This window comes from Ambystoma mexicanum, chromosome 13 (genome assembly GCF_040938575.1).
Source record: "Ambystoma mexicanum isolate Mex_15411 chromosome 13, UKY_AmexF1_1, whole genome shotgun sequence".
Classification (NCBI taxonomy): Eukaryota; Metazoa; Chordata; class Amphibia; order Caudata; family Ambystomatidae; genus Ambystoma; species Ambystoma mexicanum.
The window spans coordinates 755,821,022-755,893,110 of record NC_090938.1 but is presented as its reverse complement, the minus strand read 5'-3'; positions in this window follow the sequence as shown (position 1 = coordinate 755,893,110).

Sequence of the window (72,089 nt, the reverse complement as noted above, 5' to 3'; positions counted from 1 at the left end):
ACTTGTCTACTATTGGCGCATTTCAGAGACGCTAGGTCCTGTAAGTTTTTATGGTCTGTGTAGACGATAGTCTGATGTCTTGCCCGCAGAAGATGGTGTCTCCAGACCAACAATGCGTCTCTGATGGCCAGGAGCTCTTTTTCAGTGACCGTGTAGTGAGTTTCGGTCGGTGTGAATTTTCTGGAATGGTAGGCCGCCGGGTGTAGAGCTCCGGTGGTAGGACAAGGCTGAGATAGGACGGCCCCTAAGGCAAAGGAAGAATCATCTGCTTCAACGATATACGGAAGCTCTGGGTCAGGATGCTGCAGGACTGGGGCCGTGGTGAATGAGGTTTTAAGGGAGTCGAAGGCTGCTTGATGTGCATCGGTCCAGATAAATGGTACTGCAGGACTGGTCAATGCGGTTAATGTTGCCACAATGGAGGAAAAATTCGCAATGAACCTCCGGTAAAAATGTGAGAACCCTAGAAAGGATTGCAATTGTTTCAATGTAACAGGTACTGGCCAATTTGTGATAGCCTGGACTTTGGATCGGTTCATTGTTAGTCCCCCAGGTGAAATATGGAAACCCAGGAATTCAACTTCAGCTGTATGAAACAGACGTTTCTCAGGTTTAGCGTATAGTGAGTTCTTCCTGAGTCTTGTGAGTACCTCTCTGACATGAATGACATGTTCGGCCAATGTTTGGGAGAATATCAGTATGTCGTCCAGGTACGCCACGACATAAACATCCAGAATATCACTAAATATATCGTTTACCAATCGTTGGAAAATGGCAGGGGCATTACAGAGGCCAAAAATTGCATGCCCCCCGGAGATCTAGTTTGGTATAGATGGAGGCATTGGTCAACTTGTCTAACAGGGTAGAGATGAGTGGAATAGGGTAACGGTTCTTTATAGTAATCGCATTCAGGCGTCTGTAATCTACACAGGGGCGGAGATCGCCTTCTTTTTTCGGGCCAAAAAAAATGGGACTGGCCACGGGTGATGAAGAAGGCCTGATATGTCCTAACTGTAGGGCGTGGCGGATGTATTCTTTAAGGGACGTTTCTTCAGATGGCGATAGTGAATATATGCGTCCTTTGGGAAGCGATGCCCCATCAATTAGGTCAATAGAACAATCATACGGTCTGTGAGGGGGCAGTATCTCGGCAGATGTTTTATCAAAAACCGAATGGAAATCATGGTATTCTGGGGGTACTCCTGACAAAGTGGCTCCCACCGTGTGGGTTGTTTCGGGTGGGTCGTTCTCCCCTATTGGGGCTAAGTGTAGGGCCCCAAGTGCCCTCGCAGGGTTGTTTAAATCATCTTCCAGTAAACAAAAGTGTTGGCAAATGTCTGATTCAAAAGAAACCTGCCCCGTACCCCAGTCGATGAGTGGGTTATGCTTCTTTAACCAGGGAAGGCCTAGGATTATTCCAAACTGTGGTGTGGATATCAAATCAAAGGACAACTGTTCTTTATGGTTACCCTGAATAATCACGTCCATCTGGGCGGTCTGTTGTTTAATCGGACCAGAAATGAGAGAGGACCCGTCCACAGTTTGGACTGGTTCGGGTTGTGTCTTGGTCACTAGTGGAAGGTTCAATGCTTTGGCCAGGGGTATATCAATAAAACAACCAGTAGCCCCTGAATCAATAACTATATGTACTGTGTGTGAACACTCCCTATCAGGATGAAGCACTGCCTGAACGACCACTGGTCTTACTGGGCCGAAAGTAGGAACTCTGGGGTTGTGAATCGAGCTCGTCTTGTCCCCCGTACTCAAGAACGAGCTTTCTGAAAACCCGAAGACTTGTTCTTCGGGCGTCTTGGGCACTCTTTGACGAAATGACCACTGAGTCCACAGTAGAAGCATGCATTGTCGGTTCTCCGACGCTCCCTTTCGGTCTGAGTGATGGGACTTCGTAGACCACCTATTTGCATGGGTTCACTTGCACCATCCGGTGGAGAGGGTAAGGGTTTACCTAAAAAACCAGATTCCGCCCGACGTTCGGTCTTCCGAGCGTCTACCTGAAGAGTTAGGTCTACTAGTTCGGGATATGCATCAGGAAGGGAAGGAATGACAGAAAGGGCGTCCTTCATAGTGTTACACAGACCTTTGTAAAATACCACAGCTTTCTTGTTTTCAGGCCATGAAGTCTCAGCTGACAATTGGTTAAAGCGTGTGATGTATTCTATTAAGGTTTGTCTGCCTTGGGATAGATCTAGGAGCTCCAGATCCCGAGACTGGGCTTTGTACCTGGTATCGAATACTTTGGCCAACTCGCTCACCAGAAGATCGAAATCGTAAAGGGCTGGGTGGTTGTTCTCAAGAAAAGGATTAGCCCAGGTAGCTGCAACCCCGGTCAAATGGGATAACAAAAAGGCAGCTTTTGTGGTGGAATCATGGAACACCAGTGGTCGGCAAAGAAAATGAAGTTTTCACTGATTAATAAAAGTGCGATATTTTCTAGGATCACCCTGAAACTTCTCAGGAGGTGCCAATGGAAACTGAGTAGGTAACACCACGGGAGTAGGTGGTGTAGGAGGTACAGAGGGAACCGGTGGTGGTGTTGCCTGATTGCCAAACTCAGCATCTGCCGGTAAAGGGTTGCGGGTACTTTGGATATTATCTAAGCGATGATGTATCGCGGTTGTGGCAGCCGCTACTTCGGTTCTAAGGGATGCAACAGCTTGCATTAGAGCAGCCACATGGTCCCCGGCAGCAGGTTACATCGCCTGGATGACCAACAAAATGGCTTCACAGTCTGTCAAGACTTGATGGTCGTGTAGCCGATGAAACCTCCGTCCCCAAGTACCACTCGAGCAAACAAGAAATTACTGCCCGAGCAGTCCTTGAGGCCACAGGTGGTGATCTTCGTCAGCCGCAACCAGGAATGCCTGAAGATGCTGGAAGGTGCCCCCTATGACCACTGTAAGGCAAACACGAAGTTAGGTCATAAACATAGAACCCCAGACTTGTATATGAATGTGTAATAAGTCTAGAATAAGGCTTACCCTTAGGAGTTGGTCGGGACTTAATAATGGTGTAAAGATGTTTGTTGGAGGCAGCCGGCAAGGGTGACGACCAGATGACAGGTTGGTAAAGCACTTAGTATGAATGAAATCACCACCTTACGTAGAAGCCAGAAAACGTAAGTCAATCAGTTGAAAAGTGCGTAATCCAAGAACATAGTTCATAACAAAAGGGCAATCCAAATAGCAATCCAGGGACAGAAATGTGGTCGAATCCAGTAGAAAATAGTTCCAAACAACGGTACCGTGAAGGAAGAAGCCAAAATCAGAGTCCAAGATCAATCCGAGGTCAGTGGTAGTAATCTGAATCCGTAGTCCGTAATGCGCCCAACAGGATCAGCTGTGAAGCGCTGAAGGGCAGTCAGCGCGTCCCTTTTGAACGCTGACTGATGACCACATGACTCTCATCATCCGTCACGTGATCGAACGTGCTGAAGGAGGAGCTCTCAGGTGCCGGCAACGGAGACGTTGTAGAATGCCCGTGGCGCGTCTCCATGGCAACTGCCACCGCCGGAATGGAAACCAACGCTGAGATGGCAAGAACCGGCGTCGTTGACCTTGTCCCATTCCTTGCCGGCAGGCCTGCAGGGGAGAGTGTGTTTTGGCATGTATTTTGGTGGAGATAGTGGGAGCTGTATTGTGAGATGTGTTCATGGAACGTAGGGGCGTGACACAAAGAGACTAAATCCAACTCCCTCCTGAGGGACTTCTCTATAAGCAAACAGAAGGCATGGCAGTAGAAGGTCCCACTTTCTCCTAAGGAGTTTCTCTAAAGCACCTTTCATGCTCTTCATAGTACGGTTAAACCTCTCTACCAATCCATTTGTCTATGGATGGTAGGCAGTTGAGAACTTGTAAGTCACTCCACAGTTTTTCCATATGGCCTGCATGTAGTGGGACATAAAGTTTGATCCCCTGTCAGAGATGACTTCCTTAGGAAAACCCACCCTGGTAAAAATACCAAGTAGGGCCTTAGCAATAGCCTGAGCTGTAACAGTCCTCATAGGTTTGGCTTCAGGATACCTAGTAGCATGGTCTACTACAACCAATATAAAGTGATTGCCTGAAGAGGTTGGAGCATCTAAGGGACCAACAATGTCAATTACTACCCTCTCAAAAGGGACTCCCACCACTGGGAGGGGCACAAAGGTGCCACATTCTTGGCTCCACTCTTGCCAGCGATCTGACAAGTGTGAAAAGCTCCTACAGAATGTATCTATAGTAGATTCCAACTTAGGCCAGTAGGAATACAGAGAAAGCCTTTCCTTGGTCTTCTTGAAGCTCAATTGACCAGCCAAAGGAATCTCATGGGCTAACCGTAGGAACTTGTCAGGATTGAAGCTGGTGGGGGCTCTAGCAGTGTGGCAGGTACCATAATGGGGCGTAGGATTCATCCTACATTATTCCCCAGGCGTGTCCTTCATCCCTATTTCAGGAAACAGTCTCCGGGACGAAGGACAGCCCAGGAACTACGTTTCCCAGCAGGCCGAGCGTGGCACAGGCCTGCTGGGATGAAGTCAGCCACGCCCGCGCGAATGCGCATGCGCGAGCCACGCCCGAAGTCCCACGCTTGCGATTCCGGCCAGCAAAGAGGAAGGACGTGCAGAGCCTGAGCTCCTGACGGCACGCCTACGCGCGGCTCCCCGCCGCCTGTTAGCCACCCCAGGCCCCGCGTGACTAATCAGATAAGTGCCAAGCAAAGCGCGCACGTTACGGCAGCATTCTAGAGAGACAGTTCATTAGCGGGAGTCACGCTTGAATTTCCGAACTGGAACCGCGCCCGAGGCGGTTAGGGAATGCATGGCGCTCCGTCCAATAACCCAGCATGAGACACCATTAACACGCGATTGTGTTCCTAGATGAAGCATGCTTCCTATATGTGTTTAGACTGAAAAGACACCCGAGCAGAAGTGCAATTCTGAACTATTAATCCCTAACAGCGACTCCGCTCATATGTACGCTATCGTTCTGACTTATGTCTTGCCTCTTGCAGTGCTTGTGAGGTACAGAACGTCATAGGGGTCTAGCAGCCCGAAAAGACCAGAAGACTACACGGCAGTGCCGAAGCTAAGTGCAATTTCCATTGTTACTGTAGGGCATGTTTAGAAACTGGGCATTGAATGTATAATTCTGTATGATGTAATGCAGACACAGCTTCCCTCCATGAAGTAATGGGTGGATAGTGGTAGAACTTAAGGTCCAGAAACTGGTAGAGGGCTCCAGTACAAAAGCCCAACATCATCTGGCATCTGAGTGTATTTTGAATGTGAATTGAACATAGTAACTGGTCCGGGGCTCCAGTACAAAGGCCCATTTCGTCTGGTATGAGCAAGAGAGTGCCAGTGAATGCAAAAGCACCAGGGCGGAGAACTCCAGATACTGGAGCCAGAGCTGAGGAGCATGTTACCCTGATCTTCCCCATCCCCATCCATAACTTCTTCCTCTCCCTCTTTCCGGTGTTCCCAAACAACCTCTACCCATCCAACCATCGGACCCTAACCCTCTTTCCCCCAAGGGTCAAGGCGGCCTGCGTTACTTGCTCCCAGGTACCAAGACCCGACGGGGAGGGAGGTGTTCTAGCCGCGTTTGTGCTGCCTCTACGGAGAAGTAAGAAGTCTGACAGAATCGCAAGCCCAAGTATTCATCAGACACCTGGGCAGCACAACCATGGCAGACGTGGTAGCATTACTCCAGGAACTCAAGACTGAGTTAATAGCGACTAGGCAGGATTACCAGAATCTGGTGGGTCAGGTGCACACCCTTACTATCCAACAACAAGCCCAAGCCACGCCACTGCCTAGGGCCCCTCCGCCGACCCCGGTTCAGGTGCAGGTTGCTACTGAACCCCAACTGCCTCTAGCTGCGCCCGAAAGGTATCATGGGGACCCTCAAACCTTCAACCAATTCATCATGCAATGTCAACTGCATTTCCTGACCAAGCCGGCAGTGTTTCGTACAGCACAGTCCCGCACAGCCTTCGTGATTTCATATTTGAGTGGAGATGCAGCTTCTTGGGCCACACCCTTAGTTCGAAAGGACGACGCTCTGCTTTATAGTTGGGATGTCTTCATAGAGGAGTTCGGCAAAATCTTTAACAGACGAGCTGCTACCCTAATTAAGGATAGGGAACTATTGACTCTAAGACAAAGGGGCAGAGATTTGGTTTCATATGTAACAGCATTTAGCCGGTTGGCAATGGAAACCGACTGGCCGCAGGAAAAAAGAATGGCTCTGTTCTACCAGGGACTACGGGAGGACCTAAAGGATCTTGTGGCTCAAGTAGATCCTCAGCCAGATGAATGTTCCGCGATGATTGACCTAGCACTCAGGTTGGATCAAAGACAGAGTGAGCGACGGCAGGACAGGCGGAAATGGGACAATAAGCCGATAGTGAGGTTGGACCAGCAAAAACTAACCAGAGCAGTGGAGAAGGGAACTGAGGAACCCATGCAAATGGCTCGGTGCGGGGACCTCTGAGCAAGGAGGAGAAGGAAAAGAGGCGCAGAGACAAGTTATGTCTGTATTGTGGAAAAGCAGGGCACTTCGTGCGGGAATGTCCTACCAAGCCCATTAAAGGAGGGCCTTCGGGAAACGAGAAAGCTCGCCCATGATGGTGGTAGGAGCGAGCGAAGCAGAAAACACCCCATTGAATTTGGCTAATGTGCACACGACTCAGGAAGCCCACATCACAGTGATCGGGGATTTGCACTGGCAAGAGGAATGGGTGCCCGTTACTCTAATGGTGGATTCGGGCGCCACAGGTAACTTCGTGGACGTTCAATTAGCTCGGAAAATGGGTCTTCCGTTACGTGCTAAGACTCTACCAGAAGAAGTGAAGTCCGTAGACGGGTCCCCGTTAATCTCAGGGCCAGTGACTCAGCAAACAGAACCGTTGCACCTGAAAATGGGTACCACACACCAGGAAACCATTGTCTTCGATGTCATAGCGGCCCCTCAATTCGGGTTTATCCTGGGACTGACTTGGCTGCGACTTCACAATCCACAGGTAAACTGGAAGGCTGGCTCATTTTCTTTTAATTCTGTCTTCTGTCAAGAATATTGTTCAGTATCTGTTCCACAGTTCGTCGCAGGAAGTGCACTCCCAGAACTACCTCAGGCATATCAAGATTTTCGGGATGTTTTCAGCAAAGCCGCCGCCGAAACCCTACCGCCACATCGGCCATTTGACTGCCGGATTGATTTGGAAGCAGGGGCAGTACTCCCTTGTAGTAGGATATATGCTCTAACAGAAGCAGAAAATCAGTATCTGAAGGATTACATTGAAACGAATCTGGCAAACGGGTTTATCCGACACTCTACGTCACCTGTTTCCTCCCCCTTGTTCTTCGTACCCAAAAAGACTGGAGACCTCAGAACATGTATTGACTACAGGGCAATCAACAAAATTACCATCAAGAACCGCTGCCCTTTGCCTTTGATACCGGTGTTGTTGGATCAGGTACGTGGGTCGACAATCTACACCAAATTGGACCTGCGCGGGGCCTATCATCTGGTAAGGGTACGCAACAGTGATGAGTGGAAAACGGCATTTCGGACGAGATTTGGCCTGTACGAGTATCAGGTTATGCCGTTCGGCCTATGCAATGCCCCAGCAGCTTTCCAGCATTTCCTGGATGAAGTGCTCCGCGGGTACCTGGACGTGTTTGCGGTGGTCTACATTGATGACATCTTGATTTATTCCCAGAACTTGGAGGATCACCAAAAACACGTCCGGGCAGTCCTACAGAGGCTTCGGGAACATCACCTATGCAAAACTCGAGAAGTGTGAGTTCCATCAATCCACCGTGGAGTTTCTAGGGTTCATTCTGTCACCTCAAGGAGTCACCATGGACAAGAAAAAAGTACAATCTATCCTGGATTGGCCCTCACCGAAATCAGTAAAAGACATTCAAACAGTTCTTGGCTTCGCCAATTTTTATCGTCGCTTCATAGAAGGATTCGCCAAGAAGGTCCAGCCCATGACTAGACTGTTACGGAAGGGGGTAACCTTTTCCTGGGAAGAAGCGGCTGAGGCAGGCTTTCAGGCTCTAAAAAAGGCTTTCGTTACTGCCCCGGTGCTAATACATCCTGATCCAACCAAACCATACATTGTAGAGACGGACGCCTCCAGTTATGCGGTGGGGGCCATTCTTTCGCAACGAACTGAACATGGACAATTACATCCAGTTGCCTACTACTCTCGAATGTTGTTACCCGCAGAACAAAACTACGCCATAGCTGACAAGGAACTGTTGGCGATTAAAACAGCATTCGACGAATGGCGACATTATCTAATGGGGGCTCGACATACTGTAACCATTTATACCGACCACCGAAACTTGCAGTTCTTGAAATCAGCAAAGGCTCTCAGTCCCAGGCAGCTCAGATGGGCCATGCAGTTCTCCGAATACGATTTTGTAGTCACTTATCGCCCCGGAGCTGAGAATCGAAAAGCAGACATTCTATCAAGGTATCCGGAACCAGATCCCGATCAATCCACCACAAGAGTAGAAGAGCCTAAGCCAATGGTTGATCCCAGTCGTGTAATCGGGAGTGTAGCTGCGGATGCGGTTTTCGATACTATTAGAAAGGCGATGTCAGCACAGCAATTAGTCCAATGGGCTAGTCAGAACAAAAACCAAACTATTAAGGAAGGATTACCTTTTTTTAAATCAGCCTTGTATTTACCCACAACACCCCTGCAACAACAAGCCATTAAATGGTGTCATGACTCAAAATTCGTAGGTCACCCCGGAAAAGCTAAAACAATTGAGTTAATAAAACGCCATTTTTGGTGGCCGTCCATACCTAAGGATGTTCATACATATGTGACCCAGTGCGAAACTTGCCTCAGAAACAAATCAGATCATCAACGGCCATCAGGAACTCTACAACCCTTGCCGACGCCTCCTGCTCCTTGGCATTCCGTGTCTATGGATCTAATTGTGGATCTACCATTAAGTCGAGGGTTTAACATAATTTATGTAATAGTGGATTACCTCACCAAAATGGCTCACTTCATACCATGCACTGGTACCCCGTCAGCCAATACTCTGGCAGACTTGTTTTTGCAGCATGTCGTCCGCCAGCATGGCTTACCGCACATTGTCATCTCTGATCGTGGACCACAATTTACGTCAAGGTTTTGGCAGGCTTTCTGTAGATCTGTGGGTATGGACATACGACTCTCCACCGCTTATCACCCAGAAACTGACGGACAGACGGAGAGGCTAAATCAAACTCTCGAACAATACCTCCGGTGCCTTACTCTTGGTAAGGAGGATAATTGGGCGGACGTTATTTGGTTAGCTGAAATAGAATATAATAATGCAATACATACTTCAACCAAGATGACTCCTTTCTACAGTAACTATGGGTATCATCCCCGCTTTCAACCAGCGCTTGTAGGACACGTACCCGAAGTACCAGCAGCAGCCGCGAAGAAAAAACATCTTGAAGAAATATGGTGCTCAGTGCAGGATAACTTGAGAGCAGCGAAAAAGGCTTATAAATACCAAGCAGATAAAGGAAGACGACCAGGTCCACAATACCAGGTAGGGGATCGGGTGTGGCTATCCACTCGTCATCTCCGGTTACAGGGATCACGAAAGTTCATGCCCCGGTTTATCGGCCCGTTTCCTGTGCAAGCTTTGGTGGGACCAGTAGCTGTACGGTTGATCTTACCGGCACACATGAAAATACATACAGTATTCCACATAGCTCTACTCAAACCAGCCCCGGCCACTTCCAAAACCAAGAATCCTCCTCCTATTCTAGTCAATGATCAGCCCGAGTTTGAGGTCCGCAAAATCCTTAATTCCCGTTGTACCCGGCGTAAACTCTTTTACTTAGTGGATTGGAAGGGGTATGGCCCGGAGGATAGGTCCTGGGAACCCGCTGAAAACATTCATGCTCCTCGGCTCCTTCGCCTCTTTCATTTGTCCAATCCATCTAAACCGGGGCCTGCCGGAGGGAGGGGGAGTACTGTCAGGATTGAGGCTGGTGGGGGCTCTAGCAGTGTGGCAGGTACCCTAATGGGGCGTAGGATTCATCCTACATTATTCCCCAGGCGTGTCCTTCATCCCTATTTCAGGAAACAGTCTCCGGGACGAAGGACAGCCAGAGAACTACGTTTGCCAGCAGGCAGAGCGTGGCACAGGCCTGCTGGGATGAAGTCAGCCACGCCCGTGCGAATGCGCATGCGCGAGCCACGCCCGAAGTCCCACGCTTGCGATTCCGGCCAGCAGAGAGGAAGGACGTGCAGAGCTTGAGCTCCTGACGGCATGCCTACGCGGGGCTCCCCGCCGCCTGTTAGCAACCGCAGTCCCCGCGTGACTAATCAGATAAGTGCCAAGCAAAGCGCGCACGTTCCGGCAGCATTCTAGAGAGACAGTTCATTAGCGGGAGTCACGCTTGAATTTCCGAACTGGAACCGCGCCCGAGGCGGTTAGGGAATGCATGGCGCTCCGTCCAATAACCCAGCATGAGACACCATTAACACGCGATTGTGTTCCTAGATGAAGCATGCTTCCTATATGTGTTTAGACTGAAAAGACACCCGAGCAGAAGTGCAATTCTGAACTATTAATCCCTAACAGCGACTCCGCTCATATGTACGCTATCGTTCTGACTTATGTCTTGCCTCTTGCAGTGCTTGTGAGGTACAGAACGTCATAGGGGTCTAGCAGCCCGAAAAGACCAGAAGACTACACGGCAGTGCCGAAGCTAAGTGCAATTTCCATTGTTACTGTAGGGCATGTTTAGAAACTGGGCATTGAATGTATAATTCTGTATGATGTAATGCAGACACAGCTTCCCTCCATGAAGTAATGGGTGGATAGTGGTAGAACTTAAGGTCCAGAAACTGGTAGAGGGCTCCAGTACAAAAGCCCAACATCATCTGGCATCTGAGTGTATTTTGAATGTGAATTGAACATAGTAACTGGTCCGGGGCTCCAGTACAAAGGCCCATTTCGTCTGGTATGAGCAAGAGAGTGCCAGTGAATGCAAAAGCACCAGGGCGGAGAACTCCAGATACTGGAGCCGGAGCTGAGGAGCATGTTACCCTGATCTTCCCCATCCCCATCCATAACTTCTTCCTCTCCCTCTTTCCGGTGTTCCCAAACAACCTCTACCCATCCAACCATCGGACCCTAAACCTCTTTCCCCCAAGGGTCAAGGCGGCCTGCGTTACTTGCTCCCAGGTACCAAAACCCGACGGGGAGGGAGGTGTTCTAGCCGCGTTTGTGCTGCCTCTGCGGAGAAGTAAGAAGTCTGACAGAACTGGTGTCTTGTCTCTAGACTCGAGGCACTACAAGTCTTCTGTAGACCCCTTGGATAGACTCAGTTGGTTCACTGTAGAAGAGGCCATCTTCCCAGTACAACCTATGTTTCCCTGGCTCTTGCCCGTCCAGCTGGGAAGCTACCTGTTGGCAAAGACCCTCAAGAGTAGGACACTCTCTCTGGCCTCTGCGGAGGTCTGCCCTACAGGTGCCACCTTCTGCCAGTAAAGACTGCAGCACAGGATTGTCTTTAGGATCCAGATCTCCAACAGGGGTCATGTCTTCTTCCAGCTCTGAATCTTCAGCAGCTGATTCAACCTTTCCTGGTTGTTCCTCACACTCAGCCTCAGCTGGTGGAGCAGTCACAGGTGTGGCCTTGGACAATCCTCTCCTTGGTAGCACAGGAGTGCTTTCTGGCTTTTTCCTTGAGATCCTGGGTTTCCCCTTTGCCTCATTCTTCCTTGAGATAGCAGTTAGTAGCTCCTGCGGGCTAGGTGTTATAGATTCCTCTGCAACATCCCGTGGAGAGACATCTAAGGTACCCTCCCTGGCCCTCCTTCTCTGCTCCTGTTTCCTTTTGCTGGGAGGTGCTTGTTACAACTCCAAGAGCTTTTAAGTCATTCTCCAATAGGACTCTCCCAGGCACCTCAGTTTGTACACTAAAAGGTATCTTGACAGTCATGTTGTTGCACTGGATGAGAGCTGGTAGTCTAGGAAGCATTTGAACATGGCCTCCAGCAAGCTTAGTGTGTCTTTTGGGTGCCTTAGCAACTTCCACAGCCTTGAAAAAAGATTCACCCACTACAGAAATGCTGGCCCAGTGTCTCTAATGCTACGGGTCTCCTGACCATTCACAAGTACACTGTTGTTATAATATTCTTTGGTGTTATCTGGAATCGAATTATAGACATCTAAATTCTGCTGTTCCCACCGACCCAGGGACACTAAAGAAACACTGGCAGAGACTCCAATGTGGTCTTCAGCCAGTACCTGAAAGTTACCACTTGTCACATGTACTTCTTCCTCTGGGGAGAAGGCTAAGGAGACAGTGTGGACCCCTGAAGGTTTACCCTTACATCTGGGATCCCCTTTCACATGGTCAGTAGACCCACAAGCATAACATTGACCAAATGTTTTGACAAATGGGGGTCTCTGCTGGCCTCCATTTGGTTTGGCACCAGAGGTTTCACAAGCCTGATTCGGTTTCCCTGGTGGCTTACCCTTCTTATGTTTGGGGCCCTCTTTTGGATTGGAGGTATTAGAATTCTCTTTGCCATCTTTCTTTTGCTGCTTCCCATCATCCTTCTTCTGAGTAGCGCCAGAATCCTTGTGAGTGGCCCTGTTGGCAACCCATAAATCAGCAGCCTTGGCTAACTTCTTTGGATCAAGTTCCTTAGAGTCAGCCAAGTGCTGTCTCAGCTCAGGAGAGGAGGCATCAAAAATAGATTCCAACAAAAATAGATTTCTCATTCCTTCAAAAGTGTTAACTCTGTAATCCTTTACGCAACCATCTAAGTGTTTCAAACATTCAGACACCCAGGTAGCACAAGGGGTACCATCATGCTTTTTGAGGGTCCTAAACCTCTTAAGGTACTGGGAAAGAGTTTTCCCAAATCTAGCTATCAAAGCTAGCTTCACATTTTCATACTCCAATCTTTCAAGTTCCCCTACCTTCATTACAGCATCAGTTGCAACCTGGGGGAGCCAAGACAAAAGCCAAGGAATCAACCGATTCCCTGTGAAACCCTGAATCCCATAGTTATATTCGAAAGCAACCAAGCAATCTAAAATATCAAGTCTCACCTCATACATACTCACAGCTTCTTTAGGCATGCAAGGCCTCTTAGGACTGGAAGACCTAGAAGACTCTGGGAGGGAACCATTTTCAAGAGACAATTTATTCATTTCAAGTTCATGATTCAATTCCATTTCTCTGAGCCAGAGTTCTTGATGTTTACTTTCCATTTGCATTTGAATTCTTTTGAACTCTAACTCAAGTCTCATTCTTTCAAAAGAGACACATTCTAGACTCAGTACTGGACCTGATAGGGTCCCTGGGGTTATAGCATGAGGGGCTAAAGCAAGTAGAGGTGCAGTGGGGCTCACATCCCTAGACTCCTCTGACTCTCCTAACTCATCAATAACATCTGAGCCTGACTCAGAAACTTAATCATCCTCATCAACATTATTGACGTTTGCTGGGGGTGGGGGGCGGGGTAGGGGTTATAGCTCTACCTACCAGTCTTTGACGATTCAACAATTTCTCAATCAATTAATTTTTCTTGCCCTTAACAGAGAGAGACCTGACTTTACACATATCTTTCAGTTGATGTACTGTAAGAATGATCAGGGCTTCCTGTTTGAAGTTATCCATATCTGGCATTATAAAGCAATTGAACTTCTAGTGGTGCTTATCCTTGTGAAGGTTATTTGAACAAAAATAAGAGCAGCACTCTGAATGTAATAACTATACATTATCCTCACTGCTGTACACCAGTTTTAGGCAGAATTGCAGGCAGTACCCTCTGGGACCACTACACACAATTAGGACTACAGGTGTTAGCCAAACCATCCGTTGGTATAAGTCTGTACCACAGAGTTTTTGGTAGCGAGCTGAGCAGCCAGGATTATCTCAAGAGTGAATGTGAGCAGTACATGTAGTTATACAGAGGACTTTCAATTCAGTGGTTCAAGTAAACACTTATACTGAAGGTTTCTTCACTTAGAAAACATTTCACTAGAAGAAGGCAACTTAATATAATAAACCAATTGTTAAGACGGATTTCTGAACTCTGTCCTGGCGGCGCAGAAGTTCAGAAGGCCAACCTAATTACTTGGAACAGGGTAACCTCTGGACAAGCCAGACCAATCAGGGTAGCGATCGCGGCGGTCAAGACTAGGTCTCAAGAGGGGTGAGGGTGACTGAAAGCCCGCAATGAGCACACAAAGCAAGGACACTTACAAACTACTCCAAACAGGTGTTATATTAAAAATATATACACATTTATTCCAAGGCCTTTGCAATAATGACCGTAGCGAGAAATCACAATAAAACTCTAGTAAACCAACACATACCAAACCAATACAATATATATACAAATACAAACGAGTCTAAAGCGTTAGATGCACGAAATGTGTAGTCCACCTAGAAGGGGAGGAAAACAGGCAGTGTGAAATAATGATTAGACCCAGTCTGCCTTCAGAGGCACCTAACTAAAAGGAAGTCCAAGCCCTACGAAGAGTGGAGCCTTGTGCTCAAAAGTACCTGCACACGCTGGTGCCACCGGGCAAAAAGGGGAGTCTCTTCGAGGGAATCAGGCAGTTCAGTTTGGTGCACAAATGAAGAAGAACAGAGTTCCGCGACTCAAGCGCAACCTCCACTGTGGGCAGAAGCAGAGCGCGAGCACGGAAAGGCGTGCTGTTTGACACAGCTGGGAAAAGCTATGGGCTCCTGCAGGAGGGCGACCAGTTCCTAGCTATGCTACTCACCGGTCCCCGATGCAAGCAGACCCAGGCTTCTCCACGTCAGTTTCAGTGCTGGCAGGTTCAGGGGAGCAGGGGACGTCTCGTCGTCGTGTAGATTCTGCAGCAGCAGAGTTCAGTTAAAGATGTCCCAAACGAAGTGGACCCGCACAGTTTGTTACCACAGCAGGGCAACGGAGCGACTGTGTGTATCTCAGCCAAATGTACACTACTCACTTCAGACCTGGGAATGCCAAGTGCACGAATCGTGTGAGAGTGACAAAGACTCGAAATACAACACAACCTGGCGGCGGATACAGAGCAAGACTCCTGGGTAGGCTGGTCAGTCTGCTGGATGGCCCAGAGACATTTCCGAAGGCTTACGTGCAGGAGATGGTGAAGATGCCGAGAATAGCAGTTCCCGCTATTCCAAGGGTCGAAGTACCAGTACAGGCCTTCTGGTTCGATCAGAGGTAGAAAGGGTTTCACAAAGCGACAGCAGTGCAGAGGGGCAGTCCTTCAGCGGCTCACCAGCGATTCCTCGGTTCAGCCTCGTGGTTGCAGGATACTTGGCTCCTGTATTCCTTTGTTCGTGAGAACTCAGGAGATCGACATGGTAGTGGCGTTTCCAGCCCCCTCTTATCCACGGTTCCCTTCGCGCCAAAACGGAGGGGACCCAATGGGAGATCCGCTCATAAAACACTCACACCATACGTGGACCTATCACGGACCACGGTGGTCCCAGGCATTTACACCACCCTAGACTCTCTGGCACCCAGGATGTGTATTGGGACCAGACATCCCAGCCCACATCCCGGAGGCACACACAAGGCCTGTAGAAGCCCGCAAAAGCATCTGTCTTTCGTGGGAAAGTACATGCCCAAATAAGGAAGGCCCTGGGTCGGCTCGACCTGGGGAAGGTGAAGGGGGCAAGACGGTCAGCGGACAGGACAAAGGAGCCTCGTGGTCTGGCCATTTTGGGAGCCAGGCCACCATTTTGGGCTAAGCGCGAGAAACAAGCTTAAAACGCCAAAAGGAGCTCAAAACACAAGAAACGATCGCTGCCACCATTCCCGTCCGTCATTCACTTGCACCGATCAGTTACAATCCAAAAAGAGTATCTAGGGCCTGTAGAAGACTAGAGACCCAAGAGAGCAGTAACTTAGCTTACGGTGCCCTCTTGTGTCAGGTTGCACAAAAGCCGCAACATGATAAAGAAACTACGGAAAACAGCGTTTCCCGGTACTGACTGTCTTAAGGGCATGTCAGTTTCCCCGTAAGAATGGAGCGAAAGCCCAGAGGAGTGCGGCAGAAGGCTGTACTTCTCTGGCAAAGTCTAGATCATGGTGAAAACAACAGCAAAAAGTTTAGGGGTTGCCACATGGATGAGTCTCTTGTTCAGGTTGGTTAAACATTCTGGACAACCCATCAGCATTGCTATGTTGGACACCTGGCCTATGCTCAATAGTGAAGTCGAAGCCTTGTAGAATTATGGACCACCTAAGCAACTTTGGATTCTCTCCCTTCATGTTCATTAGCCACTTTAAGGGCTTATGGTCAGTTTGCACAGTGAAGTGGGTCCCATAGAGGTAGGGCCTCAGCTTCCGTAGGGCCCACACAACAGACAAACATTCTTTCTCCACTGTGGACCATCTGAGCTCTCTGTCCTTAAGCTGGCGACTAATAAAACCAATAGGATGTTCCTTACCCTTCTCATCTACTTGGGATAGTAAAGCTCCTATCCCAGTGTCAGAGGCGTCCGTCTGCACGATAAAAGGTCTTTGATAATCAGGGGCCCTGAGGACAGGGGCCTGGCACAAGGAGTCTTTTAAGCCATTGAAGGCCTTCTCACACTGTCGGTCCAAGTTACCTTCTTGGGTTTCTTCGGAGTGGTGAGGGCAGTCAGAGGGGCAGCTATGGTGCCATAGTCTGCCACGAAGTTGCGGTAATACCCTGTGAGTCCTAAAAAGGCTCTCACTTGGGTCTGTGTAGTGGGGGTAGGCCAGTCTTGTACTGCTTGTACTTTAATGGGAAGAGGCTGTATCCTCCCTCCACCTACTTCATGTCCAAGGTAAACCACTGAGCCTTGTCCAATCTGGCATTTACTAGCCTTTATGGTCAAGTGTGTTTTCTGAAGAGCCTGGAGCACAATCCCGAGGTGTTTCACATGGTCTTCCCAGGTGGCACTGAAAACTGCTATATCGTCCAGATATGCAAGACAGAATTCGTCCAACCCATTCAACACATGATTCACAAGCCTCTGGAAAGTGGCAGGTGCATTCTTCAACCCGAACGGCATTACCCTGAATTGGTAAAGGCCGTCTAGAGTAGAGAACGCTGTCTTCTCCTTGGCATGTTCTGCTAAAGCTATTTGCCAATAGCCAGCAGTGAGGTCAAACGTGCTGAGGTACTTGGAGGCACCCAACGTATCCACCAGCTCATCTGTTCGAGGCAAGGGGTGTGCATCTGTCTTGGTGACAGCATTCAGAGCCCTGTAATCCACGCAGAACCTCAATTCAGAAGTGCCTGCCTTTGGAACCAAAACCACAGGGCTGGACCAAGGACTACTAGAGGGTTCATTCACCCCAAGGTCTAACATCTTGTTGACTTTGGTCTTAACATAAGACCGTACTTTGTCTGACATCCTGTATCCCCTACTTTTGGTAGGTACACTGTCTCCTGTGTCTATGTTATGTTTGCACCAAGGTATCAAACCAGGCGACTGTGAAAACAGGGGGGAAAACTGCCTAAGCAAACTTTTCACCTCAGCCTGCTGATTAGAAGTCAGGTGAAGGGCCACTCGGACACCCTCAAAGGAACTATCTGAAGGACCACTTTGGAACAGGTCGGGGAGAGGTTCAGACTCCTCTTCCTCAACATCTGAAGCCAGTAGCAGTGCTGCGATTTCGACTCTTGGGACGAAAGCCTTCAGCCTATTTACGTGAAACACTTTTGGAGCCTGTCCAGGCCTGCCAAGGTCCACTAAATAGTTAACCTCACCCAGGGGCTCCACCACTGTGTAAGGGCCTGACCATTTGTCCTGTAAAGCTCAAGGCCTTATGGGATTCATGATCAGGACTTGCTGACCAGGTGTAAAGTTGATGAGGGAAGATTTCTGGTCGTACCAATGTTTCACCAGCGCATGTCCTGCCTTCAATTTATCATTAGCCAAGCCCATCAGAAGTACCATCCGTTTTCTGAGCCCCAGCACATAATCTTCTACGTTGGTAGTAACAGGGGGAGTTGGGAAATCTCCCATCCGTCTTTGAATATGGCTAAGGGTCCCTGTACAGGATGACTGAACAGAAGTTCGAAGGGGCTGAGGCCAACACCCTCCTGCGGTACCTCTCCGTAGGCAAACAGTAAGCATGGTAAAAGAAGATCCCATTTTCTTCTCTGAGGTTCTTCCAGAGTCCCAATCATGCTCTTTAATGTTCTGTTGAAACGTTCCACCCGACCATTTGTCTGGGGGTGGTATGCAGAAGAGAACTTGTAGGTGACCCCACATTCTTTCCACATAGCCTGCATATACTTCGACATAAAGTTGCTGCCACGATCCGACACAACTTCTTTAGGGAAGCCAACTCTAGTAAATATGCCAAGTAACGCTTTTGCAACTGACTTGGCAGTTACAGTTTTCAATGGGATGGCCTCAGGATATCTGGTTGCATGGTCGACCAGCACCAGGATAAACCTATTGCCCGAGGATGTTTGCGGGTCAAGGGGACCAACGATGTCGATCCCTACCCTTTTGAATGGTATTCCCACAACTGGGAGTGGTACCAACGGAGCTTGGATTGTCGAGCCAACCTTACCAGATAACTGGCAGGAGGCACAACTCCTGCAGTGACTTTCTACTTGCACCCCCATCTTGGGCCAGTAGAAGTGCATGGATAACCTTTGCTTGGTCCTCTAAATACCAAGGTGACCAGCAAGGGGCACTTCATGCGCCAACTGCAGGAGGAAGGGTCTTACAGCAAGGGGAACCACCAACCTCCTATGGTCTCCTTCTGTAGACTCTGTGGGCTCACTATACAGGAGTCCACCTTCCCAATAAATCCGATGCGTCCCAGGAGGTTCACCCTCAAGCTGGGAGCAGGCCTGTCTCCTTAGGCCTTCCAGAGATGGGCACTCACGTTGGCCTTTACTGAATTCTTCCCTATCAGGACCACCTTCTACTAACAAGTGTTTTAGTTCAGGATGGTCGTTGGGGTCAAATACTTCAGGCATCCGCCACCTCCTCGTCAGGCCCGCGCGATTGACCAACTTCCTCCACCGCAGTGGTAGGCGAGCGCGGGGGAATGTTCTCTTTCCCTCGTCTTGACTTGTTTACTCCTTTCACCTTGGGTTTCCCCTTCGGCTGGGGCAGCATATTGGTCTTGGCCAATGCTGCCCGTGCTTGAGACCGTGTGTAGGGTCTGTCGGCAGTGTCTCCTAGGAGCCCTAAAGCTCTGAGATCATTGCCTAACAAGACCTTTCCTGGGACATTTCTCTGAATGCTCACTGGAATCCTGACTGCTGTACCATTTAAAGTAAGATTTACAGGTATTACTGGGAACATGCAGAGTGGGCCGTCAGCCAACTTAGTGGGCATCAGAGTAGCTCTGGCAACTTCCTCTGAGTCTACCAAGGAAGAATCCACTACAGTTCGACTGCACCCACTATCCCTAAGAGCTGGAGTATCTACTCCATTGATCAGCACACTGTCTTTAAAGTAGTGCTTGGTATTATCTGGAATCCTAGCATAAGCCTCTGCAACTTTAGGCTCCCAGGAACCCAGGGAAACTAAAACTACCTCAGCTTCTATCCCGCTGGGGAATGAGTCTGAGGAGAAGGATGTTCCTGTAATCTCTTCTTCCTTGTAGGAGGAGAAGGCCAGATTAGCGGAGTGGACCCCCAAAGTTTTAACCTTACACCGGGGATCCCCCTTCACGTGGTCAGTTGCTCCACAAGCAAAACAAGATCCATTGGGTCTGCTTACATAGGGAGGCTTATTGTAACCAGAGTTCTGTTTCGGAGGCTGACCTCCACTACCCTGTGAGTTCTTTTGTGTCTTACCCTTATTTTTCTTTTTGTGGCCCTTTTGAGAAGAAGATTTATCAGATTCTCCACCCTCCTTATCTTTGGACTTTTTCCCTTCCTCCTGCTTACCAGGATGAGTTTTGTCCTTATGGGACACTCGATGTTACACCCATAAGTCTGCTGCAATGGCCAGCTTCTTAGCATCTATCTCCTTCGAATCGGCCAAATGCTGCTTAAGCTCCGGGGAAGAAGATGCAAAAATGTGTTCCAGCATGACAAGATTTATCATGCCTTCAAAGGTAGAAACCTTATAACCTTCGACCCAGCCAGTCAAGTTTTTTAAGGATTCGGTGACATAAGATACCCAAGTACCACCTTCTTTTTTCTTGTACTCTCGGAATCGTTTTAAATATTGGGCAGGAGTCTTTCCAAACTTTAAAATGAGAGTTTGCTTTAACATTGCGAAATCAGCTGTCTCAGCCTTCGACATTTCCATAATGGCACTACAGCCAGAATGGGGCAGTCTGCTGAGTAACCAGGCAATCTTATCAGCATTGTCAACTTCTTGAACTTCACATGCATATTCAAATGTATTCAGCCAGTCCATAATGTCATTCCTTTCCTCGTACACACTGAGCAGATCTTTCGGAAACCGTGGATGAGAGGAGGCCCCAGACCCATGTCCAGGACCCTTGGATCCATTTGCAACCTGAAGCTTGGCCAGTTCCAACTGGTGATCCCTGTCTTTCTGTTTTTCTGCCTGTTCGATTTTTAGCTTGACCCTATTTAACTGAAGCTCTTCCTGTAGTTTGGCCATGTTGAACTCAAGCTCCTTCTGCCTAAACAGCAGCTCTTGCTTCTTGAATTCAAGCATGGCCTCCCCATCGACACTGGCAGAGGAAACATTAGACATCACATCCTCCCTGTCCTCGTGGTCGCGGTGGATCAGTGCAGCGGCAGAACCAATGGTTCTACCAGTGAGAGCAGCCCCACCTCCTTCTGCACTGTCCTCAGAAGTCATAGCGTCAAGCTGCGCTTCTTGCCACGCCACGATTCTTTGGATCATATCCAATTTGGTGCCTTGAGAGGAAACACCTCTCTCCGCACACATCTTTTTCAATGTTTCGGATTTGGAAGCATTTAAAGTTAACAAGGTATTTGTTTCCATACTGTTAGATAGGACTATGGCCTTTTTAAAGTTATACTATAACAATTCACTACGTGTCCTGGTAGGAATAACTTGAAATGCCTTAGTTCGTGCTCAACACTGGATACCTTCAGTCGTATCCCACCGCTGTACACCAATTTGTTAAGACCGATTTCTGAACTCTGCCCTGGCGGCGCAGAAGTTCAGAAGCCCAACCTAATTACTTGGAACAGGGTAACCTCTGGACAAGCCAGACCAATCAGGGTAGCGATCGCGGCGGTCAAGACTAGGTCTCAAGAGGGGTGAGGGTGACTGAAAGCCCGCAATGAGCACACAAAGCAAGGACACTTACAAACTACTCCAAACAGGTGTTATATTAAAAATATATACACATTTATTCCAAGGCCTTTGCAATAATGACCGTAGCGAGAAATCACAATAAAACTCTAGTAAACCAACACATACCAAACCAATACAATATATATACAAATACAAATGCGTCTAAAGCGTTAGATGCACGAAATGTGTAGTCCACCTAGAAGGGGAGAAAAACAGGCAGTGCGAAATAATGATTAGACCCAATCCGCCTTCAGAGGCACCTAACTAAAAGGAAGTCCAAGCCCTACGAAGAGTGGAGCCTTGTGCTCAAAAGTACCTGCACACGCTGGTGCCACCGGGCAGAAAGGGGAGTCTCTTCGAGGGAATCAGGCAGTTCAGTTTGGTGCACAAATGAAGAAGAACAGAGTTTCGCGACTCAAGCGCAGCCTCCACTGTGGGCAGAAGCGGAGCGCGAGTACGGAAAGGCGTGCTGTTTGACACAGTGGGGAAAAGCTATGGGCTCCTGCAGGAGGGCGACCAGTTCCTAGCTATGCTACTCACCGGTCCCCGATGCAAGCAGACCCAGGCTTCTCCGCGTCAGTTTCAGTGCTGGCAGGTTCAGGGGAGCAGGGGACGTCTCGTCGTCGTGTAGATTCTGCAGCAGCAGAGTTGAGTTAAAGATGTCCCAAACGAAGTGGACCCGCACAGTTTGTTACCACAGCAGTGCAACGGAGCGGCCGTGTGTATCTCAGCCAAATGTACACTACTCACTTCAGACCTGGGAATGCCAAGTGTACGAATTGTGTGAGAGTGACAAGGACTTGAAATACAACACAACCTGGCGGCGGTTACAGAGCAAGACTTCTGGGTAGGCTGGTCAGTCTGCTGGATGGCCCAGAGACACTTCCGAAGGCTTACGTGCAGGAGATGGTGAAGATGCCGAGAATAGCTGTTCCCGCTATTCCAAGGGTCGAAGTACCAGTACAGGCCCTCTGGTTCGATCAGAGGTAGAAAGGGTTTCACAAAGCGACAGCAGTGCAGAGGAGCAGTTCTTCAGCGGGTCACCAGCGATTCCTCGGTTCAGCCTCGTGGTTGCAGGATACTTGGCTCCTGTATTTCTTTGTTCGTGAGAACTCAGGAGATAGACATGGTAGTGGAGTTTCCAGCCCCCTCTTATCCACGGTTCCCTTCGCGCCAAAACGGAGGGGACCCAATGGGAGATCCGCTCATAAAACACTCACACCATACGTGGACCTACCACGGACCACGGTGGTCCCAGGCATTCACACCACCCTAGACTCTCTGGCACCCAGGATGTGTATTGGGACCAGGCATCCCAGCCCACATCCTGGAGGCACACACAAGGCCTGTAGAAGCCCGCGAAAGCATCTGTCTTTCGCGGGAAAGTACATGCCCAAATAAGGAAGGCCCCGGGTCGGCTCGACCTGGGGAAGGTGAAGGGGGCAAGACAGTCAGCGGACAGGACAAAGGAGCCGCGTGGTCTGGCCATTTTGGGAGCCAGGCCACCATTTTGGGCTAAGCGCGAGAAACACGCTTAAAACGCCAAAAGGAGCTCAAAACACAAGAAACGATCGCTGCCACCATTCCCGTCCGTGATTCACTTGCACCGATCAGTTACAATCCAAAAAGAGTATCTAGGGCCTGTAGAAGACTAGAGACCCAAGAGAGCAGTAACTTAGCTTACAGGGCCCTCTTGTGTCATGTTGCACGAAAGCCGCAACATGATAAAGAAACTACGGAAAACAGCGTTTCCTGGTACTGAATGTTTTAAGGGCATGTCAGTTTCCCTGTAAGAATGGAGCGAAAGCCCAGAGGAGTGCGGCAGAAGGCTGTACTTCTCTGGCAAAGTCTAGATCATGGTGAAAACAACAGCAAAAAGTTTAGGGGTTGCCACATGGAAGGAAAATTTCCCACAATTAAGAAATCTTTCCTAACACCAATACACTTCAAAACCAAATTCTAAGGTTTTAAGACAGTTTGAGCTCCCCTAAAATAGGAGCCAAATGGCAGTTCAGTACTAAGGAGGAAAAGGCACAAGGTAAGTAAAATAGATCATATATACATTTTAGATAGTGAAAATAGTTTTGGTTCACCAGAGGAGTTCAATTCAAGTCAATAGGCCAGGCCAAAGTCAATGGGCTAGTGTTCTGGATAGGCAAGAGCAGGTCTGGTATGAAACGGTAAAGTCTTTGCGAAAGTTCTTAGAAGTAGTTTAGGCGAAAAAGAATCATATGTCGGGTCACAAGCTGATTAGGCCTGCAAGTTGGGAAAGTTTCACAAACTTTCACGAGAGAGTGGCATTCTCTCAATCGGTTTGGAACAGTACCTTTTAAATGAAGAAACAAATGCTGCTGAAGTCATGGTTACTGGCAGGTCCTGCAGATCTCGCTGTTCCTGAGCCTCAGGCGTGGGGACAAGAGGGAGGACGTTGGGGGACTCCGGCACTGCACGGGATCATTGAAGAAAGCAAACAAGATGGAGTCACTTCAGTTCCAGTAGCTGTAGATTCAAGAACACAAACTGGCGTCCCTCTCCCTGATTAATCCTAACCAGGCTTGAGAATGGTATCCAGGTGTCTTATGAGTTGGTTGGACCCACTAACTCAAAGGAAGAAGCCGTCCTTGAAGGATCTTCTCTGTCGAATGGAGCTTGGCAATTCAGACCTGCAGCAGGGCTTCACTGGGCAAACCAACGGTCCAGGAGTTGCAAGAGCTGTCCTCTACCAGCTCGTCTTTGGTTCCTTCGTTCCAGTGGTCGACTCTACCTTCCAGTCCTGGAGACTCGCCTTTTAAACAGTTTTCTCCCATTCATTCCAGCCTAGCTGTCACTTACCCAGCAGGGAAAGGTGACACCAAGATTCTGCAGGCAGTTTGGGTTGTTCCAAGAAACCTATGGGCTTTGCAGTGAAATATTTACTCCTGTTGCACACCGTACATGATTGGACATAACGTTTGATGTCTTGTTATGTGGGTTGCCACCAGAAAGATTGGTTAATGAGTCCCATGGTAGCTGGGATTCCTTCATGTCCAGTCAAAAGGGTATCATGTCCCCACAAGAGGATTTGAAGTTGGAGGGAAGAAACAGGAATAAACAAACTGTTATCAAAGAAAAGAAGACACTCCTTTCTCTTGAGCAGGGAATTAACCTGGGAGGAGAGAGAAGGCAAATTCTGTAAAGTAGCTTCCTTAACTTCTCGAAGAAGAGAAGAAACAGCAAGCACAAACTTGTCTTCCTTCAACAGGTGTTCCCTCTTAAGGACCGTATTGTGGTAAACTGAAGGACTCTGGCACAGGCTGTCAGCAACAGTATTCTTACTTCCTGGTATGTAAGTGATAAAGAAGTCACATTGGGCAAAAAAGGCCCATCTGACCTGTCTTGAATTATAGCACTCCATTTCTTATTTCTAATATGTGATGGATTATGGCATTTTTTATCAACATCAAAATATTTAGTTTTGGGAAAGAAAACTTCCTTTTGACAACAAGCCGCTACATATTCTGTCAGCCGTGACATTTCTTCCTTTAAGGAAGACAAACTGCGACCCTCCCTACGGAGTCCTCCTGTCCCCCTGGGGCCCTTTTCTCAGCTAATACCACCCTGTGGGACAGGATCAGGTAGGGGCTGCCTTTCCCTGGCCACCTGGGAGGACTCTGCAGGATTCATCACAGTAGTCTTTTGCATCCGGTTTCCAGGTTATTGAACATGCAACTGATATAGCCCTCTCAACGTCCTGAGAGATCGAAACAACTAAGGAGGTAATTCATAGAATTCAGCGCACAAGTGGCGCACGTGGCTGGCGCACAGTGTGCGCGTGCGAATCCCTGCGCCAGCCGCGTGCGCCAAAACCCATTTCCGCGCACAGCGTATTCATGGATTCCAGCCACCAAAACCAGCCGTGGCGCACAGTGGCGCAGCGACCCTGCAGCAGCGCCAGTTACACCCCCAAGAACGCCTCCCGCGCAGGGAAAAGCCATCAACATACCCAATCCAGCGCAAAGGGCTGCGCTAACCCTGTACCAGCACAGCAAGCGGGCTACGTGTATCACTGGGGTGCGCGGGAAGTACCTCACGCGATTGGCCCCGTGCGAGCAGGGTACGCGTATTTCAGGGGTGCGCGGGAAGTTCCACACGCGATTCCATCAGGGTACGTGTATTTCGGGGTGCGCGTGAAGTTCCACACGCGATATCAGCAGGGTACATGTATTTCAGGGTGCAGGGGAAGTTACACACTCGATTCCAGCACGGTACGTGTATTTCAGGGGTGCGCGGGAAGTTCCACACGTGAATAGCCTGGGCGCGTGTATTTCAGGGGTGCGTGTGAAGTTCCACACGCGAATAGCCTGGGCGCGTGTATTTCAGGGGTGCGCGTGAAGTTCCACACGCGAATAGCCTGGGCGCGTGTATTTCAGGGGTGCGCGGGAAGTTCCACACGCGAATAGCCTGGGCGCGTGTATTTGAGGGGTGCGCGGGAAGTTCCACACGCGAATAGCCTGGGCGCGTGTATTTCAGGGGTGCGCGGGAAGTTCCACACGCGAATAGCCTGGCCGCGTGTATTTCAGGGGTGCGCGGGAAGTTCCACACGCGAATAGCCTGGGCGCGTGTATTTCAGGGGTGCGTGGGAAGTTTTACACGCGATTTCAGCAGGGTACGTGTATATCAGGGGTGCGCGGGAAGTTTTAAACGCGATTTCAGCAGGGTACGTGTATTTCAGGGGTGCGCGGGAAGTTTTACACGCGATTTCAGCAGGGTACGTGTATTTCAGGGGTGCGCGGGAAGTTTTACACGCGATTTCAGCAGGGTACGTGTATTTCAGGGGTTCGCGGGAAGTTTTACACGCGATTTCAGCAGGGTATGTGTATTTCAGGGGTGTGCGGGAAGTTTTACACGCGATTTCAGCAGGGTACGTGTATTTCAGGGGTGCGCGGGAAGATTTACACGCGATTTCAGCAGGGTACGTGTATTTCAGGGGTGCGCGGGAAGTTTTACACGCGATTTCAGCAGGGTACGTGTATTTCAGGGGTGCCGGGGAGTCCTACATGTGATTTGACAGTGTGGGTCCTCCCAGGTGTTCCCTGTACACCCTCCACGGCCCCTGCAGGTAGCCCACACCACAGGGGACTACCCTGCATCCCTGGTCATGTCCCGCAGGCAGCCCACCCAACATGGGCATGCCCCCCAGCAAAGGCACATGTCTCCTTGAACTAATGAACACCAACTCATGTCCCCCACCACCCCTACCCCCCAGCACTGTGGGGCACCTGCCAGCAGGCCCCCACCCATGTCCAACTCATGTCCCCCACCACCCCCACCCCCCAGCACTGTGGGGCACCTGCCAGCAGGCCCCCACCCATGTCCAACTCATGTCCCCCACCACCCCCACCCCCCAGCACTGTGGGGCACCTGCCAGCAGGCCCCCACCCATGTCCAACTCATGTCCCCCACCACCCCCACCCCCAGCACTGTGGGGCACCTGCCAGCAGGCCCCCACCCATGTCCAACTCATGTCCCCCACCACCCCCACCCCCCAGCACTGTGGGGCACCTGCCAGCAGGCCCCCGCCCATGTCCAACTCATGTCCCCCACCACCCCCACCCCCCAGCATTGCGGGGCACCCTCCACCAGGCCCTCGCCCATGTCCCATCCATGCCCCCCTGCACCTGGGTCCCAACAATCCCCAATCATGTCCGTAATGGCCATCCTCCCCTGCCAAAAGGCCCAACCAACTATCACATCCACCCACATATCAAAGGCAATTACATGTTACACACCCAATGTAAATAATGCAAATGAACACATGTCTGTCACACACAATGGCTGCAAGTGAATGTTAAAACACCCAACATGACATGCATGAAAGTAATGAGATGATACGACACATTGAAGGATGAAAATAAAAATGTATTGAAAATCAACTAGAATGGAAATGAAATTAGAAAAACCACAAAGCAAAACAACAAAAAGAAGATGAATGTCCATGAAAAAAATCCAAAAAATCAAAAAATCCATAGAAGAACTATTTACAAGACAATCCCGGGTCCATGAGCCCAACCAAATGAAACCTAACTATGTGAACTAACTAAAAACTGAACTATATACAAAAAAGTGGCGCATTGTCCAATCGCAACCAAATAAAAAAAAATAATTTAAAGGAACCTACCAATAACTATATAACTATATACAATGGCAGCGGGCAAGTCCTGCGGCTCACTCTGTGATGTTGCTGGCCAGGGCATCATCGAACTCCATGTCGATGTCCTGGAGGCGGGACTCTGTCCTGGCCCCGAGGTCTCGCAGGGATAACCCCATGTTCACCTCAAACTCCCTGCGAGCTTCCTCGAGGCACTCAGCCCGCCTCAACGCCCGACGCATGGAGAACTCCGCCCTGACCATGGTGAGCCGCTCCTCTTCCGCCCGCTGCCGCTCCGCACCTATCCGCTGGACCAACTGCTCCCACACGGAAGACACTACCAGGGTTCTCCTGCCCTCCGGCCGATGCCTGCCCCTCTGATCTTGATGGCCCCGAGCCATGATGCCTCCCACGTCGAGGCTGCTGCTGCCTCCGACGCCACTGCCTCTGCCAGCACGACGGCATCCAGGATGATGGAAACCACCGACGCCGTCGTGCACGTGCCCTGCCCGATGATGCCGTCACATCCTCCATCTGCTGGGGTCCAGTTGCTGTGTTGTCCACCCCTGCTGGACCTCTGACTCCCGACTGTGGCAGGGATGGGATCCCCACCGAGCTGGCTGCATTGGTCAGGGCACATCCACAGGGGGCCCTGGTGGCATCTGGGCCGGAAGACGGCAAGGAGAACGACTGGCGTATAGTCTCCACAGAGGAGGAGAGGGCCGCCAGATTGGCCGACACATGCAGGAAACCCCCGAACATGGCCGATCCCAATTGGGCCACGTCAGCACGGTGCTCTTCGTGATGACGTGCGTGCTCCTCCTGGGAAGCACGCACGGCATCACGAATCACAGCCGTGCGCATCGCGACCCCAATCAGGACCTTCTCCACACGGCCAGGGCTCCCCTCGTCCGCAGGTGGAGGGGAGTCAGATGACATGGACATCCCCTCTACCTGCGGACGGGCCTGGGACGGGGCATCCCTGCTGGTGCATGGTGGTGCACCCACAGGTTCAGGGACAGTGACATGCACAGGCCCCTCCACGGTGACCTGTGCTGCCTCCTGCCCCTGCCCCTGGACTGCACCACTTGCACCAGCAGGGATGCCCCCACCAGGCCCCATGTGCGCCTCAGTGGCGGCCTCCTCCTCCTCTGTGGAAACCACCAACCTGGATGGCTCCTCGCCGTCTACCGCCGTAGCAGGCCCCTGTGGGGGCTCACCCACCCCTTCCGCTGCAGCCGTGGGGGCATCCCCGCCGCCTTGCTCCACAGCGCCGTCTCCGCCCTCTCCTTCACTAGCCGCTGCGTAGAGGGAGACATAGAACACAAGCATCAGGGTACTGTACAATGGTCCCCTAGACAGGAAGCAATAGCAGATGAGTGCCACTGTCAAAGTACACTTCCATCATGTCACACCACAACACATGTGTCAGTCCAGGCAAAACACACACAGTGACAGTTATGGTGCGTGCCATGGACATTTCAATGCATGTCCAATGGACTCTCGAATCATACAATGTAATGGGATTCACATGCATCATGGGTCATGCCTATCACATGCACACACTTCACCTCAGTCACATCCATCTGGCCCTGTACACCCCAATCACAGTGCATACAAGGATGACTAGGCTGCATCAGTGAATCTGTACATTGTCACAGACATGTGTCATGCATCCATGGCACTCACAAGTCACAGACACGCAGGTCAGGCACACAGACATGGATACCACATATGTATCTGGCATCAGCACCCATCCCTCGCCCCCACCCATGTCCAGGAACAGAGACTGCCATGCTCTCATGTGTGCAATCTGCACAGGGCTCCCCATGTCGCATTCAAACACATGCAACAACCGTGCGGTTCACACATTACAGGTCGCACATGCATTCCCATGATGTCCCTGCACACATACATGCGTACATGTCCTATGTCACACATGCAGGCAAGTATCAGACAACCAGCACACTGCAACATGCCCTGTCTCACACAGCAATGCTTGGCCACTTACCGCTCAACTCCAGACGGGTCTCCCTCTCAAGGACCTGGGCGTGGAGCGCTGGGTGTGCGCGTTCCAGGACCCTCAACTGGATGGAACTCATGCGGCCCCGGCCCCCCTCCACGAGGCGCCGGGCCTTCATGAGGGTCCTGGACCTCAAGTCCTCCCAGCGCTTCTTGACCTTCTGGATGGTGCGGGTTGCCACCCCCTCCGCGTTGATGGCAACCACACAGTCGGCCCAGATCCTATCCCGTCCTTCCCTGTTGGCGCGGGACGATCCGAAGAGGGCATCATACTGCCCCAGGACTTGCTCCACCAGGACACCAACTTCTGTGGCAGTGAAGCTGGTGCCCCTCTGCCCCTCTGGCCGGGGGTTGCCACTGGGGTCAGTTGTGGATGTGCCCGACATGGCAACCCCAGGGGCAGGAGTGGGTGGGCAACTGGGTCCTGGGGCTGGGCTGTGGAGCGATGTTATTCGAGTCGGGAGTCTTCTGTACCAGCAGGGGTGGACACAGCAACTGGACCCCTGCAGATGCCTGATGTGCAGGCACCAAATGGCAGGGCACGGTGGCAGCAGGCAGGCAGGCAGGCAGCAGCAGATGGCACGTGGGAGGCTGCTCGGGGCACTGGGGGCCAGTGATTCGGCCTTCTGGGCAGGAGCGTGGTCTTCCGTGTGTTTTCGTGTGGCCAGCTTGATACGGAGTGATTTGGCACGTGAAAAATCTGCACGTCAGCGTGTAATTCGAGGAAAGGCCCTTAGCGCGTAAGCGCGTCAGCACGCGTACGCGATTTCATTGGACCAAAGGCCCTTACAGCGTAAGCGCGTCTGTGACGTTTTGTGCACGGGCGTTGCCCTGGCAGGGCTTGGAGATCCCGCGTGCCTTTATGTTCTGTACGTGCTTTTCGTGCGGTGCGTGTGTTTTCCATCCGTTGGGGTTCACACGCTATTACTTCACAGCGGGTGTTGGCTACGCGTTCTACTACACGCAAGGCAGACGGTGAGTGGTACCCCGCTCCCCCAGGCCCGATCGCGTGAGAAACTTCACGCGAACCCCTGAAATACACGTAGCCCACTCCCCCAGGCCCGATCGCGTGAGAAACTTCACGCGAACCCCTGAAATACACGTAGCCCGTTCCCCCAGGCCCGATCGCGTGATAAACTTCACGCAAACCCCTGAAATACACGTAGCACGCAGGCCCGATCACGTGAAAAACTTCACGCGAACCCCTGAAATACACGTAGCCCGCTCCCCTAGGCCCGGTCGCGTGAGAAACTTCACACGAACCCCTGAAATACACGTAGCCCGCTCCCCGAGGCCCGATCGCGTGAGAAACTTCACGCGAACCCCTGAAATACACATAGCACGCAGGCCCGATCGCGTGAAAAACTTCACGCGAACCCTGTAATACACGTAGCCCGCTCCCCCAGGCCCGATCGCGTGAAAAACTTCACGCGAACCCCTGAAATACACGTAGCCCGCTCCCCCAGGCCCGATCGCGTGAAAAAGTTCACGCGAACCCCTGAAATACACGTAGCCCGCTCCCCCAGCCCCGATCGCGTGAGAAACTTCACGCGAACCCCTGAAATACACGTAGCCCACTCCCCCAGGCCCGATCGCGTGAGAAACTTCACGCGAACCCCTGAAATACACGTAGCCCGCTCCCCCAGGCCCGATCGCGTGAGAAACTTCACGCGAACCCCTGAAATACACGTAGCACGCAGGCCCGATCGCGTGAAAAACTTCACGCGAACCCCTGTAATACACGTAGCCCGCTCCCCCAGGCCCAATCGCGTGAAAAACTTCACGCGAACCCCTGAAATACACGTAGCCCGCTCCCCCAGGCCCGATCGCGTGAAAAAGTTCACGCGAACCCCTGAAATACACGTAGCCCGCTCCCCCAGCCCCGATCGCGTGAGAAAGTTCACGCGAACCCCTGAAATACACGTAGCCCGCTCCCTCAGGCCCGATCGCGTGAAAAACTTCACGCGAACCCCTGAAATACACGTAGCCCGCTCCCCCAGGCCCGATCGCGTGAGAAAGTTCACGCGAACCCCTGAAATACACGTGCCCCGCTCGCACAATTGCTGTATGTTGCCACTTTTGTAATGCGCAGGGACGCTACCGCCTGCCTTCGTGTGGCGGACGTGTATCGGCTTGTGCGTGTCTTTCGCTGTGCGTGGCTTTGCCCTATTCGGTTCCATGAATACGTGTGGTTCGGGTGCGTGTGGGCGTTCCCTCTGCTTCCCTGCAGTACATCCCCAGTTACGCCCTTGTTTTCGCAAGTTGTTCCCCATTCCGCGCGTTACGCCCCGTGTTCCGCCCACTTTCTAGTGTATGCGCAGAGGTTGTGCGCTTTCACTGTGCGCGTCGCGCACGTCTTTCGGGATGTTGCAGTGACGTGTGCGCCATGCACGGGTTTGGCGCACATCCCGAGGAAGACACGCGCAGGGACTTCCATGAATCGCACGCGTGCGCGTGCGCCTCTTTTTTTCCGCTTGCGCCTGCTTGCGCCTGCTTGCGCCTGCTTGCGCGTAGATTTTCGGCGCACGTTTGTTCCATGAATCGGCCCCTAAGTCTTGTGATTTTGAGTAATTCATTGAAAACTCAGACACCACCCAAAAGCTCTCAGCTAGTCAAAAGCTTTGTGGGCCTCTATTGAGATCACCCCCATCGCTAGTCTCGCTGCTGTACTTAGTTCAACCATGTTGAGAATCCTGCTATTCTTGTCATGTGCGTTTCTCTGGACAATAAAACCTGTCTGATCAAGATGGATCAGGTCAGGAAGTGGGACCATCAGGCGATTTGCAAAAATGTTTGAATAGTTCTTGGCATCATCATCCATAATAATTATGGGTCGATAGGAGCACAGTGAACTAGGATCTTTATTAGGCTTTAGAATCAGGATCGTAGATGAATCTTGAATGGATGGGGTGATATTCCCAGCTGTCGAGAAAGTATTGAAAAACATTGTCAAGTGGGAAACCAACAGCACTTGGAATTTCATGCAAAACTTTGAGGGGAAGCCATTAGGACCAGGAGTCGTATCTTTAAGTGGCTTGATTGCCCTTTTAACTTCCTCCTCCTGTATTGGCTTTTTAAATTCTTGTAGCGTCTACTGAGGGAGATTTGGGAGCACTGCGGCTGCGGCTACAAGATAGTCTACATGGGTTTTGGAACTGCGGAACGTTCCCAACATAGTTGAGGCATAGTATTGGTGCATCAGGTCAAGTTTGCTAGCATCATCATATCGTAGGCTACCCGGCCTATTCTTCAGAGCCAAAATGTTATAACGGGTCTCATGTTTAACAAGCTTATGTGCCAATATTCTGTTTCCTATATCCCCCCTCAAATAATAATATTGCTTGGTTTTCAACATCTCCTGCGACCTTCTGTTGACGAATGGCTTTCAGTGAACCTAAAGCCTTATGTTCATTCTCCCTTTGGCGATCCACCTCCTCCAGGTACCCTCAATATCTTTCCCTTGTATTAGTGTAGGTAAACGTGAGCTTTACCCCCCTGAATGACCACCTTCGTAGCATCCCAAACCAGCCTTAGGAGCAAGCCATCACTTAGATTGATTTCAAAATAGGTTACAATGGCTTGTGCTAATTCCTGACACAGGGCACTATCTTTCAGGATTCGATAATACAATCTCCAGGGTCTTCTAACAGAAGGCTCCAGGCTGGTGACGGAGAGCCTTAGCGAAACAGGAGCATGATCATAGAGAATGTTAGTTTCTATGTGAGTTTCTCGGATACATGGAACTAAGGAAGAAGTCACTAATAGTGCATCTATTCTCGAGAAGCTAGTATGAACATGGGAAAAATAAGTGTAGTCTGTACAGGAACCATTTGAAACCTTCAAATATCTAAAATATCTATAAGCCCCAACTCCCTGAGGAGTTTGGCAAAAGCCAATGCATTTCTGTAGTCCAGATGTGTGGTTGGGAGCATTTTCTCTACATCCCGGTCCAAGGGGAGATGGAAATTGCCCCCTTCCTCACCCCACTACCACTGTTGTACCTTCCACAAAGGCCTGGGCCTGACGTAGGAAAACCTGCCAAAAAGACATCCTGTTTATTGTTGGGAGCATATAAAGAGATGAATGTAAACCTGTGTACCATTAAACAACCCTTAACGCATATGAACCTCCATTTCGGGTCATGCAAAAGGGGTTGATCTCGATATCAGAATGACTACCTCTCTTTTCCCCATCTGATTAAAGAAACCTTGAGCATATCTAGTATATCTTCTGTGAGTCAACCTACATGTGTCTGCTTCCAATAAGTGAGTATCCTGAAGAAAGACCACCGATGCAGACATGTCACATAGTTTAGCCAATACAGATTTCCTCTTCACAGGCAAGTTTATACCCTGGAAATTCCAGGTCAGCATACAGACAGAGTCCTCAGGGAGGTCTGTCATGGGATTTAATCATCGATTTCATAAACTTGGAATCACCCCAGCTTAAAGTAGTACACAATGCTCTAAATATCTGTGTTCTATCTATATCACCATTATTTTTCCTCATACGATTTCCCCCACCCATAAATCCCACACATTCCCCAAAAACAATCCCCAACACCCGGCATTATTTAAAGAAAACAGCCAAACAATCTTGAGATGATAGCAGAGCTAGGAGGGATAGAGCCCTATCCTATCAACCCCCTGCCTCTTCACAACTAGAATGCTGGGGGGAGGGAAAGCCTGCAACCTGGATAACATTCCCATTGATATATTTAAGGATGAAAAATCTATCTGGAGGCCGGTGTTATGTCATGTCTTTAATGCAGCCATCAGCTTGGGAACAGTACCTAACTCCCATTTATAAGAAGAGTGGGAGGGACACACCAGGGAACAACTGCCCAATCTCCTTACTGGATGCGGCAGGCAAGAATTTTGTCGAGGTCATCCTCAGGCACCTGCAGGATTGGGTAGCAACCAAAGAGATCATAAAGCATCTGCAGGCTGGTTTGCACCAAGATGTTCGTTCTCTGGACCAGAGTTTTTGGCTAAACATGATCCTGAAGAAATATATATACCTTACTTGACCTAGGGTGTATGCGGTCTTTGTCGATCTTAGGACCGCATTTGACTGTGTCCCAAGGTTGCAATTGTGTTAGGTTTTGGCCAAGAAGAACAATATCCCGAGCAACTTGATGGATACAATACAGAAATGGTATTCCGATAATTAGGCGGCAGTAGGCTGGAGACTTGGTGGGGACTTTACCCTATATTTGAAGTTCAGAGAGGAGGGCGGCAGGGGTGCGTCCTTGACCCACTCCTCCTTTGCTTATATATGTTAGAGGAGTTGGTGATAAACTGCTTGGATCCTCCTAGGAGGAGCAACGACAAAGTTCCGGCTCTGTTTTTCACCGATGATGCAGTGCTATTGGCAACAACTCTGATGGGCCTTAAGCACACTTTCGGCACCTTCACTAGCAAATGTAAAGCGCTACGCCTGGAGTTGAAGAAAGAGAAATCAATAACTGTGGTATTCAGGCACAGACCTTTAAAGAACACCAATTTGAATATTGAAATTGATGGTTTTAAACTTGAATAGGTAACTGCCTATGACTACTTGGATACTAGATTCTGCAAAAATGGTCTCTGGAAGCAACAACCGATCAAAGCCACTGTGACCCTGGACAAGCATAACAGTGGCATTAGAAGATTCTCAGTATGCCATGGTGGGGGTGCAGGATCACCAGCACTTCCGATTTATAGGCTACAAGCTTTATCGTTAGCTCACTACGCGCCGAGATATGGGGCCACGTGCGTGAACAGTCATTGAGCATAATCGGAAATAAGTTTGATAAATCGCTGTTAACACAACCAATGAGTCCCAAATACCCTGCTACATATGGAGTGCGACCTATGTCCCATAAAAGATTTTATTAGCCTGAAACCCCTCCTCTACTGGGTGAGGATTTAGACAACAGAGAGCCTGATCGACTATAGGGATGTGTTAAGGCATAGCCTGACTCTGGAGGGAAGTAAATCGCTCCCACGGATCACGCACGTGAAAAACACGTTAAGGCAACTAAACATGGATGATTTTTGGAACCATCCGCACAACATAACAAAAGAGTTCAAAGAGTTGGTGAAAAATGCTGGTATTGAGTCTTCGAGATGATCTATGGAAGAAGCATGCCTCAAGGTCAGCAGTGGACTGACTTATCTGAGATCAAAACAGGACTTTGGGTTCAAAGAATATTTGGACAGTATTAGTCCCCGATACTCACGTGCACTTTGCATCAAACTCAGGACAAATACCTTGAGAGAAGCCAGCTTCATGTAAAACTGGCCTGGGCATAATAGTGCGGCCTGCCCGGTCTGTGGTCTTCAAGTCGGAACTCTAATGCACTTCCTGCTGCCCTGTGCTGGTCTTAAGGACTTAAGAGGCATATACTTATTTTTCTCTTTCAAATTGGAGAACATCCATGGAAAGGCGAAGCAATGGATTACTGTAAAGATTCTGGTGACCCTGCCGGTCCGGAAAGAATGGTGGCGGTAAAACCGCTGCCACCGTTGTTTCTGGACTGGCTGATTCAGCTCTGCAGGTGGTAGGTGTCACTCCCGCCAGGTCTGACCTGGCGGGATTAACACCACCCGCCTGCAGGCGGACATGGAAACATCGGCTCTGTCATAGATGGAACCGGTGTTTCCATGGTCCCCATACCCATGGAGTCCTTTGGGACTCCATGGGAAAGGGGATTTACAGAATTCCGCCTCCGGAATTACCAGGTCACCGGGGTTGTAATGCCCCAGTGATTCCGGCAATCACAGAGGCGGAATGGTATTACGGGTCTGGCGGCAGCCTGCTGGTTTTCCAGCACGGCTACCGCCAGACTCGTAATGAGGCCCATTGACACAGAGTGGTCATTGTGGTTGGCATAAACTGTTATTCAAGAAAATATCTCTAATAGGGGTTTCCCTGCCTCGACCAAAATTACTAATGCCACAGTCTGGATGTCAAAAGCAAGAGTTTGAAGGCAAGTCCCTTTTTTACGCGCACTCCAGAATAAAGACAACCCGCTAGGGAAACAGGTCAGGAGATAGCGTTGCAAGGAAAACAAGGTTTAATTGCACAGAATACAAATATCAGCAAAAGACTTTGCCACTCCAGAGCTCTCTAACAGTGCTAACTGGTGCCACTGATTGGTGGCACCCTACACATGGGCCTTCTCCATAGGGGATGCCAGGCTACAATTGGTTGGGTATTTCTTGTCGATCCGGATCCACGTGGATCAGCTAGGCTCATCCTCACGGTGAAGGTCGGGGCACACATACACTACATTGTTTCTTTCTAAACTAAACATGCTAAGTCTGGTTACTATATCATTGTAGCATGCACCTGGGCGGCATGGGAAATGGTGCCAGTGGGAAGGGAGGATAAAATACACGCTGGCCCACACATTCAGGGCTTCGTTGATACCACAGTACTCGCACTCCAAGGTCTCCACCCAGGGTTTTGATCTCTCGTGTTGCAAGAGATGTGTTTTTATGCTTGAAGAAATACAGCCACGCATTCTTAGATCTTCTGCGGACCCTTGATTTGTGTTGCAACAGGGGGGTCGCTTACTTATCAAGGAATGTAAAGGTGTGGGGGGTCGGGTCAGTGGTGTGGGGTTGGCTCCGGACTGACTGGGTGGGGGTTAGAGGCCTACTGGTAGTTTAGTGGAGATGAATGGACGCAGCACGGATCCTGCTGTCTCATGCTTTTGCAGGGCACATTCCTGTGAAAGATACTAAATGTTTGCAACAGTGAAGGGACAAGGGGGAAGTGAACGTCCGTGAGAACTGGCTCTGCGGATTCATTCTGTTTTACTAAGATTGGGCCTAGTGAACTGGGTTCGCAGACAGCACGATTGTGTAAGCCTAGGCTTTTTAGGCCTAATACAAAACAAAGCCATATGCTGGGTATTTTTCTAATGCTGCGCATCTACTATTAATGCTACAGTGCTTCTACATTGTGTTTACTGGTGCGGTTTTTGCTCCCCCCTTATACACTACATCACCTCATATGGTGTTCGCCTCACCTGAAAGCGCCTAGGGGGGTGGGATAGGCTAATTTCCATCCCAACAAGTTCACAGCCCTATGCCAAAATCCTAGCCATGCCCCTCACACTCACTGCTAAACTAAATGAAAAGAAGGATGTCTACCTAGTCCACAGGAATGGCTCCCTTCCCATGAACAAAAAGGCAGTTCATAGTTTAAAAAGTTCCTAAAGGTCAGATTCAGGCTTCTGGTACAGTTTACCAACTGCTGGAACAACGTCCACTTTCCGCAGCCCTCGTTAGGTTTATAACACAGTTCAACAATCAGTTCCACGATTGGTGGGGAGAATGCCTCCTTTCCCCAACCGGCTTTTCTCAGGCGTCTCCAAGTGGTGGTGGTACCCTGACCCTGATTGGTAGACCTTCTGCAGGCACTGCGATGAAGAAGAGGGGCTTGGATGCTTTTGCAAACTGTGGTGGGTCCCTGACCATAGGTGGCAGACCTGGTTCCCTTTTACCAGGCATTCCGATGAAGAAGAGGAGTTTGGATGCTTCTCCCGGCTCAGGTGGGTCCCTGACCCTGATTGGCAGACCTGGTCCCCTTCTATCAGGCACTGCGACAAAGAAGAGGCATTTGGTTGCATCTCCAAACCGTGGTGGGTCACTGAGCCTGGTTGTCAGACCCAGTTCCCTTCTTTCCCAGGTCTCTTAGGTTCCAACACAGACTTGGTTTACTCGCCTGCCAAGTACTGTGCTCATATGCATTGTTTTCACAGTTCTCTTCACAGCCTCTTAATCTCACAGTCAGACTTGGTTTACTCTCCTGCCAAGTAATGTCTTCTTATATCTTATTCTCACAGTTCATGTCACCCCTCCCCCCCATCTTGTTTGAGAGTTCTGGGTCATCTTCTCTCTAAGTACTGCCACGAGGAAGATTGGGCTTCCTTGTTACGTGGTATGTTCTTTTCAGGTAAGGGTCCCAGACCCTATTCTCTTTGTTACAGTGTCTTTGTAAATCCTCTCTTTATGTCCCATTGGGGTTATCCTCTGTTCCCCCCTTTTTACGCACTTTTGTCTTTAGGGATTCCTGTACCATCTTGGGACCCCCAACCATAGATTCAACCACCCAAATACCTTTAGGATCTTTGCTGCAGCTCTACGGTTGGTTGCAGGTTTCCCTTTGTCTTTTTTCAGCTTGCCGGCTCTCTGGAACTCTTCTGAGCTTGCTGCAGCGGCTCCACGGCTCCTGACTCTGCTAGACGTGCTCTTTGCAGGTGGACCATGCGGTCCTGCAATGCTGCACTGCCAGTGCTCTCCCTAGCTGGCCTTCTGCTTCTCTGGCCATGTCTATGGGACACTGTGTGTCTCGCTCTCTCGCGTCCTGGTCTCCCCTTGTACAAGTAGGAGGCAGGCCAAAATGGGAAAGCAGGGCAACAGTTTTGGGCCAGGGAGTTACGACCTCCGTGCGGGTGCATTGTGTGTGCAGATTTGGTCCCCCCCTCTGGCAATAACAGGCAGGCCACATGGAAAAGTGGGAACATAAATGAAGGCACCAAAGTCTTTGCAGAAATCAGGAACATATGTATTACATGCAGAGAAGAAGACTCATTGCCAGCAGAGTAAATTAGGCACACTGAGCACAGCTGATTGTCTGTACTGGGATGCAGGCACAAAGTGGGGCATTGATGGCAGGCATACTAGCTAGGCACATCCACTGGCATGGAGCCCAGGGTCCTAGGTTGTACCCTTGGATGCAGGGGCAACGGTTGGCGCGTGAGTGGGAGAAGGGGGCTGGTAAAGAGGGTGAGGGGTGAGAGAGGGGCGGGGAATAAAGAGAAAAGAAGAGGGAGAGGAAGGGAGAGAGAAAGGGCGAGAGAGTGATAGTGAGAGAGGTGCACAGTGAGGGAGGCACCCAGTGATGGAGGTGCACAGTGAGGGAGGCTAGAGGCACACAGTGAAAGAGGCGAGGGAGGCAAGAGGCGCACAATATGAGAGGCGAGAGGCACTGTAAGGAAGGAAGGCATGGAAGGTAAGTGCAACTTCCTTGCACTTGCCACCAGCTGGCCGTTTATTTATTTATCTTATTTATTCCACTTTCCCATGTACTGCACTTTCCCCTCTCCCTTCCCCCGTGCACTTTTCTTTTTCCCCCCTTCCCATGTACTTGCGCAATCTGAATGACAACTGGCCTAGTAGGATCGTTGTCCGTCCTCCCTTTGTTCCCCCCCCTGCCTCGTCGCCTTGAAACACTTGTGTATAGGTGTGTTATAAATATAAATGCCATATCATATCATATCACATCACATAAAACAGTAAGAGAGACACAAGTGATCACCACTGTTCAAGGGTGTTTATTGAACTTCAATTGGGTTTTAAAAAAATGCCTATATAATCCTAAATCTAAAGATGGAAGCAATCTACAACCATCAAATAATAATAATATGGTCCTAGTCGAGTCTGACAACATAAAAAGGCCTATACTAATAAACCTATTGCCAATCATTACTTCTAAATACAAATAGTGTGGGAAACAATGCTATGCAAAAGAACATTTTTCAAGAAATTATATATCAGGACATTCAAGCCGTTGGCTTCCCTTCCCCACGTTTTCCGCACACATGGCGACTTATTCAAGCTTGCCTCGTCTAGCACAAGTATGTAGTTCAAAACCTCAACACCAGGGCCTTCTGTGCCAAAGTGTCTTTGCCATTCAAAGTCTCTTATTTCAGAGGGCCTGATACGACACAACAAACATGAAAGTTCCCTTCTTCTTAGGATTTCACATATACAACTTCTCAGGTGATTTACTGTTCATCCCGGGTCCCCTCTTCCAGGCTCAGACCCATTTCAACAATAAATCATCAATTGGTCTCCCTCCGCCACGCTCGAACCAAATTTATCTACTTTTCCAAACTTTATCTACTTCATCAAAATCGAAGACTTTCAAATGTGTGCAGGATTTTGCTTGACCTGTCGCAGGACCACCTCCATTCACTACAATTTCTCGTTCTCTTCTTGATATAACCTTTTTGTTACTTTCACTTTTGCCACTTTTGAGCTGGATACCTTACAGAGACCTTCAATTAAGCACCCATGTGGTGCTGGACCACTCTGTCAAAGGTATTATATCTTGCTTTTAAAGTTCAATCACTCATCAGTAGTTTGACTTTACTTGCGTTTCTTAGTACATGCTTTTTAACAATGTTCATTCCAGCACTTGCCATACAATGTTGCTGCTTCCAACCTTGGCTTCAACACAGACCGGTCACATATCGGTCTACCCAATTCACCAACTGTGTTGATTTCACTGACGCTGCTTAGTTCTTGGAGCCAAGGTCAGTACCACAGAGGCTTCTAATTCTTCCCTTCTTGATTATTGACACAGGAGGGCCCTGGGTATCTCCGACACACAATGCAGGGTTCTTCAGCCTGGTTTCCTGGTCTTACACTTTCTATTCTTGGAAAGTAACGGTTCCTTGTCAAAAAGGCCAAGGGAACTTCCCTCCTTGCAATCTCCTTCTTTTTTGTCGTCTTTCTTCTCTCATTCAGCGCTGTCTCTAAACTGCTTTTTCCTTGTGTACTTTGCCTTGCTCAGAGTGTGCTCTTGTGCTCCGCCTTTTATCTGTGTGCAGCAGCTTAATGGAAGTCAGGTGTGTATGATGGTTAGTAATTGCCTGACCATTGTATTGGGACACATCAGGTATACTGCTTGGGTGTTAGCCTGTTCTTTCTCATAGTGGTCTGTCCGTGTAAAAATGTTTGTGTTGTAAAAGGGAGCAGATGGGTAGAGTTCCTAAATATGCTACCTGGTAGGATGGGGTAAAGGTGTCACAGGGAAGGGGATACTGCGTCACACCATCTGGTGTCCCACTCCCACTCCTCGAAGAGCCCCCACCCAGGTGATCCTGCCGCACTAGTCCACCCCCAGGAACTGGATCCAAAAGCAAAGGCCGTGCCCTGGCCACCTGGATGACAGATCCCCGGGGACTAGTGGGTGAGAGGCAATTGGTATACAGTGAGAGAGGCAAGAGGTGCACAGTAAGTGGCGCACAGTCAAAGGCGGATAATGAGAGGTGCACAGTGCGAGAGGAAAGAGGCGCACATTGAGTGAGAGGAGCACAGTGAGTGAGAGGTGCGCAATGAGAAAGAGGTGCACAGTGAGTGGGAGGCGCACAGTGAATGGGAGGTGCACAGTGAAGGAGGCGGGGAGCAGGCACAGAGACAGAGAGAGAGAGAGACACACAAGGGGGAGCAGGAACAGCGAGAGAGAGAGGCAGGGTGGAACAGGCACAGAAACAGAGAGAGAGCGAGAGAGAGAGAGAGAGAGGTGGGGGGAGCAGGCACAGAGAGAGTGACAGGGAGAGACAGGAGAGAGCAGGCACAGAGAGACAGGGGGAGCAGGGCCGAGAGACACAGAGAGGCAGGGAGCACAAGAGAGCACAGGGGCACGGGAGAGAGAGAGCACACAGGGACACAACAGAGAGAGAACACAGGGGCACAAGAGAAAGAGAGCATGCAGGGCCACAAGAGAAGAGAGACAGAGCACACAGGGGCACAAGAGAGAGGGAGGCAAGGGGGACAGGACAGAGAGGCCAGAGGAAAAGCAGTGGAAGGAGGGCAGAGGGGAGAACTAGAGCAGTCTGGGGGAAGAGGGAGAGCATGAAGGGTAGACAGGAAACAAGGGTATCTGCTATAAGGGGCCTCTCTGCCCTCAACCTCCCCAAGGTCAGCACACAGTACCTTCAGCAGCCAAAAAGAGAACCCCCTGTTCTCTCTCCAAAAGCATATATAAGGCTGTGGCTCCCATCCACTCCAGAGCCAGCCCCCCACCCAGGAACACAACATGTGGAACTGTTTTTTGGCTGTTGCCACGGACACGTTTTTGTGTGGTTCCCAGTGGAGGTGAGATAGGATCACAGCACAGGTGGGCACACATTTTCAGGTAATTACAGCATGTAGGACAAGTGTCTTTCTAGAGCCCGCCCCCACCTATAATGTACACAACAAGTGGACTGACAGGGTGTAAAAGGACAGGCCAGCTGTCACTCGGTAGTGGAGGAGGATCTCAGGAAATGGGAGCAAAGAATCAGCCCTAGGTGGCAGATTGCACTGGAAATGCCTTCTGGCTCAAAGAGGCTGAACAGCTTTTCTGACAAGGGGAGTTAGCCAGGCCTTTGGGAGGAATGTGATCCCTTTGTCACTGGCTGTAAACTGTTTGCCTATGCTGGACACAGGGGAAACAGTATTTTTTTATAGATGGAGTAGAGTCCCCACGGTGGGCAATATCAAGAGTGCCAGAAACAAGCAACTATAGGGATTATACAGGTACTAAATATAGTGATCAGTGTGAGAAACCTGAAGGTGTCTCGCCCTCTAGTCCCCGGGTATCTGTCATCGGTATAGGCCGATTTTACCGACAGAAAATGGTTGCAATGACCAAAAGTTCTAAAAATGCTACCACCAAAGGTTCGAACACCAAAAGTTCGAACCTTTGGTGGTAGCATTGTAAAATAAAAAAATTGGGGCTGCGGGTTTGTCCCCCGCATCGCCCCGCTCACTATACTTCATGGTATAGTGAGCACGGGTTGCGGTGGACACCCCTGCAGCTTTCCTTTTAAAAAAAAAACAAAGAAACACAGCGGCTGCGGGGGTGTCCTCCGCATCGCCCCGCTCACTACACTTCATGGTATAGTGAGCAGGGGCTGCGAGGGACACCCCTGCAGCCTTCCGTATAAAAAAAAAAAGAAAAGAAAAGGACCCTGCAGTGCCAGTTCCCGATCACGGAAGTGAAAGGGAACTGGCGCTGCAGGAACCCAGCGTGAAGATGAAGCTAAGTGGGGTTTGTTTATGTTGGGGGTATGGGTGGGGGTGTGCTGAGGGTGTGGGTGGGGGGGTGTTATGGGTGTGTTGTGTGTGCGGGTGTGAGTATGTATGTGTGTTCGCATGAGAAAGGTGCAAACTTTTGGTAGTTCGCACCTTTCTCATGCAAACGTTTCGGCCGCGGTAGTTTCAGCTGCGGCCAAATCACTTAGATTCTCTGTCATCCAGTTGGTCAGGACATGGCCAACGCTATTGGATCCAGTTCCTGGGGGATGACCAGTGCAGCAGGATCACCTGTATGGGGGGGTCCTCGGGGAGTGGAAGTGGGACACTGACAGGTGAGACCCAGTACCCCCTTCCCTATAACACCTTTTCCCTATACTACCCCGTAGGATATTTAGAAGTTATCGACAAGCTATTGCAGGGCGGCAGTTCAAGAGGAGGAGAAAGGCGGCGCAAACCGAAAGGACGACAAGGCGGGAAGTGCCCTTGTTCTTTTCGATCCAGACCCGTAAAGCCTCTGTGAAAGGAATCATAAGACCGGGAACAGCAGCTAGCGTGTGGTGTAGCAGATGTCAACGGTGTACAGAGTCCTCCTACACTGATAACCAAGTCAGGGAGAGATGCTTGCTACTGTGCTACAGTCCTTGACTCCAGAGACAAGAAATACCATGCGGTTCATCACAGCCGGTGAGTCAGAAGGAGAACCGATAGTAAACGAAACCATGTTGAGCGAAGGTTGCAAATGGCAACATAATGTGAATCAAAGAACAAAGCCTTTGTGTGTTGCAGAACTGTTCAACAACCGAGGGTGAGACCAGCTGCAGAGTGGTCCGGCACCACATGGGCGCTCATTCTAAAGACTCTGGCCGGTCCCCATATGTTAAAACCACAGATCCAGGGAGGCCCTAGGAGAGCCGACACAAATGGTCAAAGTGGTCATAAAAGGGTTGAGTAAAACCCATTGTACAATTGAAAGTGTTTGACCCGTAACCAAGAGGAAAACTAAGGGAAGTAAATCCTGCATCGTGTGAAGCAAAGTTAACGGTGTAACTGGCAAATGTGAACCTGGCTGAGGGATGCCTGCAAAATGGCATGAAGTGCGATAACCCTGTGAACATTGTGTTGACAAGAGTGAACCCACCAGAGGAATGTTCACAGTGAAAGATTGTTTGAAAAGACTTTGAGACTCATGAATACAACAAGTGAAATATTCGAAGTAAAAGGCTGTAGTGAACCCGACGGAGGGAGGCTAACATTCGAGAAGGGTCTGAGCCCGGAAGAGGGAGTTCCAAGGGTGAAGAGTCATCGCCCAATGTACATACGGAAAGGAACTTTTTGTTTTGTGATTTTGGACACATCAGGCCCTCGGAGGCAAGAGACCTTGTAGAAAAGAGACTTACCCACCAAAAGTCCTGATATCACTGAAAGGAACTGGAGTCTCATGCTGGAGAAGCACAGGAGTGTGCTGTGCTCAAGAGTCCTGTCTTGTCTTGTGCCAAAAACATGGGGAAGTGTGATGAATCAACTTCCGGGGCACCAGTGGTCCAGGGATGAATATCAGTTTCTAAACCATCAATCAACCTCACACCTCTAGTACACCAGAAGGGATTCAAACAGATTGGAATACAAGTAAATTATAAGACCTCCTTGTCTAATTTCGGTAACATGGACGGAACAGCAGGCCTATCTCTGCAAGGTTGTGGATCGTTGGCTAGTTGCAACTCAGCTAAAATACAGTTATTACCCAATGATAAAAGGGACTGTCCATTCAAGGTTGCATACAAATAACTACTTTATTATTACTACAACAGACAGTTCTAGCACACTACAATTACAACCCACACTGTAAAGGAACACAGAGGAGAGATAGTTTCACAAAGGAAAGGTATGCACTCTGGATAGGAGGGTAGTTGGTAAAGCAATCAGTCTTACTGTTCAAGATTATTTGGTTCCAGCAGCAAAGGGGCAAAGGGTCTTTACTGTCTCTAGGGGCCTGGGGGGGGGGCAGAACCAGAATGTACCTGGTGTTGAAGAATTTCTTGTTGCTCGCCACCATCGAGGCGGTTCCAGGGTGCTTTGCAGTCCGTGATACAGGGTTAGTGTCGGGAAACAGCTTTGGGTACCAGGCGGCAGGCAGTTCGGCAAGCCAGGCTGGATGGACGTCTGCAGGCTGTCCGGCGCAGCAGCTCGGGGCCAAGAATCGTTGTCTCTGTACTGTTTGGCAGAACTGGAATGCTGGTCAAGGCGTCTCGGATGGCTCTGGTGACTGCGGTGTGACAACAGTCAGCGGTGCAGCCGGATGCGGTTCGCATACTCGACTGTCTCAAAATTGTCCTTAAAAAGATGGACGCTGGATGATGCTTGTGTGGCACTCCTCCTAGCTTCTTCGCAGGGCTTGCGTCCTTTCAAGGTGGATGACCCAAAGCTCCGTAGGGGGTTAGCAGGCAACAGCCTTGTCCTTTGTTCAGAGACTCTCCGGCTGGCAGAACCTAGCAGGGCATGCTTTGTGCTGGCTGGGTACCAGTTCTGGAGCTGCTGGACGGGTCCTTTGAGTCTGGTATTTCCCTCTGTTCCCTGGGAGATGTTTAGGGGAGGGATCCTGCTTCCCTCTTGGAACTCCTGGCCTTCCTTCACTGGCAGAAGATGTAAGGTAGACTGTACCTTCAGCTCGTGTCCAAATGAATCCTTCTTCTTACTCCTTGCAAAGTCTTCAGATGATCTAATCAGTGAGGGGCTCAACCAGGGGTGGACTGGCCTTTAGGGAACTCTGGAGATTTCCGGTGGGCCTTTGCACCCTGGGCCTCTTTTCTGTGGTATTTCCAAATGTTCTCATGGGAAAAGCATTGGGCTTACTGAAAATGTGTCATATAGGGCCAGTTTGAACTTTATTTCCAGGGCCTCTTTTGGTCCCCAGTAATGATTTCCAGGGCCTCTTTTAGTTCCCAGTCCAGCCCTGGGCTCAACCCTCTTTTTTTTTTTAACTTCTTTTTATTGGTTTACAACATAAAAGGAATGGGAGCGAACAGACAAAACAGAACAGAACAGAACCGAAACAAAAGTCACCCTCCCATTTTCCTTCCCCCCATCCTCCCCCCCTCCCTCTCCCCAAAGGCTGCCGCAGTGTGTTCGTGGTCCGTTGCCGCCTCGGGGCCGGCGCCGGCCGTTGTCAAGTTCGTAGCGGAGGGGCCGGTCTCCTGGTGGCCTCCCTCCCTTCTCTGGGAGTTTCCTTCCGTCTTGTCCTTGTATGTGTTTGCTGGTCTTTCCCAATTGGATTTGCACTATTCAGAGTCCGCGCTGGTCTCGACCTCGCCCCTTTTTTCCCGTTGGATCTCTCTCTCTGAATTGTGTAGTGTCTCCTGACGTGGGCGGTTCGATTTCTTCGTTTCCTGAGTCGTCTGGATCGCTGTTGTCAGTCGTATCTTCCTCGCCCCCTCTGCTAAACAGGTTTTGCACCAGGGAGTTCCATGCTTGTAGTTTGGCTCCGCTGTCGCTCTCTCCCCTTTGTGTAGCTCTCGCCCAGACTGCTGTCTCTGCTATTGCCCATTTCTGTAGGTCAGCCCACCATCCTTCCTTCGAGGGGCCTTCGCTCTTGTTCCATGCCATTGCTATGCGGCGTTTCGCTAGTATTGTCATTAGGTCCTTCATTTTTGCTATGTGTATCATCTGCCGGTGCCCCCTTGGGAACAGGCCCAGTAGGTATGTTGCTGGTGTTCTTGCTGGCATCTGTATGTCTGCTGTTAACGCCTTTTCTCTCACCGTGTTCCAGAAGTCTGCTATTTGCGGGCACGACCAGAACATGTGCACCATGTCGGCCTGTTCGTCTCCGCACCGCGGGCAGCTCCGGATTTGCCCTTCTCCCATCTTCGTCATTCTCTTGGGAGTTAGATATGCTCTGTGTACTATGTATATCTGCAGTTGTCTGAACCTGGCGTTTCTGGACACCTTTTTTGTGTACATGAGGACTTTGTTCCATTCCTCGTCTTCGAAAGGTTGTTGTAGTTCCTCTTCCCACCTCATCCGTGCTGTTAGTGCCTTTCTGTTGGTATGTCCCAGTATTCGCTCATAGAGTCTGGACACCGTGTGTCCTCCTTCAGATATGTCGTACCATGCCTCTAGTTCTCCTTCATCGTCCTCGGGCTCTGGCATAGTGCTCCACCTCTTCTTTATTGTTTGAACTAGGCTGTTGTGCAGGATGAATTGGCCCCTGTGTACATCTTGTTCTTCCATCAGGGTCTGGAATTCTACCCACTGTCCGTCACGCCACAGGTCCCCAATTTGGGCCACACCTTTGTCTTCCCATTGTGCTCTGTACGTGGTCAGGCTGGCCACTCGGGTGTCCACCAGCCCCGCCAGCGGGATGTGTCTTGAGCAGGGGTCTCGTATGCCTTGTGTCTTCCAGGCTCTTTTCCATAGTGTTCGGCCTAGTTGGGCTATTTTGGGTAGGTCTTTGGCTTGGGCAGCATTGATCCATAGTAATTCTCTCAGGTGATACCTCCGGAGTGTTGGCCCTATGATTATCGTGTCTATTGAGGTCTCCTCACCCAGCCATCTCACTACAAATTGGAGTTGTGCTGCCAAGTAGTAATATTCAAAATCTGGGAGTTTGATGCCCCCCCACTCATAGCTTCTCTGTAGTGTGCTCAGTGCCACCCTGTTTCGTCCCCCTCCCCATATGAAGGTTCTCGCCATTGTGTGTAGGTTCTTGAAAAAGTGCCTCGGTATGTTGTATGGGATGTTCGTAAAGTAATATAAGAGTCGGGGTAGGACTGTCATTTTTAGTAGTGCCGCCCGGCCTATCATGCCCAACGGTAGGGTCTGCCAGAATTTCATAGCCTTTTCTATTTTGTCTAAGGCTACTTGTGTGTTACCTGCGTGTGTTTCCATGGTGTCGTGATGGATGTTCACTCCTAGGTATTTGAAGGTGTTCGGGGCCCATGTGATGCCCAGGGGCGGTAATTGATCTAACGGTACTGCGCGTAGGCCTGCCAGGGGGAAGAGCAAGGATTTTTCTCTATTAACCACTATTCCCGACAACCTTCCGAACGCGCGTAGCGCCTCTAGTAGGTCCTGCAGGTGGGTGCGTGGGTTCTGTATGTAAAGGAGTATATCGTCTGCGTATATGGATATCTGGTGTGTCTCCCCGTCTATCTCTATGCCTGTGTCCTTGTAATCCGTTCTTAGGAATACTGCGAACGGTTCCAGGGCCAGGATATATAACATTGGGGACAGGGGGCATCCCTGTTTTGTGCCTCGCTCTATGCCCCATTCCCCAGAGACTTGTCTACCCGTCTTGACTCTCGCCCTCGGGTCTTTGTATAGTAGTTCTATCCATCTTATGAACCCTTGACCAATTCCGTAGTGGGTGAGCGTTCCCAGGAGCCAGTCCCATCCCACCGAATCGAATGCTTTGATTGCATCCAGTGAGGCTACTGCACACTCCCCTCCCTCCTGGTTAGTCCTTTCTATAACGTAGTGGAGTCTGCGCAGGTTCCAGGACGTGTTTCGTTCTGGCACGTACCCTGTCTGGTCTGTGTGGATCAAGGTGGGTAGCACTCTTTTCAGGCGGTTGGCTAGTGCCGCCGTCAGGATCTTGGAGTCCTGGTTTATTAGGGAAATCGGTCTGTAGGAACCGCATTCAAGGGGGGGCTTGTCTGGTTTAAGGATCGGGATTATTATGGATTCTGACATGCTATTCGGGAGTCTTCCTTTCTCGTATGCTTCTTCTAGTGTTTCTAGCAGTCTCGGGACTATGTCATTTTTGTATTGTTTGTAAAATTCCCCTGGGAGTCCGTCCGGCCCCGGGGATTTCCCTGTCGGGAGCTGGGCGATTACTTCCGTTAGTTCCTCTGCAGTGAGAGGGGCGTCTAGTATTTGGGCCTGTTCCTCCGTCAATTGTGGGAGTTTGATTTCCGCGAGGGCTTCTCTCAGGTCTCCCTCCTCTGCCTCCTGGACCTTGGAATATAGGTTCTCGTAGAACTGCGAGAACACCTCGTTTATTCCCTCTTGGGATCTTATCACCTCTCCCTTTCTGTTCTGAATTTCATTAATTGGCTCCCGCTTAGTCTCCTGCTTGGTTAACCAGGCCAGGAGTCTGCTAGGCTTGTCTCCCTCGGCGTGTAGTTTCTGTATATATTTTCCATAGTCTAGCCGTCCCAGTCTTTCCCAGATCTCTACGCACTGCTGTCGCAGGGCGGTGAGGTTCTCTTGTTCCGCTCCCTTCTCCCCCGCTTGTCTCTCTGCCTTCTCGATTCTCCTTTCTAACTCATCTAATCGTGCTAGGGTTTCTCGCCTGAGACCTCCCATTTTCCCCATCGCCTCCCCTCTGACTACCACCTTGAAGGCTTCCCAGACCGTTCCTGTGCTTTCTACACTACCCTCATTATGTTCAAAATAGTCTTCTATTACGCTTTGGATGTGCTCCTGGAATCCCGCATCTAGTAATGCCTCTGCTCTCAATCTCCATGTTGGTATTGGGGCTCTCCTGTGTGTGTGTGCCCATGTGGTCGTCTGGGGGGCGTGGTCGGATAGGGTTCGCGCGTGTATGTGTGCCTCAGTGAATTCCCCCAGTGTCTCCTTGCCCGTAAACAGGTAGTCTATTCGCGTGAATGTCTTGTGTGGGGCGCTATAATGTGTGTATCCCCTCTCTTCCCCGTGTACCTTCCTCCAAATGTCTTCGAGCTCGAGCTGGTCCAGTATCTGTTGTAGTGCCCTCGCTGGTGGCGCTGCTCTCTTGTGCTTATTGTCCGACCTGTCCAGCCGGGGGTCTAGTGTGCAATTGTGGTCGCCTGCCCAGATCATCGTTGCGTTCCTGTACGGGGCCAGCCTGGGCGGGAGCGTCCTGAAGAAGGCCGTAGCGTCGTGGTTTGGGGCATAGGTGTTCACGAGGCATATCTCCCGGTTTTCTAGCATCCCATGGACTACCAGGATTCTTCCTTCCGCGTCTTTCTCCTGATTGATGAGCTGGAATGGGACGCCCGGGGCGACCCAGGTTATGACTCCTCTGGCGTAGTTGGAGTATGTTGCACTATACATCTGGCCTCCCCATTTTTCCTTTATTTTGGCCTGTTTTTCCGCCGTCAGGTGCGTCTCTTGCAATAGTGCAATGTGGGTCTTTGTTTTGTTCAGCCAAGTATAGATCCTTAGCCTCTTGACATATGCGTTCATCCCCCTGACATTCCACGTGACAATTCTTAGGACATCTCGGTCCTTGTGGGGGCTAGCGGTTGCGGCCTGTTCTTTCCCATGGGCTCGCTCAGTGTCTCATTCTCTCGGTGTGTCCCAGCCGGGGGCCCGAGTTTCTTCTTCCGGCTGTTGAGTTTTGAATCATCCGTCCGTTTTCTCCCTCGGGCCATCTCTCTCTCAGTTGGCCGCTTTGTATTGTGGGTGGTCTTGCCTCGTGCTTTCCGCCAGCTTTTTGTTCGTGGGTGCTGTCCCCTGAGTTTGCTTTCCTTGTCGGTTCTTTGTGTGTGACGGCCGTTGGATCCTCTTCCGCTCTCTTTCTTTCTTTGCGGGCTTTGCCTTAACTCCCCAACTGTTGTAACTGTTAACCCAAATAACGTCAACAAACGCCCAGCCTCCCCTCTTCCGCTCGGGCTCCACCGCTTTCCAGGTGCCGCTTTTTCCTCCTCGGCCTTGCCCGTCGCGGCGTAGTGTCTTGAAACTGACACTATAAACATTGTTTTTACTGGGGCTTCTCCGCGGGTCTTGGCGGTTCTCCTTCCCCGAGTCTTATGCTCCCTTTGTAAGTCTTTTTACTGTAGGCTTTTCAGCTTGGAGGCTGTCGGTTGCTCCTTTTCGTTTCCTCCTGGTAGGGCACCTCTACCATCTTGTTCCTGTAGCGTTGAGTGTACTTGTCGTGCCCGGTTCTAGTCTCTATTTTGTCGGGGGTGGTTTCTGTTTCGCTCGTTCCTCTCCGCCGGTTGTGGAATCCCACGCTGGTCCATCCACTCCTGGGTGTCGGTCGTTGTCTCGAAGATCTGTGTTTTTCCATCGTGCAGTATTTTTAGTTTGGCTGGGTACAGCAGCATGAATTTCACCCCTGCCGCTCGAAGGCGCTCTTTGGTCTGCCAGAACTGGGCTCTCTGCTTTTGCACGAGTGCTGTGTAGTCTGGATATATCGTTATCCTGGCTCCGTTCCTTGTGATGTTCCCTCCTTCTCTCGAGAAGGTCAGGATTTTCTCCCTGTCTTTAAAGTTCATGATTTTTGCAATCATTGGTCTTGGTGGTGCTCCTGGGCGCGGTCTTCTAGTCAGCGCTCGGTGTGCCCTTTCGACCGCGAAGCCTTGGGATAGGGTCTCTGCTCCCACTTCTTGGATCAGTAGATTCTCTATGTAGTTCGTGGGGTCCCTTCCTTCCTCCCCCTCTGGCAGCCCCACTATTCGTACGTTATTGCGCCGGGCCCTGCCTTCTGCGTCTTCAGCTCTGCGTTCTAGTGTATTAATTCTTTCCAGTGCTTCCGTCATTTGTGTTCGCGAGGCGGACACTTCCTCTGTGTTGCTCTGCGCTTGCTGTTCCACTGTTGTCATCCTTTCTGCCAGGTTTCTCGTATCTTGTCTAAGGAGTCCCACGTCTACCATCACTGCGTCCAACTTGCCTTCTATCGACGTCTTTAACGCCCCTATGGCTTCCAGTATGCTACTTTCCACTTGCCTGATCTCTCCTTGCGTGGCGTATGGCTCCGGCATGTCTTTCTCCCCAGTCTCTGGCTGTTGGTCGTCGCTCTTTCGGGTGAATGTCTCCATGACTGTTTGTCTCCCTCTGCCGCCTTTAGGCTTGTCTGGCATGTTAGTGCCCACTGCTCTTAGCCTATAGTTGGGCTCTGTTCACTCTGGTTTTGTTTGTGCTTCTGTGGGTCCCTGCCCAATTCTCCCGCTCGCTTCCGCTCTTTCTTACTTGTGTTGCCTTATCATGGCGATTTCTCTCTGTGTCTTCGCCCTCGTTGTCCGTCTGCCGTCTCTCTCCGGTGTTCACTTCTCTTTCGCTTCCAGGCGATTGGAGTCTGTGCCTTGCGTAGGGCGGCTCGTTCCCCGGTTTCTGCCTGTGTGGGAGGGGGCCAGTTCGTGGTGACTATGTGGTTCTCACCTCCGTTTACTGGTTATCTGTGAGGCAGCTGGTTGGGGTGGTGTCCGGGTCTGCGTGTGATTTCTTGTCCTCCTCGTTATGACGGCGGCTACCTTTCTTCTCTCGTCTCGTCTCCGTTAGGTCTCGGCTCTCCTGGCCTTCCTCACGGTCTGTTTTCTGTTCCCTGGTCCTGGTTCCTGTGCCGCTGCGTCGCCTCCCTTCTCGGGATCACCCGTTGCTTGCTGGCTCTTTGCTTCTGCTGGTCACCTCTGCGTCGGCAGGGAAGGGCTCTTCTTCGGTTCGATCTGTTGGCCGCTTCCCGTCCGTGGGTCTCGACGCCTTCTTCCTTCCCGGTTTGGTGTCGCGCTGCTTCTGTGGTTGTCTCAGGCTTCTCTTCCTGTTGCTGCTGCCGGTGCCTTGTCTCGCTGCCAGTCGGGTGATGCTCCGGTCCTGCTCGGCCTGGGCGTTGGTCTGCTATCCCCCTCGGTTCCACTCCGGACTGGCAGGTAAGGGCTCTTCGTCGGCTAACCGGTCTGTGGGTCTTCTCGTATTTCGTATTCGTCGCTGTTTCTCCTATCGGGTTCCGCCGCCGCTGCTTCTCATCTCCGCGTTGGCCAGGTTCTTCTGGATCTAGTCCGTTCTCCGTTGCCTCTCGTTGTGGGATCCCTCGTTGTTCTGCTGCTGCTCTCCTCCGCCTCGTCGTGAAGGAATCTGCCTCGGTTCGGTCTGTGGGCCGCTTTCAATCCGTTCTGCCTCGCCTCCCGGGTTCTTCGGTTGTTCTGCTGGGCCTCCGCTGCTTCCACACTCCTCAGCGTCGAGGGGGCTCTCTCGATCTGGTCTACGAATCGTCTCCCGGTCTCTACCGTCCCGTCTCTCGGGGTCCCGCGTTGCTCTGTTGGCTCTCCGCCGTTGCCGCTCGCCTCCGTTCTTCTGAGCTCGGTTTGTAGGTCGCCCCTCGTCTCCGCTGCTTCACCGCTCAGGTTCTTCCGTTGTTCCGCTGGGCCTCCGCTGCTGCTGCTCGTCTCCGCCTCGGCTGGGGAACGCTGTTCTTCGGCCCCGGTCCGTGGGCCGCTTCTTATCCTTGAGCCGCGCCGTCTTCGCCTTCTCTGGGTCGGTGTCGCGCGGCTATCTCTGCGGTTGGCGTCCCGGACTTCTGCCTCTCTGGAGGTGCTTCGATCTTGCCTGATCAGCTGTCTCGCCCGGCTCCTCTCCTTCCCTTCGGCCTTCTTCGTGTGCCGAAGTGCAGGTCTCAGCGTCGCGCGCCCGCCATTTTGTTGGTGGTACTACGCGTCTCGCCCTCTTCTCGTTTTCGGTTTTCCGGGCTCCGTTTTCCCTCGGGTCTTCTCCCGTGTGTGCTTTGGGTCTTCCGACGTCTTTTCCTAGCGTTTGTTCAGGTTTTTCCGTCCAGATATGCGCCTTTCTCAGGATCTTTGGTCGGATCTAGTGGGAGCTTCTCGGAGTTCGCTCACGCTCGCATGGCCGCCAAGCCACGCCCCCCTGGGCTCAACCCTCTTTTAAAGCCAAATGGCTCCCCGGGAATGGTGTAGGGCAAGCCTAACTTAAGTGAGCCAATCCTGGGTCTCCACCAACAATCTTCAGTGATGTATCAGGTCAGAACCAGGGCGCTTGGAAACAGACAGGGGAAGGATGACAACATGTACTTCTAAATCCCACCCATCTTCCTGTTTGCTGTATATCAAAGTGTCTCCCTAATTAACTGAGCCCTATGCAGCGTTTGATCACAACATGGGCCTCCTTTGAAGTAGGGGGTTACAGGCAGACATTCGTCTCCTACATTTCACATACTTCCCTGCTCTGAAAGGAGTGTTTCCAGACAGGACATTCACTGTCCTTTCCTACCAAGGAGGGGTGTTAGTACCAAGTTGACACATTACATTACAAAGAGGTATTGGCGTCTGGTCTCCATTGTCACTTCCTGCACCCAGGCCTTCTCTGAGGCCTGCTAGTTAACATTCTTCAGTATTCGCACCACCAGCAAGGTTTGACAATGGAGATGCAAATCCACGGGGCCTTGAAATTCTAATCAGGCTGCCCACGGCCAAAGGCTTTTGATGTACCCACGGCTGTCAGGTGTCAGCTACACATGACAGGGGAGGGCGGCGCTGGTAAGCGGTGTCCTCCCAGAGTCCATGAATATTTTTCTGCTGTGCGGTGAGCGTGGAAAATATGTACGGGAATTCCCCACATATTTTCAGAGGTTGTTCTCCCATCATTCATTCTTTTAAACAAACAAAATAAGCCTCGGCGAGCTCACTCTTCCCGTGCGCATGGTCGAATCCCTCACAGGAAGGTAGACCCCGGCTATAACACCCTGACTTATCATTTGTGAACACTTCTTTCTTCTCTCGTGAACACTATCCTACACTCTTCTGAAACTCAGCGGTAAGGATTCGCAATTAGTAACAGCGTTTTTTATTTGACAAGACGCCACTAGGACTACCTTATTATTATTTGATGGTCGTGGCTTACTCCAATCTTAGATTTAGGTTCAGAATAGACGTTTTCTCACCCATTTTTACAGTTTAATAAACATCCTTGAACTGTGATCACTTGTCACTGTCTTTACTGTTGCCACCATAAGTACCTTACATCAGGCAATGTTGGAACGCAACACAGTGAAGTATTAATGCAATAGTTAAATACAGTTCAAAATACACACAGAGGGGAACATGCAAGATCTTGACAGCAAGGAACAGTGAGCATGAATAGCGCAGGAACTGTAGTCAGTGGGGAATATACAGTCACGTGCGGTGCAAGATGGAAAATACATTTGGTGGTGTCACGCACAGCCATTTCCACAGCCTGCTGTTCGCCACGGTGAACGTCCACCACGCTCTCAGTTCCTCCAGGGAGGATCTGACACCCAGGTGAGTCCATTGTCATTTTTCATGTTGCCATTCAGTACGGTCTGTGGTTGGAGGCTACAACGTAAACGTAAGTTCCTTGGAGTGAACCTCGCGGATCTGCACTTCTTCCTTGTTACAGTTGCTTGTGTTGATCTTCATAACAGCTACCTCTGCTCTTCCTCGTCTCAGTCCTTTTTACTTCCTGAGTTCTATAGAAGTATACTGGATAAGAGGGTAGGGGTGAAGAGCGACAAGGGGGTGATGGAGAGGTGAGATGCATTGGGCAGATACTGCGTTCTTGTAGGGAAGGCATGTTATCACAAGTATGACACTGACACAATGGGTACAATCTGTAAAACCTTTATTGAAATTGTTGGGGCTGGAGAAACTCCTACTTTGCCCTATAACTAAGATGGGAGTAGTCTCGACCATCAAATAATAAATAACGCAGTCATAGTGGAGTCCGTCAAATCAAAATGGCCTATGCAACAAAACCTAATGCTTGCCCTATTTCTTGTTCAAACAAGTGTAAAAGGGAGAAATGAATGCAAAAGGAAAAATCAGTGTTCAAATGATAATGTGATTGAACCAGCTCTCCTCCCCGCGCTAGCCCTCACAGAGTAAGGCGGTCCCTGTAGGAAGGATGACATACTCTGGCTCGTTTTTCAACACAATACACAGTTCAAAACCGTGGATCGAGGCCTGCCTGGCCTTACACGTTAAAGTCTTTTTCTCTGACTTCCAAAATAATGTTTCAACCAAAACGTTCACAAAGATCCCCCTGTGTCGAGCTCACTGCACAGTTCTCATAGGTCCCCCTCTGTCAGACTCAGACCGCTCATGATAAAGTTCAACACACACTTGCAAGAGGGCTCCCTTCCCCAAGTTATTATACTTCAGGTCTCCCTCAGTCGGGCTCAGACCACTTTTGGATGTCGAAGACTTTCAAATGTGCATGGATTTTTTTACAGACCACCGCAGGACCACTCTGACTCAAAGTTGACGGTTTAACTGTCACTCTTCCCTTCTCTAGGAATAAATATTTATTTCACTTTTGCTGTTCATTCGCTTTCTCGCTTTAAACAAAGTACCTTTCACAGAGACTTTCGAGCGGGCTACTTCCTTTCACTGGACCACTCCGTTACTTAGTATCACTGATTTTACAGCTGTCCTTTACATCAAAGTTCACTTTCTTCGCGTCTCATCCATATGCGTGCAGCCATCACTTGCGATATAATGTTTCTTTTTAAACTTTAACACATACAGGTTTCTCAGGTCGCTTGCCAACTCACCGTCTGGGTACGTCTTTTCCTGGGTTTTGTAATTTCTAGTTCACGAGTCAAGGTTAGTAACACAGGTTTGGCCTCACCTCCCCAACTCTGCTATTCACCGAGGAGGCAACGCTGGTATCCTTGAAACACAGTGGGCCACATTACGAGTCCGGCGGTAACCTGATGCTTTTTCCGGCTCGGTTACCGCCAGACTCGAATTACCATTCCGCCTCTGTGATTCCCGGAATTACCGGGGCATTACAACCCCGGAGGCGGAATTCGGTAAATCCCCATTCCCATTGAGTCCGATACGACTCAATGGGAATGGGGACCATGGAAACACCGGCAACATCTCGTGATGGTGCCGGTGTTTCCACGTCCGCCTGCAGGCGGGCGGTGTTAAACCCGCCAGGTCAGACCTGGCGGTAATGACACCTCCGCCTGCAGGATTCGAGATCAGGCAATCCGGAAACAACAAAGGTGGCGGGTTTACCACCACAGTTATTTCCGGACCGCCTGACTCGTAATGATGCCCAATGCAGTCTTCACTTGTGGGATCTGGCCTTTTCGGAGGCAACGACCTCCAGTAGGGAACTCTTGGGGTTTTCTACCCACAGCTCTCGTCCTTTGGTCGGTTGCTCTGCTCTAGTAGGTTTGGCATTGTCCCGGAAGTTGCTCAGAGTGTGTCTTTAGGCGTTGTTGTTCATCTGTTTGAGGAGAGCTAATTGGTATCAGGTGTGTGCACTTGAAGTCAAGTGCCTGACTTCACCTGACCCGAATAATGGGACATTTCCAGTATGATGTACAAGAGTTAGGGGGTCATTACGAGGTTGGAGGTAACCATGCCGCAATTTGCGGCATGGTTACCTCCTTACCGTGTACCGGGTCTGGGTTCCTCAAATGAGGATTTACCGGGCCATTCCAACCTTGGAGGACCTGGTAATTCCTCATTCGAGGAACCTGGACCCGGTACATCCCCATTCCCATTCGAGCCCCCATAGGGCTCAAGGGGAATGGGGAGTGATGTAAAAACGAGCCTGTTAATAACGGTGCACGTTGTTAGCTCCCTGGTCTGCTAGCAGGACCCGCTAAGGGCACCTGGTTTTACCAGGAGCCCTTTGCGGGTCCCTGGTTTTACCAGGCGCCCTTTGCGGGTCCCGCAAGCAGACTCGTAGTAGGGCGGTAAGGGGTTAACAGCGCCGGCACCATTACCAGCGCCGTATACCCCTAACGCCCAGCTCGTAATGACCCCCTTTGTCTTGTTACTCTCAGTCACCCTCCTCGGCCCAGTGTTTGTATAAAAAGAGGGGTGGGGGAGTTGGGACCTTGCAGTATTCTAAAAAATAGGATGGGGTAGATGAACAAAAAAGGGGGAAATACCATGGCTCACCATCGGCTGCCTCACCCCCACTCCCTGAAGACCCCTCACCCAATTGATCCTCTCGCAATGGTCCACTCCCAGGGTTTGGATCCAAAAATGATGGCCATGCCTTGGCCACCTGAGAGAGAGATCCCTGGGGACTAGCGGGGGAGACACCCTCTGGTTTCTCACAGTTCTCTCACAATAGTCATCACTGGTCGCACACGGGACTTCCCCTCCCATAAGATCCACCCACTGAGTAACACCTCCATGGGGACTATCGGTAGTAGCCTCAGCGCCCTGGCCTCATGGGAAAGGTATCCCCCCTACGGAAGCAGTGATGACATCCTAGGATTCGTCACATGACCATAACATCGTCTATTTGGTTGTAATCAACCATATTGCTCACTATTAAGCAGAACTGTTGCACTGATCTGATGGGATTTTTAATCTGCATTGTTTTTAATTATGAGAGGTATGGCCTATTGGTACCTTAAAGGGTTTTATTTTTAGATTTTTATTATGATGTATTTGTGATTTGTGCTTTTATGGTTTTTATACCGAATAAAGCTGATTTGTGATGATGATGACCACTAGAACACTTAGCAAACCAGCCAATATGATATACTGCCAGCATTACCAGACAATTGGTATCTTAACATAGAAGACCCAACCCTGAAATGTAACTCTATGACCAAATTCACCTTGATCAGTTCAAGTTGGGTATTTCCAACTCCAAGGCAGATTCCTAGATTTCCAACCTTTATCCATGGGTGAACCCTGGAGGCACTGTGCATAGATGTGGAGTCTGACTGCCTGTCCAGGGCCGATGTCTCATAATCCTCTGGAGGCAAAAGTTGTTCGGAATTCATAGATTTAATCACCCAACACTGTGTCAAGTAAGTAAACAAAAATGTTGTGGGGAATCCCTAACTATAGGGAATCTTCCTCTCACAGAGCCATTCCTTCGTGGGCTTTAGATGTTTCCACTAGGCCAACGTCACAGCTGCTATGTCGTCATGCAGAGTGATTGTCACCCCCGGAAGTCAATCTCGGTAAATTGTCTGGATGCCGCCATTATACGTTCCTTGAGTACATGTAAATGAACCCTCATGAGGACATTAGGTATGAAGCCTTGCTGAACGGGACCAGGAAAGGTGGCGCTGATGGGTCCTATCCAGCTTAACCTCTTCACCATTTGAGAATTTAAGAATGAAGTGAAAGAGGTCTTTCACATAGTCCCCTAAATCAACATCTGCTATGTGGACCGTTACCCCACAAATGTGCACATTGTTTCAGCGGAAACAATTAACTGCGTCTTCCTGCTCTGCTTGGACTCGAGGAGATCAGCCCAGGAGTCCAGAGCTTTGATTCGTTGGATCCATTTGCCAGTTTCATACGATTGCTTACGGTGAGTCAGTGTGTCAGGTGCTAGCCCTCTTGGCGCTTGTGGCATGCCTGGCATGCCTGGAAGTATCGCTGCCATTGATGTACCCCATCATGTTCTTACGTTTCTTCCTGATGCATTCTTGTCATGATGCCCGCTCCCGGGGAGCCGGTTCAAGCCCTGCGTCCCCAAAAGCGAACATCCAGTCCCCAAGGAAAGACCCAGCAACCCCATATAGGGGCCCTTTGGACAGTGTCCTGGCGCCTATGGCGCCAGGCTCATAAAAGACATCCGTCCTGACGTCATAGGTGCCAGGCTCATTATGGAAGTGCTTGGGTGCACTTACCTGATGCAGACCATGCTGCAGGATCCCGGCCTCCTTGAGGCCTGAAAGGAACTACTTTACCTGTGGGACTAATTTACCATCCGGGCGTGGTCGGGGAAGGATACATACCTGATTGGAGGAAGGATACATACCTGGAACTTCTTCCAAGGCTATTTAAACCCCACCCGAACAGCCACACGTGCTTCGCGTTGTTCTGCATCTAGCAGCTGGACGCTCACCGTTTCTGCTCCTGCATCCTGACTTCTGCCACGCCTGCCAGCATCCTGGATCACCTGCAAAGGAAGAGAAGAAGAGAACAGAAGAAGGAAAAGTCCTTACCTGCTAAATCCGCATCCCGGAGACATCTCGCCGACAATCCTGAAAAGGAAGACTTTTATTTAACAGCTCATCGCGTCGATCGCTGCAGCGCCGCATTCCACTCACCTTTACAGGGCGCCTCCATGTTCAGCAGCGATCATCCGGATTCGCAGTCACGCCCCAGCGCCTAGGAGAAAAAGACCAGAACAAAAGGTGAGAGAGAGAAGGGAATAAGGAAAGCTAAATCTCCATGTTAAGACTTACCTGTTGATTCATTCCCTCTTCATTTCGGGTCCGCGCCGTATCCTGGCATTTCCGGACCCCGGCCCCTAAGGGGAAAAAGAGACATCAGCATTAATGAGCGAATGAAAAGACATTATCAAAAAACGCTCATTAAAGACTTACCTGATTTCTACAAGGATTTCACCTCTCATCTCGGGTCGGTGCCTGTTCCCCGGCATTCCGTACCCCGGCCCCTATGGGGAAAAAGACACTAGCATTAGTACATTAATGCATGGACACAAGGGGAACCTCTTATCAAAAAACTTACCTGGAAGCCAAGCAAGTTTGGTTCTCACCACTCCGAAAATCCAGTGAAGTAACTGGATACCAACGCGCCCCTGCATCAGAAGCAGGATGGAGAGCTCGTCCTTCCTGACCCTAAGGTGAGACGCTACGAGGAAATCACAGAAGGGTTTCGAGGAGGGTGAGAGGGGAAAGTGGGAGGCTGATTGCATTACCCCGCAGACAGTTAATCCCCTATTTTCGCCTACAGAAGGATACTTCTGCGAGCCAGACAAGCCAGATTTGGGGGCCCGGTCCAGTCCGTCTTCCGAACCCTGCGCATCACCTTAGAAGAGGTCACAGCAGCGCGAACCAGGCCAGTGCCTCCGTGGGAGTCAGGTGAGCGTTACAGAACGCGAAGCCTTCCTACAAATTCCCACCCAGGCGCTATGGAAAGTTCTGAGACTGATCAGTTGGCCCAATTACTGGGGGAATTACGGGCCGAAGTACATGCCGCTCGTCAAGAGACTAATGCCCTCAGGAGGGAATTAATAATATCAAAGGAAAGAACTGATGACCTGGCCAGACAGCTTTTGCAAAGTCAAGCTGGGCAAACTCCTCTACCCGGTTCCGGAGGGAACCCCGCTCCTGTGGTTTCCAGTAACCCTGTGCAGATTAATCTACCTGGAAACATGCCGCTGGCCCCACCCGAACGCTTTGCTGGGGACCCCAAACAATTTGCCGTATTCATGAATCAGTGCCGTTTGCACTTCCTATGCAGACCTGGGGCCTTCCCTAATGATCAGACCAAGGTAGCCTTTGTCTTGCCATATCTCAGCGGCTGCGCTGCCGATTGGTCAGTTCCACTGGTTACTCAAGATGACCCGATTCTCCGTGATTTTCAAAGGTTTCAAGCAAGCATGGAAAGGTTATTTGCTCGACACTCTCAGGGGCAGGCTCTGGATGACGAACTTCTATCCCTGCGACAGGGCAATCAGGACCTCCTATCCTATATTGCAACCTTTAATAGACTAATTGTGGAAACGGGATGGCCAGAGGATAAAAGAGTCACGTTGTTTTATCGAGGCCTACGCGGAGAACTTAAAGATGTCTTGGCCCAAGTTGTAAATCCGCCCCAAGAATGCACAGAGTGTATAGACTTAGTGGTCCAATTGGATCACAGACTTCAAAACAGAAAAGCAGATTGGTCCAGGTTTGAGACCCGGGTGTTGGTCAAGACCCATGCTAATCCCAAGGGAGTTGATGTCTCTGAGCCTATGCAAATTGGAGGAGTTAAAGGACCCTTAACTCAAAAGGAACGTGAAAGGAGGCGGCAGTTAAAATTATGTCTTTATTGTGGGAATTCAGGACACTTTCTACGAGATTGCCCGGCAAAACCGCCCCGAAAGGCGGTAGGAGCCGCTGATAAAAACCATGAAGACTCTGTTTCGGGAAACGACTCCGCCCGACAAGTGTAGGGGTCCGCTTGCCGAGCTTGAAAACTAACTCTCAGACCTCGCATTTCATTGTGCCAATGGTTCTCGTAGATCCAGAACAGCCTAAGCGGTTGCATGCAATAAAGGCATACATCGATAGTGGGGCTATTGGAAACTATGTGGATCGTGAATTGGTCTCTAGGATTAACCTCCCTCTCCGTCCTAAAACCAGCAAAGATGTCATCACCACAGTCGATGGAACTGAAATCGCCTCTGGACCGGTAACACATTCCACTACTGAGGTGACTCTTATTGGTCCTGACGGCCATCGGGAGGGTGTTGAGTTTGATGTAATCAAGGCTCCACAGTTTCAGGTTATTCTTGGAATCCCTTGGTTAGAGACACATAATCCTCGAATTGATTGGCGAGCTAAGAGAATAACCTTCCCGAATTGTACACAAACCTGCTACCCAGAAAACCTGAAGATTAATCTAGCATCTGTAACCTCTGCCTCCATGCAACTACCTCCGGAATACCAAGACTTTGAGGACGTCTTCCAAAAGGAACAGGCCAACACGTTACCTCCTCACAGATCGTACGATTGCCAAATCGATCTGGTGCCCGGTGCACAACCCCCTTGTAGCAGGATTTATGCCCTTACCGAACCTGAAAATCTGCATTTGAGACAATATTTGGATCAATACCTAGCTAATGGTTTTATTCGCCCGTCAAAGTCCCCGGCATCCTCGGCTTTGTTCTTCGTGCCCAAAAAAGAAGGCGACCTTAGAACTTGTATCGATTACCGCGCATTGAACCAGATAACGGTTAAAAACTGTTATCCTCTGCCTCTGATCCCTGAACTCCTTGACCAGGTGAAGGACGCTTGCATATACACCAAGTTAGATCTCCGGGGGGCTTATCATCTGGTACGAGTTAAAGAAGGCGACGAATGGAAAACTGCCTTCCGTACTAAAAACTGATTATTCGAGTACCAGGTGATGCCTTTCGGGTTGTATAACGCGCCGGCTGCCTTCCAATACTTCATGAATGATGTCCTTCGGGAACTCATCGATGTTTGTGTTGTCGTATATATCAATGACATTCTGGTGTACTCCTCTTCGGAATCTGATCACAGAAAACACGTCAGGGCAGTACTTGAAAAACTGCACCAACACAAACTATTTGCTAAATTGGAGAAATGTGTTTTCCATACCACAGAAGTCGAGTTTCTAGGTTTCATCCTGACACCCAAAGGAGTCCGAATGGACTCAAGAAAAGTGGATGCCATCCTCAAATGGCCATCACCTAGCTCTGTAAAAGGGGTTCAAAGCATGCTCGGCTTTGCCAATTTCTATCGCAGGTTTATCCCGGAATTTTCACGCGTGGTACAACCCATTACTGCACTCTTGAGGAAAAATAGACGTTTAGAATGGTCTGAAGAAGCCGAGCAGGCCTTTCAGAATGTAAAAGCTAAGTTTACCTCCGCACCTATATTAAAACACCCGCGTCCAGATCTCCCTTATGTCGTCGAGACTGACGCATCCAGCCTAGCCATGGGAGCAGTCCTGTCCCAAAGAGATCCCGAAACCAACCAACTGCATCCCGTAGCATTTTGGTCCAGAAAATTCTCGGCACCCGAGGTTAATTATGCAATCACGGACAAAGAACTGTTAGCCATTAAGTCCGCTTTTAAAGCCTGGCGGCATTATCGGCTTGGCGCTCGACATACCATCACAGTGATCACTGATCACCGGAATTTACAGTATTTGAAAACCGCCAAGGCTCAGTCATAACGGCAGCTCCAATGGGCTTTGTTTTTCGCTGAATTTGATTTCGTGATTACCTATCGACCTGGCTGCAAGAATGGCAAAGCAGACGCCTTATCCCGAATTGGAATGGGAGAATCTGATACAAACTCAGAACCAGTACCAATAATTCCCGAACAGAGGATTCTAGGCATGACTTCGTTACAGACGCTTGAAGACATTCAAGCTAGAGTGAAACAACTCCTGGACCCTACAACCTTAGAGGATTGGATACAAAAGGGATCAGACTTTACCATAGATAATGGTTTACCTTATTTCCAAGGACGCTTATTCCTGCCACATAAGGAATTACACTAACTAGTTATTTCCGGTTATCATGATGCATTAATAGAGGGACACCCCAGTATTGCCAAGACAATGGCAAAGGTGAAACGACAATTTTGGTGGCCCTCTTGGCAAAAAGATGTTAAATCTTTTGTGATGTCCTGTGGTGTTTGCGCCCAAAATAAAAGTCAAAAGAAAAGACCAGCCGGTCTCCTTCAACCTCTAGACATACCGCCAGCACCCTGGCACACCCTATCAATGGATTTTATTACGGACCTGCCTCCTTGTTCAGGGCACAATACTATTCTGGTAATTGTGGATTTGTTTTCCAAAATGGCCCACTTTATTCCTTTGAAAGGTTTACCTTCAGCTTCTGTCCTAGCCAAAGAATTCCTTGAAAATATTGTTCGGCTACATGGATTCCCATCTATACTAATCTCTGACCGGGGAAGCCAATTCATTTCCCACTTCTGGCGCAAATGTTGTCAAATGGTGCAGATCGACGTAAGATTATCGACCAGTCACCACCCTCAGACCGATGGTCAGACCGAGAGGACAAATCAGACCCTTGAGCAATACTTACGGTGTATGTTACAGCAATCTGAAAGCAACTGGAAAGACATTCTTTGGATAGCCGAATACGCATATAATAATTCGGTACACTCTGGAACTGGCCACAGTCCTTTTTATACTTTGTTTGGGCATCACCCTCGAACCTCAAACCTTGACTCACCTCAGAACCTCGGAATGCCTGCAGTAGAACATCTGCATTCTACAATTACCCAAGCCTTCAAGGAGGCAACTACGCATTTACAACAAGCCAAGAGGAAATACAAGGAGAATGCTGATCTACATCGGAGTGAAGCACCTCCGTATCAGATTGGGGATCAAGTGTGGTTAGCTACCAGACATTTACCAATCAAAGGGCCTCGAACTTTTAACCCAAAATATCTGGGACCTTATTCTATTACGGCAATAATTAACCCAGTGGCTGTCAAACTTGATTTACCAGCTAGTTGTCATGCCTGCGCCATGGGCGCATACATTGGCAATCAATATGGACAAATTGTTATTCATTTATCTACAGAAAACTCCTGGATCAACCGCTATTCACTATTTGGACTTTATTTCCCATTTTCAAGACTTTGGTGCCTTTTTATTTTTCCCAGAAAACTACACTTACCATAATGCACTTGGCTATAACCATCCATTCCTGGCTATTCCTATTTTTTTTCATCAGAACTACAATCCCCAGAAGCCCTAGGGATTTGCTCTGCTTCCACCAGCTCAGGAACAGAGAGGGAGGTGGCCGATTGTCTGCAGGTGTGCTGAGCCAGGTGCAACCAATTAGCCTGCTTCTGTGCTGGGCTGGGCAGTATAAAGGCTGCTGCCTGCGAGAGCTCAGTCTCTTGCATTGAGTGTCCTTCCGGCACCTTATTTGCTTCGAGCTACAAACTTTGTATGCTGTTTCCTGAGTTCACCTGCTCTTTGTTCCAGTGCCCTGGTGGGCTCCTGCCTTGCAGTCTGCTACCCTGCTGCCTACAGCCCTAGCCTTTTGGGTTCCCTGTCTCAGCCCTGCTCTTCCAGGCTCCTGCCTTGCAGCTGATCACGCTCTGCTGCCTTCCAGCCTCCGCCCTTGCCCTGCCGGACTCTCCACATTGCAGCCGATCACGCTCTGCTGCCTTCCAGCCTCCGCCCTTGCCCTGCCGGGCTCTCCACATTGCAGCCGATCACGCTCTGCTGCCTTCCAGCCTCTGCCCTTGCCCTGCCGGGCTCTCCACATTGCAGCCGATCACGCTCTGCTGCCTTCCAGCCTCCGCCCTTGCCCTGCCGGGCTCTCCACATTGCAGCCGATCACGCTCTGCTGCCTTCCAGCCTCCGCCCTTGCCCTACCGGGCTTTCTACATTGCAGCTGATCACGCTCTGCTGCTTTCCAGTCCTCTGGGCTCCCTGCTCTGCAGCCTGCCTCACCCGGCTGCCTACAGCCCTTGTCCTCTGGGCTTCCTACTTTGCAGCTGATCATGCTCCGCTGCTTACTACCTACCTTTTTCCGCTGGGTTCTCGGCCTAGCAGCTCTCTACAGTCCTCTGCAACCTTCTACGGTCAGCGGCCCTGCCCCTCAGGGCTCACTCCTTGCTGCCCGGTCCTTCTGGGTTCCTTGCCGTGCAGCCTGCTTTACTCTGCTGCCCTAAGCCCTTTCCCTCTGGGCTCTCTACCTTACAGCCCTGCTCCTGTGGGCTTGCTCATTGCTTTCCTGCTCCTCTGAGCTCTCAACCTTGTTCCTTACTGTCCTCTGCTATCCTATCCTGTTACACGACTTTCCCTTCATTTCCTTCTGCTAGTTTTCTATCAACCTCCTTTTCTTGGATTTGTCTGTAAGTATCTTCTCTTGTCCTGTTTGTAGACCCTTTTGTACAGAGCTTGTCTGTTGGTTCCCATCAGTCAACCTCTGCCCCTTCCCTTGTCTCGTTTCTACATTACAGACACCCATAGCTGCTGTTCCAAGCCATGAGCAAACAGCGTGGGCCTCTGTTATAGCAAACTGTGCAGAAGGCTTGAGTATTTCCTAAGGTTCGTGGAATACTCTTTTCCTATATCTGCATACACCCCAAGAGGGAATTCATTCTGTACCTTTTCCTTGCTACTCTTGCCTACTCTTCGTTCTCTTTCCTTTCAGCTGTGTGTGTGCTTCTCTGTCCACTTTATCTAGGCACAACCACCCAAACCCTTTTTGGGTGTCCTGTGCCACTCTTAATAGAGTGCCATCCCTGACACTAGTATGCGAATTCACCCTGTTTTTCATGTGTCACTTCTGAAACCAGTGGTACCCGAAACCCGACTACTCAAGCCTCCAGAACCTATTCTAATAGATGGGGAGCCTGAATTCGAAGTGAAGAACATTTTAGACTCAAAAATGTTTAGGTCAAAACTGTTCTACCTAATTGATTGGAAGGGGTACGGACCTCAAGAGAGGTCGTGGGAACCCAGCGACCATGTGCATGCACCTCGATTAGTCAGGAAATTCCACCGACTCTTCCCAGACAAACCAAAACCCTCGGAGGGAACAACCTTGGGAGGGGCCTTGGGGGGGAGTGCTGTCATGATGCCCACTCCCGGGGAGCCGGTTCAAGCCCTGCGTCCCCGAAAGCAGACATCCATTCCCCAAGGAAAGACCCAGCAACCCCATATAGGGGCCCTTTGGACAGTGTCCTGGCGCCTATGGCGCCAGGCTCATAAAAGACATCAGTCCTGGCGTCATAGGCGCCAGGCTCATTATGGAAGTGCTTGGGTGCACTTACCTGATGCAGACCATGCTGCAGGATCCCGGCCTCCTTGAGGCCTGAAAGGAACTACTTTACCTGTGGGACTAATTTACCATCCGGGCGTGGTCGGGGAAGGATACATACCTGATTGGAGGAAGGATACATACCTGGAACTTCTTCCAAGGCTATTTAAACCCCACCCGAACAGCCACACGTGCTTCGCGTTGTTCTGCATCTAGCAGCTGGACGCTCACCGTGTCTGCTCCTGCATCCTGACTTCTGCCACGCCTGCCAGCATCCTGGATCACCTGCAAAGGAAGAGAAGAAGAGAACAGAAGAAGGAAAAGTCCTTACCTGCTAAATCCGCATCCCGGAGACATCTCGCCGACAATCCTGAAAAGGAAGACTTTTATTTAAAAGCTCATCACGTCGATCGCTGCAGCGCCGCATTCCACTCACCTTTACAGGGCGCCTCCATGTTCAGCAGCGATCATCCGGATTCGCAGTCACGCTCCAGCGCCTAGGGAGAAAAAGACCAGAACAAAAGGTGAGAGAGAGAAGGGAATAAGGAAAGCTAAATCTCCATGTTAAGACTTACCTGTTGATTCATTCCCTCTTCATTTCGGGTCCGCGCCGCATCCTGGCATTTCCGGTCCCCGGCCCCTAAGGGGAAAAAGAGACATCAGCATTAATGAGCGAATGAAAAGACATTGGGCCTCATTCCGAGTACGGTGCTAACCAATGGCGCTATTAACGCCTTGGTTGACGCCGTACCCGGACCGGCAGCGCCTTGGTGGATGGCGGAATTACCGCCCCATTCCAAGGTTGGCAGGGCGGTAATTCCCCATTCACCAAGGCTCTTCCCCATTCCCAAATGAGCCCCCATAGGGCTCAATGGGAATGGGGAAGATGCAAATAACGGTGACCGTTCATTACGGTCACCGTTATTGGCTTGGAGGCCCCTTTGCGCCCTCGACTTTAACACCTGCTCAAAGCAGGCGTTAAGGGCGAGGGCGCAAAGGGAACCTCGGAGTATGGCGGTAAGGGATTACCGCCACCAGTCTCGTTACCGGTGGTCTATCCCTTACCCCCATACTCGGAATGAGGCCCATTACCAAAAAACGCTCATTAAAGACTTACCTGATTTCTACAAGGATTTCACCTCTCATCTCGGGTCGGTGCCTGTTCCCCGGCATTCCGTACCCCGGCCCCTATGGGGAAAAAGACACTAGCATTAGTACATTAATGCATGGACACAAGGGGAACCTCTTATCAAAAAAACTTACCTGGAAGCCAAGCAAGTTTGGTTCTCACCACTCCGAAAATCCAGTGAAGTAACTGGATACCAACGCGCCCCTGCATCAAAAGCAGGATGGAGAGCTCGTCCTTCCTGACCCTAAGGTGAGACGCTACAAGGAATCACAGAAGGGTTTCGAGGAGGGTGAGAGGGGAAAGTGGGAGGCTGATTGCATTACCCCGCAGACAGTTAATCCCCTATTTTCGCCTACAGAAGGATACTTCTGCGAGCCAGACAAGCCAGATTTGGGGGCCCGGTCCAGTCCGTCTTCCGAACCCTGCGCATCACCTTAGAAGAGGTCACAGCAACGCGAACGAGGCCAGCGCCTCCGTGGGAGTCAGGTGAGCGTTACAATTCTAGTCTTTGGGCTCTTGGCTATCGCTTCCCCTTTTAGCCCCGCCTCTCCTTGCCGTCCTTGCGTTGCAACCCTACCAGTGCCTTTGCTTTCGGGTCAGACGCTGGTTTCCTCTTGTAGCCTCTCCGCTGCCCTTCTTACCTGTTTTCCCTTCCCATTTGGTTCGATCTAGCTGTCCAATTCTATCTTCCAGCATCGCCTGTCTGCGGTTTTCCCTCTGTTTACCGAGACTGGGTCTTCACTTTACTTTCTTTCCTCGGCTGCGGTTTACCTGAGCAGTCTTTCTGCCTCGTTACCTTCCTTTCTCCTTTTCGCCCTGTTGGTTTCCCTTTCCCGGTACGCTCCTTCAGGGGTTTCTCTCCATCTCTATTTCTCTTCTGTTTTCTTTTCCGTTCTCCTTTCCTATTATACCTTCTGCTCAGGTTACGCAGTGTTCTGTTCATGCCGCCTGGTTCTCTTGTGGACACTTGCACTTGGGCTCGTTCTTCCGAGCACAGATCTTGCTGTTGCTGCTCTCCTTATTTCACCTGCCGGTTGGAGGGCAAATTGGATACTTGGACTGCTTGATTACCTATTAGGGTTCCACTGGTTCAACAGGGCCTTTCTCCAACTTCCGGTCGACACTGCTCATCCACTTACCAATCTGCAGGACCGTTTCCAAAAGAGGTTTTTTTAGCCTTTGGCTTTTTCCTCTTTTCCCAGGTGTTCTCAGGCAAGGGCCCTTTGTCTGCTATGTTCCGTACAGCGACATAGTGGCTATCATCCGAGGAAGGCTGTATCTCTTTCAAAAGAAGAAGGCTGTACGAAGAAAGAAGGATAAGAAGCACTCATCCTCAACAGAAGTCTCAGGTGAGGAGGAGGTGGGTGATCTAACTGTGTTAAGAGACTCAGAAGAGGATATCTCTGACAGTTTGCAAAGGCCCAGACAATACCAACATGGCTACAGCAGAGCAAGTCCAGGAACTGGTTAATGCTGTACAGGGTCTTTCTCAAGAGGTCTGGAATTTGAAGGCTGAGAATGATACTCCAGGACAGATGTTAGCTACTCGGGACCAACAGGGTGTTGAGCTGCCACCCATGCCATTCTGGCAAGTACGATGGTAATCCTCGAAGGTTCAAGGAGTTTATGGAAGCATGTATCATTCACTATACTTTTCGTCCACACTCCTATGCTTCGGATCAAGCACGGATAGGGTTTCTGGTCTCTAACCTAACGGGCAATGCGCTGGCCTGGACCACTCCGCTTATTACCATCGCAAGTCCCATCTTGCAAGACTATGGGGCTTTCACGGCCCTTGTTCAAGCACGCATTTGAGAGACTGGAGTTCTCCCAAGTAGCTAGTGAAGAGCTGCTCGACATCGGCAAGGTCCGCCTGACCTACTAACATACATTACACAGTTCATGAGAGTAGCTGCCGATGCGGGGTGGCCTGAAGCTGCTCAGTATACCATATTCAGACAAGGGCTCCGAGAAGAAATCAAGGGTGAGTTGGCTTGGTCCCAAAGACCTGCTTCTTTTTCGGAGTTGTTAGCCACTACCCTGCAGATCGACTTTTGCCTATCTGAGCGGCGGTCGGAAAGAAGAAAAGGTTGTTCCCCCATGTTCCTAAGAGAATAATCAGCTACACCCTCCTCCTCGCCTCGCTCTCCTAAGGACGAACCGATGCAGATAGGAGCCACAAGAGCCCCGCTGACTCCAGAGGAACGAAAGAGTAGTAAGGAGAAAAGGCTATGCATGTACTGTGGTTCAGATCGGTATCTGCTTGGGGAGTGCCCTGAGGTGCCCCCTCGTTGTCTGGGAAACAGGCATCCTCAGAACTAACAGGGACGAGTTACTGAGGTTGTTGTTCCAGTCCCTATGTTTCAGTTACTGTGTCCTCCATGATACCCATGGAGGATAACAGATTGATGGTGGGGGCCATACAGTTGCTAGTTAAACAGAAGATGGTGGAGACACTGGCATTCATAGATTGTGGTGCTGCTGGCAATTTTATGGACATTCTATGGGCCAACAAGATGGGAATCAAACGGGTTGAGAAGGAAGAAGACCAAAAGGTTGAAGGTGTGGATGGTACTCCCCTCAGCTCTGGATTGATTACTCATGCCACCGACATGATGAACATGTCAGTTCTACAACACACGGAAATTAATCAATTCGACCTAATAAGAGCGGCACTGTCAAGCAATGTGATCCACGTAGATTAAGGAACCTCCGTCCCCAAGCACCAGTCAGAGAGAAAACAACCGACTCGCTGACTGGTTATTGGGGCCAGATGTGGCAGGAACAGCAAACTCCGGGTCCCAGGTGACTGAAAGGACGAAACAGGCAATATGAGGTTAAATAAACAATGACAATCTATTGACAACCCAAAAGAAGGAATAGTAGAGGCACCTACCAATAGATGTCAGTTGTTTCCTCCCTATTGCTGTGTGCTGTCGTGAAGGAGACAACCAAGAAGCAACAAGACAGCTACTTCAGCTTGATAGCAAAGGGACGTCACCAAAAGTTAGGAAGGTACGGGAAGGGGATTCTGAAGGAGTGGGGAAATGGAGCGGCGATAGGGCCAGATAAGTGTAAGGTCCAGGTACCAGATCCAAATGTGAGAAGCCAAGGGCAATCCAAAGTCCAAATCCGGGGTCCAAGCAGTTCAGGGTGACAGTCCAGATAAGCGTAAAATCCAAGGGACAAAACACAGATGGGAAATCCAAAAAAGCAAAGCCAATTCCAAAATCCGTAAAGTAAACCAGAAGCAGGAACGAACGCCAAACGCTGCAGCAGAGCAACAGCTGAGAAGCGTATTGTAGCGTTTCCGGCGTTCTTTTAAGATTCCGGCCTGGTGTCACATGAGTGTGTGAGAATGCCATCTGATTGCTTGAGTAGCGCGCATTGAGGAACATTGTATGGCCTAGTGCGGCGGAGGTTGCGCGAAGGGAAAGCACATGACCCTGAAGGGGAAAAGCCCTGCCCCTGCACACGTGACCGCTTCCTCCGCGCAACAGAGGCCATGGAGACCTGTTGCCTGGACGCCTGCAAACGCCATGGCAACTGCCAGCGTAAACACGGCCAGCGCCGCCACCCCACCGGTGTGCGCCACGTCCCTGCACCTGCACTCGATGGAGGGAGAGGAGTAGGTAAATGCATGACAGAGCCCCCCCCCACCGCAAAGGCCCACGACCCGTGGGCAGGATGGATTGTCCTTATGAAAGTGGGAGACAAGGAGCAGGGCATGAACCTGGTCAGCAGGCGCCCATGAACGCTCCTCAGGACCATAACCTACCCAGTTCACCAAGTAGTAGAGGCGCCCTTGCGGACACGAGAGCCGAGGATACTGTTGA